The sequence below is a fragment of the Arachis ipaensis genome, chromosome B8 (genome assembly GCF_059453495.1).
Source record: "Arachis ipaensis isolate K30076 ecotype BB chromosome B8, ASM5945349v1, whole genome shotgun sequence".
In the NCBI taxonomy this organism is placed as follows: domain Eukaryota; kingdom Viridiplantae; phylum Streptophyta; class Magnoliopsida; order Fabales; family Fabaceae; genus Arachis; species Arachis ipaensis.
The window spans coordinates 103,234,658-103,306,746 of NC_142443.1; the positions used below are offsets into that span (position 1 = coordinate 103,234,658).

Sequence of the window (72,089 nt, forward strand, 5' to 3'; positions counted from 1 at the left end):
AGCCGCGGACATGCCGGGCATAGACCCTAAGCTAATGTGTCATAAGTTAGCGATCTATCCAAGATCTCGGCCGGTACAGCAGAGACGAAGAAAACTTGGGCCAGAGCGATCCCAGGCTGTGGAAGAACAAGTACAGGCACTACTGGAAGCAAGATTCATAAGAGAAGTCAAATATCCACTATGGCTAGCCAACGTTTTCTTGGTGAAAAAATCAAATGGGAAGTGGCGAATGTGCACCGATTACACCGATCTCAACAAGGCTTGTCCAAAAGATCCATGCCCACTCCCAAATATCGACGCTCTGGTAGACGCTTCCTCCGGATATAAATATCTCTCGTTTATGGACGCATACTCGGGATACAATCAAATCCCCATGTATCCACCAGATCAAGAAAAGACTTCGTTCCTAACACCAAAAGTAAACTACTGCTACATTGTGATGCCTTTCGGTCTCAAGAACGCAGGAGCTACTTACCAAAGGCTAATGAATAAAGTCTTCTCGGATCACATCGGAAAGACCATGGAAGTCTACGTGAACGACATGCTAATAAAAACACAAAGTGAAGAGACACTATTGTCTGACCTGGCCCAAGTGTTCGACACCATAAGAAAGCATGACATGCGACTCAACCCCGCGAAATGCACCTTTGCAGTAGAAGCAGGCAAATTCTTAGGTTTCATGCTCACACAAAGAGGAATTGAAGCAAATCCAGACAAATGTCAGGCCATACTCAACATGAAGAGCCCAACCTGTGTCAAAGAAGTACAGCAACTCAATGGGAGATTGGCCGCCCTATCCCGATTCTTAGCAGGAGCTGCGATAAGATCTCTCCCCTTCTATGCTACTTTAAGAAAGGGAAGGCAGTTCGAATGGACGACAGAATGTGAGCAAGCCTTCCAAGACTTTAAGAAGTTCTTAGGACAGCCACCTATCCTCTCTCGACCACGAGAAGGAGAACCACTCATATTATATCTCGCTGTAGGAAACCGGGTGATAGCCTCAGCACTAGTCAGAGAAGACGAAAGTGGGCAGCAACTCGTCTACTTCATTAGCAAAGCGCTACAAGGATCCGAGCTGAACTACCAGAAAATAGAAAAATTCGCCTATACTCTTATTCTAACATCTCGACGACTCCGCCTGTACTTCCAAGCTCACACCATTAAGGTCCGAACAAATCAGCCCATAAAAGGAATATTGCAGAAAACAAATTTAGCAGGCAGAATTCTATAATGGGCAGTCGAGTTATCAAAGTTTGACCTCTAATATGAAGCTCGAACGGCCATCAAATCACAGTATATGGCCGACTATATCGCAGAATTCACAGATGCCCTGGAAACCCCCACAGAATGGAATCTTTATGTGGACGGTTCTTCAAATAAAACTGGAAGCGGCGCAGGCGTGATAATAGAAAGCAACCAAGGAACCCAAGTTGAGCTCTCCCTCAAGTTCGGGTTCCCGGCCTCAAATAACCAGGCGGAATATGAAGCATTGTTAGCTGGTTTGAAGCTGGCTAAAGAGATTGGAGCTCAAAAACTCAACATCTACAATGATTCACAAGTGGTCACATCACAAATAACAGGGAGCTACCAAGCCAAAGATCCCACCATGAAAAAGTATTTGGATAAAACCAAGGAACAGCTCGGACAAATCGGGGAATATAAGATCTGCCACATACCCCGCGAACAAAATGCCCGAGCTGACGCACTCTCGAAACTAGCCAGCACCAAACCAGGGGGGCAACAATAGAAGCCTTATCCAGGAAATATTACAGAACCCGTCAATCTCGGAAGAGGAAAAAGTCCTAGCCATAACAAGCCAGGACCAAGGATGGATGACCCCCATAATCAACTACCTCAAAGCAGGAACACTCCCCACAGAAGAAAAGGAGGCAAAGAGGCTAAAAAGGGAAGCACAGTACTACACCATTATAAACAATATCCTGTACAAAAGAGGGATCTCAGTACCATTACTAAAATGCGTACCGACCTCCCACACAGAGGAAGTGTTAGAAGAAGTACACGGCGGCATTTTTGGCAATCATCTCGGAGCACGAGCTCTCGCCAAAAAAGTACTCCGGGCGGGGTTTTATTGGCCAACTATACAGAAAGAAGCTACAGAATTTGTAAAGACATGTCCACCATGTCAGAAACATGCCAACTTTCACATCGCCCCGCCAGAAGAGCTCATCAGCGTAACTTCGCCTTGGCCGTTTGCAAGGTGGGGGCTCGACCTTCTCGGCCCCTTCCCCCAGGGGTCAGGACAAGTTAAATTTCTCATAGTAAGGGTAGACTATTTCACAAAGTGGATCGAGGCAGAGCCCCTAGCCAATGCCACCGCTCAAAGAAGCCAAAAATTCCTATATAGAAACATCGTCACAAGGTTCGGGGTTCTATATTCAATAACCACAGACAATGGCACTCAATTCACAGATGCATGCTTCAGAAAACTAGAAGCCAACTTAAATATAAAGCATCAGTACACCTCCGTTGAACATCCATAAGCCAATGGACAGGCCGAAGCTGCCAACAAAGTCATATTGGCCGGGTTAAAACGGAGATTACAAGATGCAAAGGGAGCTTGGGCAGAAGAGCTTCCACAGGTCCTATGGGCATATCGAACGACGCCACATTCCACCATGAAGGAATCCCCCTTCCGGTTAGCATACGGAATAGAGGCAATGATTCCAGTAGAAATTGAGGAAGGATCGCCTAGAGTAGTTCATTTCAATGAGGGAGCAAACTCCCAACTTCAGAGGGAAGAGCTCGACCTACTACCTGAAATCCAAGAGAGAGCTCGGATCAGGGAAGAAGCTCTAAAGCGCCGAATGGCTTCCAGATATAATCAAAGGGTAGTGCCGAGAAGTTTCGCAGAAAACGATCTCATCCTAATCCGAAATGATATTGGAACAACTCGACCAGGAGAAGGAAAGCTGGCAGCAAACTGGAAGGGACCCTACCGAGTTGTAGAAGTACTTGGGAAGGGCTACTACAGACTGTCTGATCTCGATGGATGAGAGCTTCCCAGATCATGGCACGCTTGCAACCTAAGAATGTACTATAGTTAGGAAGGTAACAGATCTCATTATTGGATGCACTCTTTTTCCTTAAAAGGTTTTTTAATGAGGCACCAAGTTGAGACCCAGACACTATCCAACTTAAAGGGATGAAAAAATTCCCACATGTATATATTTGAACTTTCCTTTGAATAAAATATATTTAGATATTCTATAAGATCTCAAGACGCATTAATCTGAAGTATTCATCGTCCGATTATAAAGCAACAGATCGGCAGAAAGTGAAAAAACAATTTCACTGCACGATCACGATAAAGATAACCGTCCGATAAAGGTGAAAACGCGATTCACCCAAAAGACGATCTAACGATGACAACCACTTTCTACAAATCGGCAAAGATGAACACAGAATAATGTAAGAAGTTATCGAAAGCAATCCAAAAAGAACCTGACGAGGTCTTACGGATAGCTAAAATAATAACTTAAAGACTGGCCGACGTCCAGAAGTCGGTCCAAGTCAACCCAAGTTATAAGTAAACCCTGGAAAGAGGTCTGGCCAACCCTATTAAAGAGGATTACTTTAACTTAGAAGCGCTCGACCTAACAAAGTCAGCCCAAAATAAAAAAAGGTTATAAAAGTAATCCCTGAAAGAGACCTGACAAAGGTCCAAGAAAGAGGATTACAAAAATAACCTAGAAAGAGATCGACCTAATGAAGTCGATCTCCTACAAAAAGAAAAGGTTATAAAAGTAATCCCTGAAAGAGACCTGACAAAGGTCCAAGAAAGAGGATTACAAAAATAACCTAGAAAGAGATCGACCTAATGAAGTCGATCTCCTACAAAAAGAAAAGGTTATAAAAGTAATCCCTGAAAGAGACCTGACAAAGGTCCAAGAAAGAGGATTACAAAAATAGCCTAGAAAGAAATCGACCTAATGAAGTCGATCTCCTACAAAAGAAAAGGTTATAAAAGTAATCTCTGAAAGAGACCTGACAAAGGTCCAAGAAAGAGGATTACAAAAATAACTGGTGCACGAATTATGAATCACACTTTTCACAACTCGTACAACTAACCAGCAAGTGCACTAGGTCGTCCAAGTAATACCTCACGTGAGTAAGGGTCGAATCCCACGGAGATTGTTGGTTTGAAGTAATCTATGGTTATCTTGTAAATCTTAGTCAGGAAGTCAATTATGTTTATCAGTTGAATTGCAAATAAACAATAGAGCATGGATTAAAGGTTACTTGTTATGCAGTAATGGAGAATATGTTGGAGTTTTGGAGATGCTTTGTCTTCTGAATCTCTGCTTTCCTCTGTCTTCTTATTCACGCACGCACGTCCTTCTATGGCAAGCTGTGTGTTGGTGGATCACCATTGTCAATGGCTACCTTCCATCCTTCCAGTGAAAACTATGCTCACGCGCTCTGTCACAGCACGGCTAATCACCGGTTGGTTCTCGATCCGGTTGGAATAGGATTTACTATCCTTTTGCGTCTGTCACTAACGCCCAGCCTTCAGGAGTTTGAAGCTCGTCACAGTCATTCAATCCTTGAATCCTACTCGGAATACCACAGACAAGGTTTAGACTTTCCAGATTCTCATGAATGCCGCCATCAGTTCTAGCTTATACCACGGAGATTCTGATTAAAGAATCTAAGAGATACTCATTCAATCGTATATAGAACGGAGGTGGTTGTCAGGCACACGTTCATGATTTGAGGAAGGTGATGAGTGTCACAGATCATCACCTCCATCACAGTTAAGCGCGAATGAACATCTTAGATAGGAACAAGCGTGTTTGAATGGAAAATAGAAATACTTGCATTAATTCATCGAGACACAGCAGAGCTCCTCACCCCCAACAATGGGGTTTAGAGACTCATGCCGTCAGAGAATACAAAGTTTAGATCTAAAATGTCATGAGATGCAAAATAAGTCTCTAAAAGTTGTTTAAATACTAAACTAGTAGCCTAGGTTTACAAAAAATGAGTAGACTATGATGGGTGATGCAGAGATCCACTTCTGGGGCCCACTTGGTGTGTGCTGGGGCTGAGATTTAAGCAAGTCACGTGCATAGGCCATTTGTGGAGTTGAACGCCAGTTTTTGTGCCAGTTTGGGCGTTCAACTCCAACTTTTGATCCTTTTCTGGCGCTGGACGCCAGAATTGGACAGAGAACTGGCGTTGAACGCCAGTTTACGTCATCTATCCTTGTGCAAAGTATGGACTATTATATATTGCTGGAAAGCCCTGGATGTCTACTTTCCAACGCAATTGGAAGCATGCCATTTTGAGTTTTGTAGCTCCAGAAAATCCACTTTGAGTGTAGGGAGGTCAGAATCCAACAGCATCAGCAGTCCTTTTTCAGCCTGAATCAGATTTTTGCTCAGCTCCTTCAATTTCAGCCAGAAAAATACCTGAAATTACAGAAAAATGCACAACTCATAGTAAAGTCCAGAAATATAAATTTTTCCTAAAAACTAATGGAAATAGACTAAAAACTAACTAGAACATACTCAAAAATATATGAAATTAACCCCAAAAAGCGTATAAAATATCCGCTCATCACAACACCAAACTTAAACTTTTGCTTGTCCTCAAGCAACTAGACAAATAAAATAGAAGACTAATAGGTTGAGAAGCAATAATATCTCAGAGTTTTTGAATGAAGCTCAGATTCTAATTAGATGAGCGGGGCTAGTAGCTTTTTGCTTCTGAACAGTCTTGGCATCTCACTTTATCCATTGAAGCTCAGAGTGATTGGCATCTATAGGAACTCAGAATTCAGATAGTGCTATTGATTCTCTTAGTTCAGTGTGATGATTCTTGAACACAGCTTCTTTATGAGTCTTGGCCGTGGCCCTAAGCACTTTGTTTTCCAGTATTACCACCGGATACATAAATGCCACAGACACATAACTGGGTGAACCTTTTCAGATTGTGACTCAGCTTTGCTAAAGTCCCCAATTAGAGGTGTCCAGAGTTCTTAAGCACACTCTTCTTTTCGCTTGGACCTTGACTTTAACCGCTCAGTCTCAAGTTTTCACTTGACACCTTCACGCCACAAGCACATGGTTAGGGACAGCTTGGTTTAGCCGCTTAGACCAGGATTTTAGTCCTTTAGGCCCTCCTATCCACTGATGCTCAAAGCCTTGGGATCCTTTTCATTTGCCCTTGCCTTTTGGTTTTAAGGGTTATTGGCTTTTTCTGCTTGCTTTTTCTTTCTCTTTTTTTTTTTTTGAAATTAAGGATTTTAGAAATCAGGGTTCTTAACATGTTCATGTAAAAATCATGCATTGAAACATAAAATTTGAAATTAAAATGGAAATACGTGTGGAAAAATGAATTTGGCTCCTCCCTACTTTCCTGGCGTTTGAACGCCCAAACACTGCCTGTTTTGGGCGTTCATCGCCCAAATGCTGCTCTCTTGGGCGTTTAACGCCCAGCTGCTGCCATTACTGGCATTCAACGCCCAGTGGGTGCCTCTTTCTGGCGTTGAACGCCCAGATTGCTACCATTATTGGCGTTCAACGCCCAGTGGATGCCCATTTTGGGCGTTGAACGCCCAAAATATACTTTTACTGGCGTTTTCTTGCCAGTGAGCTCTTTTTCTCTGTTTTATGTGCCGAGATCTTCTGTAAATGATTATTTACCTTGTTGTCAATGAACTCTATATAAACAAATAAAAATAAAAATAGAAATAGGGCAAAATGCTTAGAGGATTGTTGCCCCATGGCTGGGTTGCCTCCTAGCAAGCGCTTCTTTATTGTCTTTAGCTGGACCTTGCTGAGCTTTTAATCTAGCTTCAGCCTTGAGCATTCTTGCTCAATGTTGCCTTCAAGATAATGCTTGATTCTCTGTCCATTGACAATGAACTTCTTATCAGAATCAATATCTTGAAGCTCCACATAACCATATGGTGATACACTTGTAATCACGTATGGTCTCCTCCACCGGGATTTCAGTTTCCCGGGGAATAGCCTGAGTCTAGAGTTAAACAACAGGACCTTCTGTCCTGGTTCAAAGATTCTATATGACAGCTTTCTGTCATGCCATTTTTTTTATTTTTCTTTATAAAGCTTGGCATTTTCGAAAGCTGTGAATCTGAATTCCTCTAGCTCATTTAGCTGGAGCAATCGTTTTTCTCCTGCTAATTTGGCATCAAAGTTTAGGAATCTGGTTGCCCAGTAGGCCTTATGTTCCAGTTCCACGGGCAGGTGACATGCCTTACCATACACGAGTTGGTATGGAGATGTCCCTATGGGGGTCTTGAATGCTGTCCTGTAAGCCCACAGAGCATCATCCAAGCTCCGTGCCCAATCCTTTCTACGGGTATTTACTATCCGTTCCAGGATTCTCTTTAATTCTCTGTTAGAGACTTCAGCTTGCCCATTGGTTTGTGGATGATGCGGAGTGGCCACCTTGTGGCGAATTCCATACCGAACCATGGCAGAGTAAAGCTGTTTATTACAGAAGTGAGTGCCCCCATCACTGATTAGTACTCTAGGGACACCAAACCTGCTAAAGATATGTTTCTGGAGGAACTTCAGCACTGTTTTAGTATCATTGGTGGGTGTGGCAATAGCCTCAACCCATTTTGATACATAGTCAACTGCCACTAGAATATAAGTGTTTGAGTATGATGGTGGGAAAGGTCCCATGAAATCAATTCCCCATACGTCAAACAACTCAATTTCCAAGATTCCTTGTTGAGGCATGGCATAACCATGAGGCAGATTACCAGCTCTTTGGCAACTGTCACAATTACGTACCAACTCTCGGGAATCTTTATAGAGTGTGGGCCAATAGAAGCCACATTGGAGGACCTTGGTGGCTGTTCGCTCACCTCCGAAATGGCCTCCATATTGAGATCCGTGGCAATGCCACAGTATCCTCTGTGCTTCTTCTTTAGGCACACACCTACGGATAATTCCGTCTGCACATCTCTTAAAGAGGTAAGGTTCATCCCACAGGTAATATTTTGCATCAGTAATTAATTTCTTCTTTTGTTTCCTGTTGTACTCCTTGGGTATGAACCTTGCAGCTTTATAGTTTGCAATATCGACAAACCATGGTGCTTCCTGAATGGAAAATAAATGCTCATCAGGAAACGTCTCAGAGATCTCAAGAAAGGGGAGGGACGTCCCTTCCACTGGCTCTATCCGGGACAGATGATCAGCCACTTGGTTCTCTGTCCCTTTTCTGTCTCTTATTTCTATATCAAACTCTTGCAGAAGCAATACCCATCTGATGAGCCTGGGTTTTGAATCCTGCTTTGTGAGTAGGTATTTAAGAGCAGCATGGTCAGTATACACAATCACTTTTGATCCTACTAGGTATGATCTGAACTTGTCAATGGCGTAAATCACTGCAAGTAATTCTTTTTCTGTGGTTGTGTAATTTTTCTGGGCATCATTTAGAACACGACTGGCATAATAAATGACATGCAGAAGCTTGTCATGCCTCTGTCCCAATACTGCACCAATGGCATGATCACTGGCATCACACATTAGCTCAAATGGTAACGTCCAGTCTGGTGCAGAAATGACTGGTGCTGTGACCAGCTTAGCTTTCAGCGTTTCAAACGCCTGCAGGCACTCTGTGTCAAACACAAATGGCGTGTCAGCAGCTAGCAGATTGCTTAGAGGTTTTGCGATTTTTGAAAAATCTTTTATAAACCTCCTATAGAATCCTGCATGCCCCAAAAAGCTTCTGATTGCCTTAACATTGGCAGGTGGTGGTAATTTTTCAATTACCTCTATTTTTGCTTGGTCCACCTCTATTCCCTTGTTTGAGATTTTATGCCCAAGGACAATTCCTTCAGTCACCATGAAGTGACACTTTTCCAGTGATCATAAGCTCTGCTTTAAATTCACAGGAAGAGGAGGCACTTATTCAAGTGCTAAGGACACACAAGACAGCTCTTGGGTGGTCCACCAAAAACTTGGTGCACGAATTATGAATCACTGTCATGCCTCCTTTTTTTGGGACGACTTGGACAGGGCTCACCCAGGGGCTATCAGAAATAGGATAAATAATCCCAGCCTCTAGTAATTTGGTGACCTCATTCTGCACCACTTCCTTCATGGCTGGATTTAGCCGCCTCTGTGGTTGAACCACTGGTTTGGCATTATCCTCCAATAGGATTTTGTGCATGCATCTAGCTAGGCTTATGCCCTTAAGGTCACCTATGGACCACCCAAGAGCTGTCTTGTGTGTCCTTAGCACTTGAATAAGTGCTTCCTCTTCCTGTGAATTTAAAGCAGAGCTTATGATCACTGGAAAAGTGTCACCTTCTCCCAGAAACACATATTTCAAGGATGGTGGTAATGGCTTGAACTCGGGTTTAGGAGGTTTTTCCTCTTTCAGAAGAAAGTTCAGAGGCTCTTTCATGTCCTCTGAATCCTCCAAATCAGGCTGAACATCTTTAAAGATGTCTTCCAACTCTGATTCGAGACTCTCAGCCATGTTGATCTCTTCTACCAAAGAGTCAATAAGATCAACTTTCATGCAGTCTGTCGATGTGTCTGGATGCTGCATGGCTTTGACAGCATTCAACTTGAACTCATCATCATTGACTCTCAGGGTTATTTCCCCTGTTGGACGTCAATGAGGGATCGTCCAGTTGCTAGGAAGGGCCTTCCTAGAATGAGGGTAGCACTCTTGTGCTCCTCCATTTCCAGCACAACAAAGTCGATGGGAAAGGCGAATGGCCCAACTCTGACAATCATGTCCTCAATCACGCCTGATGGGTATTTAGTGGAACCATTAGCAAGTTGGAGACATATCCGGGTTGGTTTAACTTCTTCAGTTAAGCCAAGCTTCCTGATAGTGGATGCAGGTATTAGGTTGATGCTTGCCCCAAGATCGCATAAAGCTGTCTTGGTGCAATTACCTTCTAATGTGCATGGTATCAGAAAGCTCCCAGGGTCTTTAAGCTTTTCAGGAAAGCTCTTCAGAATGACTGCACTGCATTCTTCAATGAGGAGAACTCTTTCTGTTTCTCTCCAATCCTTCTTATGACTCAAGATCTCTTTCATGAACTTGGCATAAGAGGGTATTTGCTCAAGTGCTTCTGCAAATGGAATCTTTATTTCAAGAGTCCTGAGATAATCTGCAAAGCGAGCAAATTGCTTATCCTGCTCCTCTTTCTGGAGTTTTTGAGGATAAGGTATCTTGGCTTTATATTCTTCAACCTTAGTTGCTGCAGGTTTATTGCCTACAGAAGTGGTTGAAGAAGTCTTTTTAGAGGGGTTGTTATCAGCATTTGTGTGTGTCTGATCCCTCACTGGCAATTGAGTGCCAGAGTTAGAAGCTGGAGTGAAACTGGACGCCAGCTCCTTGTCTGCTCCTGGCGTCTGAACGCCAGAAATATGCCCATTTTGGGCGTTCAACGCTGGATCCTACCCTATTTGGGCGTTCAACGCCAGATTCTTGTCCATTTCTGGCGTTGAACGCCAATCCTGCCTTGTTTCTGGCGTTGAACGCCAGTTTTGGGCATGGTCTGGGCGTTCAGCGCCAGCCTTCCACAAATTTTCTGGCGTTTTAGCGCCAGAATTATTTTTCCCTGGGCTCTTACTATCCTCAGGTGAATATTTGGTGGGTTGCTCATTTCTTAGCTTTTTGCTACCTTGAGGTGGGGTATTTAATGTTTTCCCACTTTTTAGTTGAACTGCTTGGCATTCTTCTGCTATTTGCCTTGACAGCTGCTGCTTTGTTTGCTTAAACTGTTCGTCCATATGTATATTAGCCATCCTTGTCTCTTGTAACCTGTCTTTAAATTCGGCTAGCTGCTTTGTTAGAAAGTCCAATTGCTGATTGAATTCAGTAGCTTGTTTTGCAGGATTGAGTTCAGCAGTTACTGTTTTAACCTCTTCATTCATGGAAGGGTTGCTGCTTAGGTACATATGCTGATTCCTGGCAACTGTATCAATGAGCTCTTGAGCCTCTTCAATTGTCTTTTTCATGTGGATAGATCCACCAGCTGAGTAATCTAGAGACATCTGAGCTCCTTCTGCAAGCCCATAGTAGAAGATGTCTAACTGAACCCACTCTGAAAATATTTCAGAGGGGCATTTTCGTAGCATCTCTCTGTATCTCTCCCAGGCATCATAAAGAGATTCATTATCTCCTTGTTTAAAGCCTTGGATGTCCAGCCTTAGCTGTGTCATCCGTTTTGGGGGAAAGTACTGATTCAGGAATTTTTCTATCAGCTGTTTCCATGTCTTTATGCTGGCCTTAGGTTGGTTATTCAACCACCTCTTAGCTTGATCTTTTACAGCAAATGGAAACAGTAATAGTCTGTAGACATCCTGATCTATTTCTTTATCATGTACTGTGTTAGCAATCTGTAGAAACTGTGCCAGAAACTCTGTAGGTTCTTCCTGTGGAAGACCGGAATACTGGCAACTTTGCTACACCATGATAATGAGCTGAGGATTCAACTCAAAGCTACTGACTCCAATGGAGGGTATGCAGATGCTACTCCCATATGAAGCAGTAGAGGGGTTAGAATATGACCCCAGAGTCCTTCTGGACTGTTCATTTCCGCTTAGATCCATGATGGAGAAAGGGAGATGATGTAAAATAGAGAAAATATTTTTATTTATTTAATTTATTTATTTATTTCAAAAACAAAATAAATTAAAATAAAATAAATAAAAATGGGTGAAGATTTTCGAAAAAAATGAGGAGAGAGAAAGTGGTTAGGAAGTTTTGAAAAGGATATGATGATTTTTGAAAAAGGTTTTAAATTTTTAAAAAAAATCTGAATTTTAAGGGAAATTTTCGAAAGAAAAAAATTTGCTTAAAAATGGAGAGAAAAAAATATTTTTGAATTTAAAGAGGAGAGAGAAAAACAATAAGATAGCACAAGATTTAAAATTTTTAGATCTGATGCTCCTTGTTTTCGAAAATTTTTAAGGAAAAAACACTAAGGAACACCAAACTTAAAAATTTTAAGATCAGGACACAAGGAAAACTCTAGAACACTTTGAAAATTCACAAGAACACCAAACTTAAAATTTTTAGAAAACCAAACTAAAATTTTTGAAAAACACAGAGAAATCAACAAGAAAACACCAAACTTAAAGTTTGGCACAGGATTTAATAGAAAAATTATTTTTTTGAAAAAGATTTTAAAAAGAAAATAAGGATTCTAAGATTCTAACACAACAATAATAAGAGACTCTAAACAAAAAAAAGAAAAATTTTTCTAATCTAAGCAACAAAATAAACCGTCAGTTGTTCAAACACGAACAATCCCCGGCAACGGCGCCAAAAACTTGGTGCACGAATTATGAATCACACTTTTCATAACTCGTACAACTAACCAGCAAGTGCACTGGGTCGTCCAAGTAATACCTCACGTGAGTAAGGGTCGAATCCCACGGAGATTGTTGGTTTGAAGCAATCTATGGTTATCTTGTAAATCTTAGTCAGGAAGTCAATTATGTTTATCAGTTGAATTGCAAATAAACAATAGAGCATGGATTAAAGAGTACTTGTTATGCAGTAATGGAGAATATGTTGGAGTTTTGGAGATGCTTTGTCTTCTGAATCTCTGCTTTCCTCTGTCTTCTTGTTCACGCACGCACGTCCTCCTATGGCAAGCTGTGTGTTGGTGGATCACCGTTGTCAATGGCTACCTTCCATCCTTCCAGTGAAAACTACGCTCACGCGCTCTGTCACAGCACGGCTAATCACCGGTTGGTTCTCGATCCGGTTGGAATAGGATTTACTATCCTTTTGCGTCTGTCACTAACGCCCAGCCTTCAGGAGTTTGAAGCTCGTCACAGTCATTCAATCCTTGAATCCTACTCGGAATACCACAGACAAGGTTTAGACTTTCCAGATTCTCATGAATGCCGCCATCAGTTCTAGCTTATACCACGGAGATTCTGATTAAAGAATCTAAGAGATACTCATTCAATCGTATATAGAACGGAGGTGGTTGTCAGGCACACGTTCATGATTTGAGGAAGGTGATGAGTGTCACAGATCATCACCTCCATCACAGTTAAGCGCGAATGAACATCTTAGATAGGAACAAGCGTGTTTGAATGGAAAACAGAAATACTTGCATTAATTCATCGAGACACAGCAGAGCTCCTCACCCCCAACAATGGGGTTTAGAGACTCATGCCGTCAGAGAATACAAAGTTTAGATCTAAAGTGTCATAAGATGCAAAATATGTCCCTAAAAGTTGTTTAAATACTAAACTAGTAGCCTAGGTTTACAAAAACTGAGTAGACTATGATGGGTGATGCAGAGATCCACTTCTGGGGCCCACTTGGTGTGTGCTGGGGCTGAGATTTAAGCAAGTCACGTGCAGAGGCCATTTGTGGAGTTGAACGCCAGTTTTTGTGCCAGTTTGGGCGTTCAACTCCAACTTTTGATCCTTTTCTGGCGCTGGACGCCAGAATTGGACAGAGAACTGGCGTTGAACGCCAGTTTACGTCGTCTATTCTTGTGCAAAGTATGAACTATTATATATTTCTGGAAAGCTCTGGATGTCTACTTTCCAACGCAATTGAAAGCATGCCATTTCAAGTTTTGTAGCTCCAGAAAATCCACTTTGAGTGTAGGGAGGTCAGAATCCAACAGCATCAGCAGTCCTTTTTCAGCCTGAATAAGATTTTTGCTCAGCTCCTTCAATTTCAGCCAGAAAAATACCTGAAATTACAGAAAAACACACAACTCATAGTAAAGTCCAGAAATATGAATTTTTCCTAAAAACTAATGGAAATAGACTAAAAACTAACTAGAACATACTCAAAAATATATGAAATTAACCCCAAAAAGCGTATAAAATATCCGCTCATCAATAACCTAGAAAGAGATCGACCTAACGAAGTCGATCCCCTACAAAATGAAAAGGTTATAAAAGCAATCCCTGAAAGAGACCTGACAAAGGTCCAAGAAAGAGGATTACAGAAATAACCCAGAAAGAGATCGACCTAGCGAAGTCGATCTCCTACAAACAAGTTATAAAAGCAATCCCCGAGAAGAGACCTGGCAAAGGTCCAAGAAAGAGGATTACAGAAATAACTTAAAAGGGGACCAGCGCAAAAGAACCACCGAGAAACAAGTTGGACCCATAAGTCACAACCTTAAAGGATCCAAGCTACAAACAATAAAACAAAGCAATCCGAGGAAGTCGAGATGCAAGATTTCAAGCATCAGTAGAAAACAGAAAAAATGCCAAGTCAAAAAACTACTTCTTTTACTCTATAAAAGTTATAAGGCCCGGAAGGCCACCAAAATCTACCGTGAAGGGATAGCGAGCAACCTTTTTTGTTTTTCAAAAAGGTAAAAAGTTGCTAAAGAAGCAACCAGGAAATGTCAGCAATTAAATAAAAAGTTTTAAAGCCCACAAGCCGGGCCAACTACATATCCAGAAAGAGATCAGCAAACATCAGGAGCCTTCTTGGCAGCATCAGGACAAGGAGAAGGAGGACGAGTCTGAATCGACACAGCATCCACAGTTCCATCCTCCTGGTTCAGAATTTGGCAATCCGAGTCAGGCGCAACCGAAGGAGCAAAAGAGGTCGACACTTTGGCAGAGGACGCAGGGGGAGGAGCAACCTCATCATCATCATCCTCATCATCAGGGACAATCTTGCCATCCCTGACAATGTTATCCAGGCTAAAGGGGGTGAGATCGGCCTCGGGAGCAATGACCCGAACTTGCTCTTTCAAGTTCTCGTAAGCAGCAGTCACGCTGCCAACGAGATGACTTTGGAGCTCAGAATAATCTTCCCGGACATTGTCGAGCTCCCCCCTCAGGCGCATCATCTCCCGATAGGATGTAACGTAACTATCCTTATGCATCATGGCTGTGTCCTCAGCCAACCTCAAAGAAGCTGCCAGTGATTGAGAACTCGCCTTCTCGTTCTCTAAGTCCTTCTCCAGCTTGGCTACCTTTATCTCAAGTTCCTCTTTCAACTCCCTCATCCGATCAAACTCTTGTTTTGCCTCCTCCATAAACGCTTTAGTGGCATGGAGAGGGAGATTCTGAGCAGTCCGATATATGGCAGCCGCCATATACGCCATCTTTACGTGATTTCGGGCCATAAATTCCAAGTGATGGAGGATGGACACATCATCCATGAGAGGGCGCCATAGGGACCGATTTGCTGATCCACAAATTCAATGACATTAAAATCAGGAGCATCGAGGTCGAAGGGCTCAACTGTTTTTTGTTTTTTATTGGGAGGAGCAACAGATGGAGCGGCAGAAGTGGGGTGAGGATCCACCAAACGGACTCGGGGTGTAGGGATCACCTTCTTCACCCCAGGAGAACTCGGCACTGATTGCTTCTCGCGCACTTGGGAGGACCCCTCCCCAGCCGCCTTGGCCGCAATATTTCTGGCAGCAGTCGCCCTCTGCGCCCTCTTAAAAGCTTTCATGGATTCATTATTCTTCATTGCCTCTGCAAATAAAACAGAAATTAAGCTACAAGTTGGATAAGTCAGAAAGACAGCTACAAGCAACATGAACAGATAATAAAGGAAACACAAGATACCCAGTTCAGTTTGAAGAAGAGAAGGATTGGTCAGAAATTTCTTTGTGTCAAGATGGGGAGGATGACCCCAGCGTTCTTCCAAGACAGTCACAAAAGCTCGCTCGGCCTCATCCAACATTTCTCACGCATATCTAGAGACCCCTCACATCTTTTTGCCACTCCAAGGGAAAAGCAGGTTCGTCATTTTCATCCAGAAAAAAAGGGCCGAGCTCCTTCAACAGCTCGGACCTTAAAAAAGTAGTTTTTAAAATCACGGAATGACTCGTCAAACATGGAAAATACCTTCTTTCCCTGGGTGGAACGAAAGGAGACCCAAGCTGACTTCTTTTTTACCACACCGGGCTTAGTCAAGACAAACAGATAGAAAAAGAGAGATTGGGAAGCAGGAATACCAAAACCATTGCACAACAATTGGAAAATTTTTATGAAACCCCAGGAATTGGGGTGAAGTTGAGAGGGAGCAACATTACAGGACCATAACAGGTCGGTTTCAAATTGAGTAAAAGGAAGGGTGATACCCAGCTGACTGAAGAAAAAATCATAAACATAAAAGAAAGGGCGATCATCAACAACCCGAGTAGAAAAGCAAACTCTCTCCTCAGAAGAGGGAGGGACAAGTTCATAATTCTTCTCATCACCAGGATTACTACAGACCCTATGAAACTGCCTAAGCTGCGCGCAAAACTCGGAATCAACCAAAAAGACACACATAAGAACCATCGAGTCCACCCAATCGGCCATGCCCTCGGGAACCTGGGAAGACATCTCTACAACGTTACTGCGAGAAGACATGAGGCCAACTAAATCCTACAATAAGAAAAGAAGAGTGGGTTACTAACAAAACATCTCGGATGAGGGGCAAAATAACTCGACAGACGAACAAACAGGAAAGGAAAACCCCAAGACTCAAACCAAAGCCTTGGGGCATCCTTTGGAGGCAGTAACAAAGCAAGGTATCAAGGAAAATCTACTTACGTCCCGGCATCTCGCAAACAAGAATAGAAGATCTCAAACAGCAAGCATTTTTCATAGGAGAAAGACAAAACACAAACAAAACAGAAAGTCATCTTCCTACAGTCTATCAGCAAGAAACAACAGCAAACATACCAGGCAAAATTCATCAAAGATGCAATCTTTTTTCAGAGTCAAACAAAATTATTATTCCAAAGCTTCAAGATCAAAAGCATTTCACAACATGCAAAGGCCCTAAAGGTATCAAGCAACAGGAAAAGCGAAAAAGACCATGCAAAAGACGAAGAAATTACGAGGCACACAGTGATCAGGCACAGCAAAAAGTAGAAAGATCTAAACTTTTCCCAACTAAGATAAAAACTTTCTCAAAACAGACACAAAAATGGCGTAGAGGGAGAAAGAAAGAAGAACCAAACTTGGGAAAATGAGAGAAAGCTGCAAAGAAAAGCAGAAAAGTGGAAGGCAAAATCCAGAATCACCCCTTCCCCCACGAAAAAGCAAAGTCACAAAGCAACGTCGCTGGGCTGAAACGCGAAAGCTACAGGCGGAGGCTTCAGAAAAATCAAAGAAAAAAGTTGAAAGTGAGAAAGTAAAGGGAGAAGTTACAAAGAAGAAGCGAAGAAGAGAAACCGTTTTTGATCAAGAAATTCAAAATAAAAGCCAAGAAAGCAAATAAATGCCAATTAAATGCGGATATTAAAACCGCTTGCGTTCCCAAAAAAAAAGCGCTGATATAAAAGCGCGCACTTTTAGGAAAAAACGTTCTACATGCAAAAGCTGCTACAAAAAGGAGTCGACAAAATGCTTGAGTTCGGCTTCGCTACAAGAAGGACCGAAGTCAAGGACTCGACCTCGACAAAGAAGACCGAGCTCAAGCAGGGGCACTGTTCATACCCTGGGTCGAGACATCTGACCTGGGATGATTGACGACAAAGCGACCGACCTCTTCAGGTCAAGTGGACCGACTTCTTCTTAAAGAACTCGGCCAAATCGACAGGAAAGCCCATAAAGGACCCAAGTAGAGGAACACGACCCAAATCCAAAGGCCGTCCAAACCTATAGAGATAAGGGCGGTTCCCTTGAAGATAAGCTGACTTCAACTCAAAGATAAAGATAAGATAAGATAACTAACTTATCTTATCTAGAAAGGTCACTCTACAACTACTATAAATACACTGGAGCACCCAGGTATAACTCATACTCTGATTCTACATAAAACCTGCTTAATACCCGTGCTAACTTAAGCATCGGAGTCTCTTGCAGGTACCCTCCACCCTCTGGTGAGGAAGGATTAGCAGTGCAGCAAGTCCAGCAAGTTAGACACAACAGCTCCGACTGCCACCGGCCAGCCGGACACGACATCTCCGACCAGTACGGAAGATCTCGTTCGAGATCGACCTCCAGTTTCAGGTAACCCTCGGAACAAGTATCATATTTAAGATTAACATTCTTATAATCTATGATCATGAAAAATATCATTTCCACCTTAATATAAAAAATAATTTGTGGCAAAAATAACTTAACAATGAAGATGATCATCTAAAAATTATAATTGGGCTTGGTGTATAAAAATTAAAAATAGATTTACAATAAGAACATGTAACACCAACCTACAAATAGTAAGTAGAGGTATTAGAAAAGAACAATTTTTTATGGTCCTCCTTGTATTTTTGTGTTAGACATTGTAAAAGATGACACATTTCGAGTATTTGAATGTGGAAGCTGGTGACAACAGTAAATAAGTAACTATGCAAATAACAAGAAAGCTCAAATAAAAAATTATTCAAGTTATAGAATATCATTTTTTGTGAATTTTCAATCTCTTTTATTAAGCTTCATTGGTCTGGTCTGCTGGTTACTGCGTATCATGATCGGAACAAAGAGAAAAGAGCGAGGCAAAGGGAAAGCTTAATTAGCAAAATAGAAATATGCCGCCAAAAAAGAGTAAGAAGAATCAGAATCAGAATCAGAAGCAGAATAAGCCCCACGCTTCGGCTTCCTCTGCTCCGAGGTTGCAGATTTCGGCCGATAACGAGAGCCGCCTCCGCCGCCTCCTTCTCAATTCGGCACCTGCGTCTGCTCCACCGCCTCCCCCCGCCGTTGACGATGCCACGTCATCCCTAACGAGGGCTCAGAAGGCCAAGAAGCTTAAATCTCTTTATGAGAAGCTCTCTTGCGAAGGTTTCACTAATCGCCACGTTGAGCTTGCTCTCTCCGCTCTCAAGGAAGCTGCTACTTTTGAATCAGCTCTTGATTGGTTATGCTTGAATTTGCCCGGCAACGAACTTCCACTCAAATTTTCTACTGGAACTTCCACTCATTCCACTCAAGGTAAAAGTTTGTAATGTTTGTTATTCAATTAACTTGTCGACTTTAGTTCGTATTGTGTATTGAGTTACTGATTGGAGTAATTGTATAAATTTTGCTGATATAATTTTATATTAAGACATTGATATTTTAGCTCCCGTTTTGTAATTTTGTTTTGAGTCTTGTTAGGGGGATCGGTTGGAGTTATATTTAATCCACGGGATGGTTCGGCTCCTGCGGAAAATGCATCTGATACGACTGAGGAGGAACAGGCGCCGGAATTTTCTGTTTTAATAGAGAGACATTGGAATGATGGTAGTTTAGATTCTGTACAAGCATCTCAAGCAGATTGGATAAAGAAATATGTTGAGCAACAGGAAGAGGAAGAGGAAAAGGTAATGATTGACAATCATTTGTATGAAGAATAAAACTGCTGTATATTATTGTCTCTGTAAAAGTTATCGATTTGATTTCGTGATATATTCAGGATGAATCTAAGACTTGGGAAGATGACATTTGTTATGGGGGTAGTGGCAGTGCCAAAAAGGAGGTACTTATATTTTCAAGCTTAAATTACATTGACCACCTTTTTACATTGTTATGGTTGGGTTTTAAGTAGGTTTAACCCTTCATGCTTCCTTTTTGTTTGAGGTACTCATTTTCTTTCTGTCTTCCTCTTTGTTGTTGGGTTTGGCATGTTTAGATTATAAGTTTCATTTCTTTTTAAAAGAATTCTGATCAGTCATATCAGTTGTCTTTGTAATTGTTTTCATTTTTTCAAACATTTATTAATAAATTTTGCAGTAAGCACTAGTAAAATGTGGTAACATTTGTTAATGGTAGTTAACTGATGCAAGTTCCTGGTTTGAGTGGCCTGACTGCTGAAGTTGTTTGCTTAAATAGTGCATTTTCTTGGTAGTTTGTTTGATCAGGTCAGTAATTCTATATACTAAAACAGGTCTGTGTCTGCATTATCCGGTTGAACAGGCTGTTTGTTAGAAAATTTAATGTCTTTGTTCTGCTTGGTCTCTATTAATGTTCTGGGAGAATGCAACATTGCTTGTTAATCTCTGATGAGTTTATCATTTGTTTCTATCTTAATAGTCCTGCGAACCTAGGCCATATGATGTTATTTCCAAGGAGTATCTTGCTGCAAGGTTAGAAGCTACAGATGCCAAGGAGAACAAGGACAAAAAACGTCAGGAGCAGGCAGGCAATGTGATCCGGAAACTGAAGCAAGAGTTGTCTGCTCTAGGTTAATTTGAATTTCTTTTTTTATTTCTATGTTTTTTTGACCTCCTTTTTTTTGTCGCATTTGATGATATGTTATACTGAGCAGGATTATCGGATGATGATTTGGCCTTACAGTATGAGCAACAAATCAGTTCTAACTATGAGAGAGCTTCATCTGGCCTGTCTGGCCATGAGCCCAACACAGGTGACACAGCAGGTTATTCAGAAACTAATTTGCCCTCTGGTGGAGCTGTAATTGATGGAAGTGATGTAGGGCATCGTAGCATGGAGGAAAATATTGATAAGTCTTCCTCACTGGTTGTACACATTGAAGAAAATTCTGTTGAAGGAGAGGCAGAAGAGGTGGAACTTGGTGGTTTCTTCTCCGAGGATGTATCATCTAATGAAATATTACCTCCTGATGTTTTGAGACTGCAGAAAGAAGAAAAATTTAAAAGACTTTTGGAAAGCAAGAATTTAGAAAATTTAGATGGCATCTGGAAGAAGGTAAGTTTGTAGGCTATTTATAATGGATCACGATGATTGATTTTAATTTTACTTTATGTGTCTTGACTGCCTTCCTGTTATTCTCAATATATTTCTGCTACATTAGAGTTCGAAGGAACGGTAATTGTTTTGGTTGGTGGATGCATTCATGGATATTATGAATATACTGCATGCTATATTTGAATGAAATTGACTCATACTACGGACTTATGGCTTTTGGGATAAGAGTATGTTTTTTATTTTTGTTTGGTTGGAAGAACATGGCCTTTGTAATGGGTTCAACTAACAGATGTTGTGCTAGTTTGGATTGGCTTTTTGAGTGAAAAAAGTACCCGTTTTTAAAAATAAAGTACTTTTATTCAATTTAAAACCTATTTGGAATATGTCTTTAAAAAAAAAAAAGCACTTTTATTAAAAAAAGCAAATTATTTGCTTTTTCTAAAAGCTAACAATACCTTGCTTTTAAAGAAAGCAGAAGCAAAAGACGTTTTTAATACTTGAAAACTCTTTAAGTCTATCCAAATGTAAAATAATTTTTGTCTGTTAAAAAAAGATTTTTTTAAAAAGATAAACAAAAGAAGTACTCTTTTCCAAAGTTAATCTAAACTGACCCGTTATGTATTTGTTGGTTTCTTTTTGTTTTGTTCCTATGTTTAGGAGGATTTCTAGTCCACCTTTATGTTATTCTTTTCCCTCTTCCTGTTAGTGCATTTCTTATGTCTTCTTTTATTTAAAAAGGAATTTAATAATTTTTTCTATCGTTTCTTCCTGAGCATCAAGTAGAAAGCAGTGTGTTTGTGCATTTTTGTTATATCTCTTGCTATAGTCTGATGGTATTTATCTCTGATGTTTTAATTTAAATAATAATAGGGGGATCCTAAAAAGATCCCAAAGGCAGTTCTTCATCAACTATGTCAGAAATCAGGCTGGGAAGCTCCAAAGTTCAATAAAATTCTTGGCAGGGGAAAAAATTTTGCCTACACTGTGACTGTATTGCGTAAAGCTAGTGGGAGGGGCAAGAACCGAAAAGCTGGGGGACTGGTCACACTTCAGCTTCCAGATCAGAATGAAATCTTTGAATCTGCAGAGGTGAGTCGTTCTTAATTGTTGACAGAAATTTGTGCATGGCCTGCACTCTTCATTTACTAGTTTATTTTTTATAAAAGTTGCACTCTTCATTTATTGCTCATAGCTTGATTGCAACCAATTGATGAAGTTTCAAGGGATCATTAGGAGTTATTTTGAAGCTAAGATACACCCTAAGAATAACTAACTTTTAGTCTAATCACTAGTCAATCTACATGACTATATTTGATCATATATTCTAACCCACCCTTGAGCTGAACCCATTTAGATTTCAGCTTGATCCAATTAAACACAGCGAAACAATGGCAAACTCAGCCAACCTGGCCAAATAGACCCCAACGTCTCAGCAACATATGCAAGAAGGAACCTTACCAATTAGGCCAAATGCAAGCAAGACAACTGCTTATCCACATAGAGGAGAGGCTACAGAGTGCACTGGATACACAACTAGATTTCCTTTACATGCTAGTCTTGTCAATTGTTATAGATGATATGAGAACAAATTCTCTGGTCCATACAACTTTGCAGTTTTACTGATTGCAGGATGCACAGAATAAGGTGGCAGCTTATGCTTTGTTACAAATGTTTCCTGACGTCCCAGTTCATCTCCCAATTACAGAGCCTTATGGTTCGCTTGTTATGAAGTGGATGGAAGGTTGTGTTTCTTTCTTATGTTTAAATTTTATTACGTTGAAACTTTGATTTCACCATTGTGTTTGGTTTAAATTCTTTAACCATAATGTATGTGCACTTCTCTTTTTTCATAAGATGATATCTGTTTTCAAAACTTACAGGAGAATCATTTGCCAAGCTAGAAGACAGTGAGGAAGATCATAGAACTAGTTTTGTGGATTCATTATTAAATGGTGATGGTTCTGGTGCAATTCCATCTGTTGAAGTTGCAGATCATAAGTCTCAACAAACAGATAATTTGGATAGACTCGGTGAAAATAAAACTTCGGCAATTGCCAGTCATCAGCCACCTACTCAGAGTAGGTTCATCCATTCTTATTTAATTTATTTTAGTTATTGAATTCATTCATTTATTCATTCATTTCCCTTTTGAATGGTTTTTCATGAATAAGCCTGACCTCAGCTTGAAACTGTGTTTCTTAGAAGTATAAAACTGTAAGATATCTGGCTGCATAGATTTTTATGGCTGCCTTTTGTCCTTAATTCCTTTATCTGGTAATTCGTACCTGCTTATCGCTCTTCTCGAAGAAATATTGACAGCTAACCTTGTTAGCCAATTCAGAGTTTGTTTTTATTTTTATTTTTTTTTGGGGTTAAAAAATAAATCAACAATCGAATAACTTGAAAGAAAGGTCTTGAGAAAAGTCCAATCATACAATCCTGAGCCATTTGCAAGAACAAAAGGTAAGACAAAAGCTTAAATTGGATTAAAATAAAATAGGTACTAGTGCTTTGATGGAGATCCTGAGCCTTATGTAATATTAATGTCCAAATTATGTGTCTTCTTCTCTACACATCTACTACACCAATATGTATGCAAAACCCAAGTTGGTATATTCCAGCTGCCATTAACAGAAGGAAGGAAACAGATGCTATTTTCGCAATGTTCTTTTGCTCGAGTAAAATAGCAGCAAGCTATGAATAAGTGCCTTCTCCTTCTCAGGTCCAAATCATCTATTCCCAAATATATAATCCCAAATTAACAAACGATTATGGCAACCAGGGGAATATTTGATCAGGTAGATATGCAACATTATTAAAGCTGAGTCCCTGTTTCTTTGGTTCCTCTTCAATATACCTCAGGTTACGTAGTATTAAATATATTGGGGTTCATCATACAAAACAACAAGGAAATACCTGGAGATGTAAAATATAGGATTGAATTTGAGTGCATGAAATAAGCCCTGTGCTTGAAGTGTTATGTATTATAAAAGTGTCACACTCAAGCGTCAAGCATAACAAAAAGAGTACTAGATAACTGCAAGACTTGCAGCGTTGTATGGGACTTGGTGTTGGCTTAGAAAACTCAACTAGAGAGTAAGCTCAATAAATAAAATGTTAGGAAGCTGCTTTGGATGAGTGGATAAATTAGATACGATAGGATTATAAACGAATGCATAGGAAGAAATGTTTTTTGGGGGGGGGGGGGGGGGAGGGTACATCCAATTGCGGAAAGGATGTAGAAGACCTTTGGTGGTTTAGCTATGGCATTCCTGTAAGAAAAAGGCAGATTTGATGAAGATAGTCTAATAGTAAGGTACAGAGAGTTAGAAAAACTATAGACGAAACCATCAAGAGGAATTCATATATTCACATTATTGTCTAGATAAATGGTTTATGGTATGACATGATGGTGTAATTTGATGCATTTTAACCGACCCCACTCAAGTGGGAAATGAAGGGCATTCACAAAATTCAATTCATCAGCACCTGATTTTGATTAATATTTGAGTGAACATATAACAAATAAATTGGTCTTCTGGTAAAATTCAAGGGTTACTGGATATATGTTTGATTGATGGGTAAAAAAATGCATTTATCTGTCTTTTTTGACTCTTTGTTACTGTTGTTATTTTTATTATTGTTTATGAATATAAAATTTTCTTGTGCAGGAGATACATATAGCAAGGAAAATGAGAGTAATTATTTGAGACAGGTTCAAATTAATAAAATGAAAACACGTAGATACCAGGTTTGTCTAAGTTTTTATAATTTGTAAGTACTTTATATATAGTATATTAGCTGCTATTATTCATAAATTGTCAACTATTCCTATCCAATGAGTTTTCCGGCTGCAAATAGTTTGCGATTTGGAATGTCAATTCATTGAATGTAAGACAACGGACATGTAGTGCAAGTTTAGCAAGATTAATCATAAGATCATACTATCTCACAATTCAACATGATTTATGTTGCTTGGGTTTATCTTTTAAAATGACTGAGAAATAAAATGAGATGTATCCCATATATTTTAGCTTGGATGGATCTACTAGAGAAGTGATTCTTGTGTTACTGTTACCCAGGCTTTTGGTTAATTACACAGCTATAAGATTGTACTGTATTGAATTTGATTCATGGGTTGGAAAAGGAAGAATTTTACTTCCCCCCTCAAGTTTTCAAGAACTGTAATCAAATTGAACAAAGAGATTGGGACTCTTAATTACCAAGCAAACTAGTTTTTCTTCAGCTATTTGAGCTTAGATATCCAAGATGTTGTTGCCACATTATGGAAATCAATACCAGTAGAATTACAAGAAACCAAAGGCAAGAAAAAACATGGAGACACTGAAAAATGGAGTGGAAAAGAATGTCCCACCTTAGGGCTATTTGTGATCATCTTCCCTGAGGGTTGATATTGTACAAGACAACCAGTGAGAATTCAGCTTAAGTAACTAACTAAGCATTAAACTTAATAGTGCAATCATATGAAATACAGACGCTAGTTAAAGATAAAGAAATATTACTAGTGTGATAGGTAAAAGGTTTCCAGAATTTTGAAATTTCCAGACTATTTGGTGGAATTAGGAAAATTTTCAGCACTATTGGTCATATGATCCAATTGAAGTGTTTGAATGTATTGTATTATAAAATGTACAGGGAATCAGCCTCTTTATAGAGGAATTACAGAAATAGAAATAACTAGAAAATAGGAAAGAAGAAAAAAATACTAGCCTAAAATAAAGGAAATATTTCTAATCATAAAATTCCTAAAATTAAGCTAAACCCAAAAAGGAAAAGATTTATAATTAATTCTATTTACATAAGATTCATAAAAGGAATTAGGAATCTGATTTTGATTTGATTTAGTCAACACTCCCCCTCAAGCTGGCTTGAAGATATCATTCATTGACAGCTTGCTTATTATGCTATCAAAAGTCTTCTTGGGTAATCCTTTAGTTAGAATATCTGCTAATTGTTCCGTGGTTGGAATATATGAGATGCAAATCTGTCCTCTCTCAATCTTTTCCCTGATAAAATGCTTGTCAACTTCAACATGTTTAGTTCTATCATGCAACACTGGATTATGAGAAATGGAAATTGCAGATTTGTTGTCACAATACAACCGCATTGGTGGAGAAATGGAAACTTTTAGTTCTCGTAGGATTTTCTCTACCCATATTGCTTCACATATTCCATGAGCCACTGCTCTAAACTCAGCTTCTGCACTACTTCGTGCCACAACACTCTGTTTTTTACTCCTCCAACTAACCAGGTTTCCGCCAACAAAAGTACAATACCCAGATGTTGACCTTCTATCCATGACATTCCCAGCCCAATCTGCATCTGTATAAGCTTCTACTTGAAGATGTCCATGCTTTTTATAGAGTAACCCTTTCCCAGGCGACCCTTTCAAGTACCTTAGGATTCTAAAGACAGCATCCATGTGTTCTTGACCAGGTGAATGCATAAACTGGCTTACCATGCTCACAGCAAAGGCTATATCCGGACGTGTATGGGATAAATAGATTAGCCTCCCTACCAACCGCTGATATCTCCCTTTGTCCATTGCATTTTCTGGTTCAGCTGGCTTCAATTTTAAGGCTCTATAGGTGTTTCAGCAGCTTTACAACCAAGTAATCCCGTCTCTTTTAAAAGATCTAGGATGTACTTTCGTTGGTTCATAAAAATGCCTTCCTTAGACCTTGCAAATTCAATTCCAAGGAAGTATTTTAATGAGCCAAGTTCTTTGATTTCAAATGCTTTGGCAAGCTTCTCCTTCAAGTCTTTTAGCTCCAAAAAGTCATCACCTGTCAGAATAATGTCATCCACATATACAATTAAGATGGCAGTTTTATTAGCTGCTGAATGCTTATAGAAAAGTGTATGGTCATCTTGGCTTTGAGTATAACCAAGTCCCTTCACCACCATTCCAAGTCGTTCAAACCAAGCTCTTGGGGATTGTTTCAATCCATAGAGAGATTTCTTTAGTTTGCACACTTTATTCCTCCCTAGTTCAGCTTCAAATCCAGGTGGAAGTTTCATGAACACCTCTTCCTCTAGTTCCCCATTCAGGAAAGCATTCTTTATATCCAATTGGTGTAAAGGCCAATTGTAATTCGCAGCAAGAGATAAGAGAATCCGCACAGAACTGAGTTTGGCAACTGGAGCAAAAGTCTCTCGATAGTCTACTCCATAGGTTTGTGTATATCCCCTAGCTACTAACCTAGCCTTATACCTCTCTATGCTTCCATCAGCATTGCATTTGATGGTAAAAACCCACCTGCAGCCAACCAATTTTGTATTCTGTGGCAGATCTACAATCTCCCAAGTTTCATTTTTCTTGAGTGCATGCCACTCTTCCATCACTGCTAATTTCCAGTTGGGATCATCTAGTGCTTCCTCTATGTTCCTAGGCTCAAACAGATTTGTAATTTTAGAAGTAAAAGCTCGATGTTTTTGAGAGAGATTTTGGTAAGAGACATAATTGGAAATAGGATGGTTGGTGCTGGTTTTAAGTACCTTTTTGGTGCAGGTTCTGGTTTCTTTCCTAAGGGTTATTGGCAAATTATTATTAGAAGTGACAATTTCAGATTTACCTGGAAGTTCCTGAAGTACTACAGTTGAGCCGTCTTCCGGGTTTTCAGATTGGGTTGGTACAGAGATGATGGGCTGGTCTCTAATCTTCTTGGGATATTTCCGAACATAACACCGAAGCTCCTTTTCTTGTGGTATTTCTTTTTCTGTTTGGATTCCAACTAATTCTGGCACAATTTCAGAATTGGTTTTCACATCTTGTTTTGCAATTGTTTCAGAATTTACTTGATTAGTGAAAGTTGTATCCTCAATATGTAAGATAGGAGTAGGTAAAGGTTCATGCAAAAAATTTTCTTCCCTTAGACTCTCCCCTTGAAGAGAATTTTTTTTGAAAAAAGGTTTCATGTTCCAAAAAAGTAACATCCATACTTACATGAAATTTCTTGGTGTGTGGATTGAAACATTTATAACCCTTTTGACTTGGGAAATAGCCAATAAAAATGCATTTTTCTGCCCTTGGATCAAGTTTACTTCGATATGAAGGTGTATGTAAAAATACAGTGCAACCAAATACTTTTAAAGGTAAGTCAGAATGCAATCTACATGCTGGAAAATTCTTTTTGAAAGTATCCAACGGTGTGCAGTAATTTAACACACGTGTGGGCATTCGATTTATGAGATAGGCTGCTGTTAGAACAGCATCTCCCCATAAATACTTTGGAACATTACCCTCAAACATAATGGCACGTGCTACTTCAAAAAGGTGTTTATTCTTCCTTTCAGCAATGCCATTTTGTTGGGGTGTATTGGGGCATGTAGATTGATGTTGAATACCTTTCTTTTGAAGAAATTCACCAAGATTTTTATTAAAGTATTCAGTGCCATTATCACTTCTTAATATTGAAATTTTTGTGTCAAATTGTGTTTCTACCATTGTTGAAAAATACTGAAAAATTTTAGAAACCTCAGATTTTTCATGCATGAGATAGATCCAACATAGTCGTGTGTGGTCATCAATAAAAGTTACAAACCATTTTTTTCCAAATTGAGTTGTTATTTTCGATGGACCCCATACATCACTATGAATCAAGTGGAAAGGTTTAGATGCATGATAAGGTTGAGAGTAATAAGGAACTCTATGACTCTTTGAACGGATACAACTTTCACATTTAAGTAAGGAAGAATCAATATTTTTAAACAAACTTGGAAACAAGTGTTTGAGATATGGAAAACTAGGGTGTCCTAGTCTATTGTGCCAGAGAATTATTTGGTCCTTTATAGGCATAGAACTTATACCACTAAATCTTTGAGCTATTTTATCCTCCGAAATATCCTCAAAGTGATAAAGCCCATCCATCATCTTAGCACTGCCAATCATCTTCCCCGAAGTCCGGTCCTGAAAAATACCATGAGTGTCAAAGAATGTCACAGCACAATTGGAATCCTTGCAGATTTTACTAATAGAGAGAAGATTACAAGAAAGCTTTGGTACATGTAGGACATTTCTTAGGTCAATGTTTTTGGACAGTTTAATTGTACCTTTTCCAGCAATAGATGAAAAACTACCATCAGCAACTCTAATTTTTTCATTTTCAAAGCAAGGAGAATAAGTTTTAAATAAAGGGGAGAGGCTGGTCATATGGTCAGATGCACCTGAATCGACAATCCATGGTGCATTCAAGTTTGAGGTGCAGTTAAGGGACATAGGAATACTAAAATTACCTGTTTGAGCCAAAGAACCACTAGGAGTACTAGACACAGAACTGGAATTTAACAGCCTTATGAGCTGCTCAACCTGTTCCTTACTCAATGATGATTTTTCAGCCTCATGAGCAGTTGGGGTAGAGCGTATTTTGAGACCAGGTTTGCTGCCTTTAAGGTGTGCTGGTTTTCCATGAATCTTCCAACAGGTTTCTCGGGTGTGACGAGGTTTATTGCAGTGGTCACACCAAAGATTGGAGGGGTGCTTCTGATTTGATGAACTTTTAAGTGCAGCAGGTGCCACTAAAAGTGCATTAGACTCCAAAGAGGTCTGTTCAGTCTTGCCTTTTCCCATCATCACAGCTCTACGAGTTTCCTCTCTTCTAACTTCAGCAAATACTTCTCCAATTGAGGGTAGGATTGCTCTTCCAATAATTCTGCCACGAACTTCATCTAGCTCCACGTTAAGGCCTGCAAGAAACTGGAATATCCTCCCTTCTTCCACTGTTTGTTGGTGGTGTTTGGCATCAGCGGCTGAATTCCACTTGTAGTTATTAAAGTGGTCAAGATCCTGCCACACCCGCTTCAATGTGTGGAAATATTTGGTGACATTGTCATCCCCTTGTTGAATTTCTCTAGCTTTTAGAGTAAGTTCATAAATCTGGGATTTATTCCCAAGATCAGAGTACATCTCCTTGACACTATCCCACAATTCTTTGGCTGTGGTATAGTACATGTAGTTACTGCTGATATCCTCATCCATTGAGTTCACCAGCCATGTCATCACCATGGAATTTTCGGTATCCCACACATGATATTGTGAGTCAGTGATGTTAGGCTGGCTTCGCTCACCGGTGAGATATCCAATCTTCCCTCTTCCACGGATATACATCTGAACTGATTGAGACCACCTAAGGTAGTTTGACCCATTGAGTCGAAATGTGGTGATCTGAACTGAATGGGAGTCACCACTAACTAGTATCCGTTGCTCAGATTTTAAATCTGATGGAGTAGGAGTGGTGTTCTCCTTCTGTTCAGGATTAATGACTGAGGAACTGTCAGCCATAGCTATAAATCAGAGGCACAGTGCAGAGATCCTGCTCTGATACCAAATTGAAGTGTTTGAATGTATTGTATTATAAAATGTACAGGGAATCAGCCTCTTTAAAGAGGAATTACAGAAATAGAAATAACTAGAAAATAGGAAAGAAGAAAAAAATACTAGCCTAAAATAAAGGAAATATTTCTAATCATAAAATCCCTAAAATTAAGCTAAACCCAAAAAGGAAAAGATTTATAATTAATTCTATTTACATAAGATTCATAAAAGGAATTAGGAATCTGATTTTGATTTGATTTAGTCAACAGATCCCATGCCTGGAATCGAAACACCAGGATCTACAAAAGGGTTTATCCAAGAGAAGGCTGAAATGATCCCTTTTTGAATTCAGTTTCTGTTGGTATTTAGCTAGTGTTATTAAAAATTATTATTAACAGGATAAGAGAAATGATATTAGAATAATGGCTAGTCAATTGACCTGAATTTTATATGTTTATTAACTCTTGACTTTTAATCTCAAAATTCCTTGATAAATAAGGAAATAAATAACTTCCTTGAGTAAGATAAACAAGGATGCAATAAAATTATAGACAAATAAGGAGCAATAAAATCCCTTGAGTAAGATAAATTCCTAACAAGATAGGGTCTCAAAAATTATAGTAACAAAATCATCCTTAAAATGACATAAATTGATGCAGTTTATTAGATATCATTCTCTGTCTCTTAAAGATTTTTTGTGAATATTTCACATATATCATGGTCAATGGCATTCCTTGAGGTTGAAAATTTCCAAAATTTCAGTTCAATTGCAAAAGATATCTTAGGTATTGACATTGGCAACTATTTTGAGCTGCAGGATATGTTGAAAATGCGAGCTACACTTCCTATTGCTGCAATAAAAGCTGATATATTGAAACTGTTGAACAAAAATGATGTTCTTGTTGTTTGTGGAGAAACAGGCTCTGGAAAGACAACTCAGGTGATTGTTTAGCTACAGCTGCTGATGAGTTTTTACCTGTTGTATTGACTAATGTTTGTGTTTTCAGTCGTCGACACACTTCTTTTTTATAGACTTTGTGAATGGATTTGTCTATAGTTCTTCTCTGATTAGCATTTAATGTAGGTTCCACAATTTTTATTGGACGACATGATCGAGTCAGGACATGGTGGACATTGTAATATTATATGCACACAACCAAGGAGAATAGCGGTGGGTACAAAATCAGCTTATTTCCCCAATATATTATCTACTACATTCTTCGATTGTTGGATTGGCAGTCTTATCTATCCTACTTTCACTATGATCGAGATGTCTACTTAGTAACAGTTTTCTTGTAACATGTTAAGGCTAGGCTGTTTGATATGGAATGCTGCATTTTTCCAAAATCGATGGACTGTGTAGTTGCAGAATGTAGACCTGATACATTATCTTAAAATTAAATGAAGCAATTTGAAATCATCTAGATTAGATGTGATAATTTCATATATGATTTATTATAACTTGGTGAATTAAGAGGTGTATTGTTGTCCAAAGAAGGAATGGGGCTTGGATTTTGGCAATCATCTAAAACCGTAGTCTTGGTGGCTAAATCACTATCACCTTTTTCAGAACTGGTGTACCACTTAGAGTGAGCTACTGTCCAAGGAAATTGTTAAAAAATAGAGAATATTTTGTAATATCTACGTCATATCTTAACATATCAAATAATATCTCTTAGGATTAGTTTCGGTATATATCATTATTCTCTGATTATTTGCTTATTTGATAGGATTAGGGATTTCCTATTATTATAAATAGGTGTTGGTGCTCCTCATGTAACACAATAATACAAGTATACAACTATATCAGGTTTTCAAATTGTTCATAGTGTCTGGTGTTCTTTGTCCTTCTTCCATATCTAAAACCCACAACCTCAACATCGTATCAGAGCGATACCATCCTTCATGACTTGTGGCCTCCCTTTACGCTGCCAGGATCCCAAAATATCGAACTATGTCGTCTATATTACCTCAATAGACATCAATCACCAACTTTTTTCTTCTAACCCTGACAAAAGGTTATGGTCTCTTGATTCCTTTGGAAGTTTTAGTTGTAAATCATTTTGTAATTTCTAACTCATCCTCGAATACAGCCTCTTTCATTTTTGACAAAACCTATTTGGAAGTCCAAAGCATCCTCTAAACAGAGTTAACATCAATGACATGTTGCAGGTTCGAAGGTCACAATAGGCTATCTCGCTTGATGTGTGTGTTATGTGTGAGGAAAATTCAGACTCAAATTCACTTCTGTTTTTGCGTTGCCCCTTGTTAGTGTTTTTGTGGAACAATTTGTTTGGTATCTTTGATGAGTGTTGGGGTGCGTCTTGCAACCTTAGATCAGTTTCTCTTGGCTTGATTTGTTTGTTTTGAGAGTAGGAAAGTGGCAAATAAATCATTGTGGCACCGTGCAGTATATACCACTATTTGGAGTATTTGGCTGGAGCATAATCCATGCACCTTCTATGACAAAATTTATGATAAGCAAGTTTTATGTGATAGGACTAGATATCTAGCATTTATTGGTGTAAGCTCATAATCTTTATAGAGAAGGCTTTCCTTATCTGACATGTTTATAGATTGGAAAGTAATGCTTTATAGATTACTTTTTTTTTTTGGCTCTTGTATAGAGATCTTCTTATCCTATTTCTTATATTATTCTTCTCTCCATGGGTTGAGCTTGGTAGTGCAACTAGGACCAGGTTTTGTTCCTCAGGAGTGCAGACTGCAAGTACTATCCTTTCATGGGAACAGGTCAGTGTGCGTTGGTGGTGGTTGGAGTGGGGGGGTTGAGGGAGTGGTGTATGTGAGTATTAATGTAGGGTGTAACCGGGGCTTTGACTGTACTACATTTAGAATAGGTCTGCATTTGGTGAATAGAGCAGGGAGGAGGGATTAGTGGAGACAGAGGAGGTGAAATTGATGGGATCCAAAATATAGGAAACACTGCAGTGGAATAATTGACATAAAAGTTATCATGGATGGTACCACTCTAATTCCAAATTAAATTTGTTGGAGGATACAAGAAAACTGGAAGTGAAACAACATATGTGGAAATAAATACAAGCAACTTTCAATATCACATTTAATACTTGGTTATTCCCAAGACTTCATTTTATTGTGCCATGGTGCCATAATAATAACATGGCAGCATCAGTAACACATTCCCATGCTAAAGACATTAACTAATCTATATGCTTAGTTATGTTCCATCAGCATCAGCATGTGTTCTCATAGCACACTCAGACTCAGTCATAGTGTGAATAATCTATAATATAGGTTCCGCTCTTATTGGATTTTTTATTTAATTTAAAAAAAAAAAACAAGATACTTAACAGCAAATGTTGGTTTCCTGCCTATGTTATAGTCTCACTCGGCTCACTAGTGTCTAACTTTTCTAACAGATGTTAGACTTAATCTGCCAAAACTTTCCTTGCTTTCATTATAATTTTATGCTTTTGCTACCACTTTTGTTTGGATAAATTTAAAGCGACGTTTTCCACTTATTACTTTTGGCTTATGTTTTTCTCATCGTGTTTCAGGCAATTTCAGTAGCCGAAAGGGTAGCCGATGAGCGGTGTGAACCTTCACCAGGCTCAGAGGGTTCCTTGGTTGGTTATCAAGTTCGACTCGACAGTGCCAGGTGCTCATTTGTCTATTCAACATATTCTTGCTAAATGCTTATTATTGTATTAAAATTGGGCTCATCAATCCAACTCCCATAGACGATGAATTTCTGGTTTTGTTGTCTATTCTTACTCTTGTGATACTGAATTGCTTCCTTTCTTTTATTTACTTTATTCAGATTCGGACTTTAAACCATGGTTTATCAGTTTTTGCTATTAATAGAAGAAAATAGGAGGATGATCTCTTATCCTTCCATCTTCTTGTGTAGAAAGAAGAAGAAATTTGTTAGGGGGTAGAAAAAGATTTGACATAAAAGCCAACAATGTTCTCAGTAGAAAATATGTTTTATCCAAAAAAAAAAAGAAAAGAAAAAAAAAATCTTAGATTTGAAATATGTGTTAGTATGGAGTACCTTGGATGGATGTACAAAAGTATTCTAAAAGGGAAATGAAATATTGCACTAACTTTATCTTTCCCGTATGTGCTTATTCTTTGCTTTCTGGGTAATTGCATTTACAGAGTGTAAATTACTTTTGTCATGATAGGAATGAGAGAACTAGGCTTCTGTTCTGTACAACAGGCATCCTTCTCAGAAAATTGATGGTATGTTATGCTGTTATATAGTATGGGCAGCCTGTATTCAGCTTGTATTCTATTGTATGCAAGCATTTTAATGAGGACCAGTGCAAATTCAAAGCTTTTGTTGTTTTGTTTTCGGAACTCCGGTCTCTATTAAGAGTATCCTTGCAGTCTTTAAAGAAATTGTTTTGTATTTTAATAGTTATTCAACTATAATTTCATTTTTATTGAATTTTAAGCTATTCTTTGATGTTTTCGAATTTCAGGGAGACCAAAGTTTGACTGGCATCACTCATATCATAGTTGATGAAGTTCACGAGAGGTCTCTATTGGTCAGTTTAATCAATTGAAATGGTTTGCAGTTATCATTTTTTATGCCTTGGCTGATTGGATCTTTGTAGGTTTTTGTAAGATATCTATGAATGCCATGTTGAAAGTATGTAAGTTTGTAAGATATAGATGATGCCATTAACAAAGTAGGTATCTTTGTTGTTTTATTGCTTGTTTTAATTCTGAAAGTGTTAGATCAAAACAATTTAGATACTGGAGGAAAAAGTATTTTGTGAATATAATAAGGAGTTTCACATGATTATATCTACAGATTAAAGTTAATTTTTATCGTAGTGTTGGGTTAAACAAAACTAATAATGTGGACAGAATATACATATTGATGTACTTAAAGTTTTGTGTTAGATTTTTTGGATTGAATTAGATGCACGCCTAATCTCGTTCTTATTAGGCATTAGAGTCTATCCTATGTATAGCACTGTGCCTTCTGTAGATATATAGTCCTGCTAACTTGATTCTAGATGTTCATTCTTGGGCAAGAGTTGGATGTGCCAAGTCCCACGGGCATATGACCTAATTATTTATAATAACTTGCACAATCCTCTTCCTTAGAATTGCTTGTGGGGTTGAGTGAGGGCTAGGTCTAATCTCAATTCTAACAAGGAGGACACCTGATCCTCTGTTTCTGCAATATTACATAGGAATTCTAGCTGCTCCTTTTCTTTAAAGCTATGTCAATCTCATATATCTTTCCAACTTTTACAGGGTGATTTTCTCCTAATTGTTTTGAAGAATCTAATTGAGAAGCAGTCCACTGAAAGATCAACAAAACTCAAAGTCATTCTAATGTATGTCGTAAATCCTGTCCCTACAATTGGTATATTACACTTGTTTTTATTGAATTCCATTATGTAATATTAAGAAATTCCTTTGTGTCTTGTATTCAATTATGATAATCAGGTCTGCTACTGTTGATTCAAGTTTATTCTCAAAATACTTTGGACATTGTCCTGTAGTTACTGCAGAAGGAAGAACTCATCCAGTGACAACATATTTTCTTGAGGATATATATGATCAGATCGATTATCGACTTCCTTCGGATTCTCCAGTTTCTTTAACATCAACATTTCGCAAGGAGCAGGTATTCTGCAGGCTCTAGATAATGTTTTGACCCTTTATTAGTTTTGTTGAACTGAAGTTTAATTATCCGTTTTATGACATGTAAACCATACCTTCTCAGTTTTGTGTATTTATGTAACTTAGAAAATGCTGTGAAGGTCTGAAACCATTTTGCAAGACTACCGGTATTTTTGGAGAAAAAATTGAATCATGATTTTTAATTCATTGAAGTGAGTTAGGTTTTATTTTTTTATTTTTTACTGATTAATGTCTTAGTTAATGAATTGTTTCAATTTTCAATTTAGAAGTTGCAGAAAGGTCTTGTGACAAATAGCAAGGGGAAGAAGAATCTAATGTTATCGGGGTGGGGTGATGAATCTCTGCTTTCCGAAGAGAACACTAATCCATATTTTGTTCCAAGTTATTATCAGTCATACAGTGAACAAGCTAAACAAAATCTAGTAAGTCCTGTTTAAGATGAGTGTGTATACAACCTTAGGTTGTGGCTATAATTTGACCATCCAAAATTCTGTTTTGTTCAGAAAAGATTGAATGAAGATGTCATTGATTACGATCTTCTAGAAGATCTAATATGTTTCATTGATGAAAATTGCAATGAGGGTGCCATCCTTGTATTCCTACCGGTAAGCTTAATTTGGTATTCTCTGAGCTACTAACTAAACCGTTTACCTGAATTTTTGTTGGTATGAGTCGTTATTTATTTATTTACTTCTTGCTATAATTTGACATGTCAGGGAGTCTCTGAAATAAACCTTTTACATGATAAGTTGGTTGCCTCTTACCGCTTTGGTCGACCCTCTTCTGAATGGGTTATTCCGTTGCATTCTTCGGTTGCATCAACTGAGCAGAAACGGGTGTTTTTGCGCCCTCCAGGAAATACACGTAAGGTGAGGATGGCCCTTAAGATTTTATTCTTAAAATCAACTTAGAAATCACTAATCTAATTCTAAACCGTTGCTTCTTTTTAGTATTACCCTTTCCTAACAGAAAATGTGGCACTTGGTTTTCTCCCTTGTGCTTCGGCCTGAGTGCATCTTGTTTACCATTAGGATCCCAGCTTGTAAAGGTTTACAAACATCTATGTAAGATGAAAGCATGATTACTGTTTAACACACTCCTGCAGACTCCAGCTTGCCTAAGCTTGTGTGAAATTTAACCTTTATTTTGAAGAATGAGGGGCAGGAAGATTCAAACTACAAACCATTTAGTTATAGGAGCTTCGGCACCATGCAATAAGCCATCATGTTTAAAGATTAAGCTATTAGGTTAAGAAACATCTAAAGCTTTATATTTAACTACATTCTTTTGCCTTTTCTGATAAAAGTATAGACTTCAGATTAAAAGAGAGGACTTTTATTGAGAAAACCCACTATTTATATTATTTTGTAACTGAATAACATTGTGCAGCACTAGTGATATCTATTATAGATAAAATATTTTGAATTTTCCTACTGCTAGGTTGTTATAGCCACAAATATAGCAGAGACCAGCATAACAATAGATGACGTGATATATGTAATTGACTGTGGAAAGCATAAGGAAAACCGATATAACCCACAGAAGGTATGTCATCTTTTCATCTTTCTCAATGTGAAATTAATTAATTTATTATTATGAAATGTCAAACATTGCCATCAAAGTTGTTAAATTTATTGATTTTTCACCTCATATGTGAAGCTGCAAATTGTGGTACTGAATCTGTCAAGTTTCAATAAGGGTATGTAGTTCAACAATATAGGGTTTCATACTTGTTGCAGTACATGGACTGAAATGGATCAATTTACCTAGTCCTCTCAATCAATTACCCATCAGTCACCCTCCTCAGTAACATCTGCTTAAGGGGATGCAGCTAGCCCATGTTGATAATGCTAAGTTCCATTTTGTTCAAGGTTTCCCAGATTGTTTGCTGTTCATTATCGCTAACAAGGAAACTTCTTATGATAAGCAACTTGAGATATGTTTTTGTTCCTTGGTCATGTAAGATGATCGTTCTATCCTCGTCTTGCTCAATTATCCTTTCATTGCAATATCTCTTGCATCGAGTCCCCTGGCAACCATGTTATATGGAGTCATATTTTCCTGTTGTAGTGGATTTGTTGGTAATAAGCTTGGAACTTAGAAAGCTTTAGATTGGTTGATTGAGAATGTTAGAATATACGAAGGTATCTTATTATTCTAATCTTAGATAATCATCATGAAGTGCTTAGGACTAGGTTGAATTTTTCTGTATATTTAATGATTTTATTTTCTCGTTTAATTTGGATTTGGAGCCTAGTTTCATGGTAGATTCGGAAATGCCATCAATTCTAATCAGGTGTCAGAGCCTTTTCTGTTCTGTATTTGTTAGTTGGGTCACCTGGACATGTCTATTTTGCAAACTTCAGGCTTCAGATGTTCATTCTTGGACTTCAGGGTAGTGTATCAAGATGTCTCACATTGGTTCAGGATTTGGGAATGGTCTTCAAGATGGCGTGCAAACATGTATGATCATATGAGGATACGTTCCTGTAGGTCATCTTTTGCTCGATCTTGCTTTGAAAATCAGACTTGTGAGACTGAATGGGTGCTGATTAAGAGCATAACTCAGTCAGTCGGATCATATGCTTTGGGCGAGTTGGCTCGTCCAGTATTTTGGAGCATTCGAGTTGATCCAGTCCACCACCTGCTCATCCCACTCGATAAAAACCTAGTAGGCTCTCTATTCAGATCGAACTTCCTGCCCCCTCTCTGTCTCTGCTCATCCCAGCCGCCTTCTCCAATGTCTGTTGCTGGACCTCTGCACCAGCCCTTGATCTCCTAGTGCTCCATTCTTCTTCCTCATCAAGGATCTCTATTTCTTTATGATAAATTGACAATGACAATGATGAAGTGGCATGGTGCGAATGAGATGGTTTCTAGTTATGCTGTTATTGTTGTTTTGAATGTTGTCTGACAAACGATTACATGTGGGATGGCACAATGTGGGTACTGGGTTGGTGGAAATACATTTCAGGACATCATTTGTGTTTTGGCTATGCAGGGCTTCTTGGTTTTTGGCACATACAAGAGGCACCTTTTTTTCCCCTGTTGACATTTATTATTTCATTTTTTGTTGGTTCTTTTTTGTTTTGGGTCTCAATTGACTTTTGATTAGGCATCATTTTGCTGGGTATTATTTTTGTTGAGTTGTGATTTATATGCATTTTTAATTTAAGTATAATATGTTGATTGTGATTAACTTTTTTCTTTGTGCCACTATGCCTATATTTGGCTCATGCATTTTGCCTGAAATTTTGAGGGGAACCTTAAGAATATTATTTAAAGGATGCACAAAATAATTGGTGGCCAAAATGACCTTTGTGCCTCCTTTTCCATTTTTTTGATGGTATGGCTTTTTGGGTGGGAAAAATACCAAAAAAATCTACTTGGTGTAAAATTACTAAATTTGGTGAATGAAAATGTCTCGTTTTTCTAAATGTGCTTGCAAAAAATCGCGTCGAAATTCGACCTCCAGAGAACTTTCGCTGAGTATGTCGGCCAGGATAGGCATCTGGCCTAGTTAGACTGGCGAGATTGACTAGTCTATGTTCATGTGTCATGTATGTATTTGTATAAATGTTTTTGCCTAAGTAGGTTCTTGACCTTGACAATCTTGGATATGACCATCTTTTCTAAGGGTTTGGTAGCCCTGACCTCCTAGTTTAGCTTTTGAAGTCTAGTTATGCCACTTAAATTTTAATTAGTGCTTTGTCTTATACTTCACAACATCATATTAGATCAATGCATCGTTAGTTCCTTTTATGTTTCTTCCTCCTTCCTTCCTTAAAACTTGTAAGCTCAACACTCATAAAACACATATATGCTTTGTACAGGATAATATAACCAGTTATTATTGTTTTGTGGTTGTTATAGAAATTGTCTAGCATGGTTGAAGATTGGATATCTCAAGCAAATGCAAGGCAGCGCCGGGGCAGAGCTGGACGTGTAAAACCTGGAACTTGCTTTTGCTTGTACACTCGTCACAGGTTTGAAAGACTCATGCGTCCTTATCAGGTATGTATTGAAAATACTCAAAAGGGTACCTTAGCACTATGTTTTGTATTTCCAATCCATCCTTCTCCACTAATAGCTGCTCCTGTTATATTATTCTTATCAAGGTTCCAGAGATGCTTCGGATGCCATTAGTTGAACTGTGTTTGCAGATTAAGTTACTGTCTCTTGGTCATATTGAGCCATTTTTGTCCAAGGTAAACAACTATATCTTTTTAACTTAAAAAATACTCTCCAAATAGGTTATCTGGACAGTTCTTTTAAATATCTTTCCATTATCAGGCTTTAGAACCTCCAAAGGTTGAAGCAATGAGTTCAGCAATATCCTTACTATATGAGGTACTGAATAGTTGTATTTCACTCTATCACTGATTTCAGAGTATGAGTTATTGTGGTTGTTATTTTTTTATAATTCTGTTTCTATTTGATTTACGTACATTATAATTGGTTTTGACTTTTGTCCCAGCTTTGATAAATACTCCTCATTGTTAAATTGTACTGTGATTGAGATATTCACTTTCTATTTCTGTTTATTTTTGGTGAGACAATTTCCTGCTCCATTTATGCTCTTTTTTCTATACAGTCCTATTAGTTATGCGTTGAATTACATTCACATAGAATCTTAACCTGTTTCAAAAATTTTATAATGCAGAAATTCAAAATGTTACCTGATCTTTATGTATTTTACTTTCATTGAAACAAATATATTGTAGGTTGGTGCTCTTGAAGGTGATGAGCAGCTGACACCGCTTGGACATCATTTGGCAAAACTTCCTGTTGATGTCTTAATTGGAAAGGTGTATACCATGTCTCTTATCTTTGAAAGCTTGAACTGAATTTCTGATTTTTAAGGCTGAAGCTATCTTTCTCACAAGCATTTCTTGAGCTCTATCAAGTGTTTTTTCCTTTCTAAGATTGTTGTACTTCACCTAAATTGAAAATGATAGTTCTCTCCATACTTTCTCTCTTTTGATCTGACATTGTGAGTAATAACTATTTAGTTTCTCCTTAACTATACCAATATTAAATGTATTCTGCTTTGCTTCGCTCCCTGCTGGCAAATGTAAATATTGTATATCAAGTGTATTTGAAACAACATGCTGGATTGGAAATGGTTCATTTCAGTCCTACTCTGCTCATCATATACAATGTGAATGATAAATGATATATTATATACTTTGCCAATCACCAATGCATTGTTTTATTTTTTTATTTATTTATTTTTGGTAATTACAGATGATGCTGTATGGTGCAATATTTGGTTGCTTGTCACCTATTCTTTCAATCTCTGCATTTCTAAGCTACAAGTCTCCATTTGTATATCCAAAGGATGAGGTCTGTATCGGTACTAAGATTTTCACACCATTTTACTTCTTTATATTGAATTTTGAACATATTGTATGTCAATCTGCAGAGGCAAAATGTTGAAAGAGCAAAATTATCATTGTTGAATCACAAGGTAGATGGGCCAGGTGATACCAATAATGTTGATCAGCAATCTGATCACTTACTAATGATGTTAGCTTATAAAAGATGGGAAAGGATTTTGACTGAGGTCAGCATGTGATTGTATTTTTCCTTTTACATATTTTCTTAAGTTGTTATATGACTGCCTTGATTGAGGCACATGCTAGTTATTTCCTTACACTCTCTTATGGTATCTATGCACGTGAAGCAATATGTTAGAAGTAATGCTAGTAAATACCATCGTGTCATGATTCATGGGAGAACAACTGATAAAAGAAAAATAAGAAAATATGTTCCTGCCCATCATCATAAGGCATTGGTCTTTGCATTTATCCATAGAAGCCGATTTATTCGGCATACAATAGTGTTCTTTCAACACATTTTTAATCTTTTTAAAATTTTAAATATGCAGAAAGGAGCTAAAGCTGCACAACAATTCTGCAATTCCTTCTTTCTGAGCAGTTCTGTAATGTATATGATAAGGTGTTAGTATATCTTTAATTCACTCTTTAATATATGTTTATGCTTGTATTATTGTTGACTTACTGTTGCTAGTTGTGCTTTAGATTTTGATAACTGTGGCTTCAAACGATGATATATGAGTAATAATGAGATGGTGTGTTTAATGTTGTTTGTGTTGTAGATTCTTATATATAGTATATATAGCATCTGCCTTGCCTTTATGATCCTTTTGGTTTTCCACTCTGCTACTTTTCCAGGTTAACTACAATAGGAACATATCCAATGGTAACAAGTAATTTGCATAGTAATTTGTTACAATAAAAAATGGGAAAAATGTGTTATACAAATGGATCAATGTGCTTTCTTGCGTGATTTATCTATATGCCAAATATATTGAAGAATATAGATATCCCAATCTAATCAGATTTGGTTGGTAATCATTAGCTAACTCATCTCCACTGATGATGTATAAACCCTAAAAAATTACCATGGAATGAGATTATTCACGTCTAATAGAAACTTCTTTCACTCTTTCTCTGATTTTGTTCCTTTCTTTAAAACTCCGCATCTCCTAAGGACTCTGATAACATATAGGAGTTACTTGTTTCCTTGTGAGGATTCATTGTTCTCTTTTGTACTCTTTCCTTCCATTTTAGTAACATTTCTTTTTCAATTATAGCTAACGTAATCTGGAAATTTATTGTGGAAATGGTTTTTACCAGTTGCCCAAAATGAAGGGTGTTTGTTGTGTAATTGTTACTACAAGAACGATATCTGGTATCCATGTATTGTGCAGTTAGCAAATTTGCTTGTTAAATATATGTTTCTTCCCCCTTAAAATGATGTTTGAGCTAATAGCAGTCTCTTAGATTAAAGATAACTTTTTCTTTCACAATTTATAATATTGGTTTTCAATCCACCTTCATTGATGTGCCTAACCCTAATCAAGTACAGAACACTGGCTGAAATTATTGCAATAAATGCTTCCTCCAATATTTCATCTCCCTCATAGATATAGACAGAATTTATATATTTATGTAACTTCTTCAATGTGTCTAGGACTGGGAACAAATTTATGCTATGCACATATTAGAAGGAATGACAAATGTCAACTCGATATTTGTTTTATAAATTGTCTGTTTATGTGTGAATTCTTTTTCTACATCTGTTTTTATGGATGATATTTGATAGGATGCAATTGTAGTAGGCCCTAGTTGTAAGTCAGCTGTATGTGTCAAGAGTGATGAGAGCAGAAGGTATATGATGTTAGGGAGGTTATTTTCTTTTTTATGCTAGTTAAGGTTAGGCTATAAGGATGGCTCTACTTGCTCAAAACTTCACTTTTTCTTTCAGATTTCACCTTGATTTCAGTCTTAAGGGACACACTGCATTTCTATTTCTTATGTCTACTTGTGGGTTCTATTAATCTTTTCAGGGATATGAGAATGCAGTTTGGAACATTGCTAGCAGACATTGGTTTCATCACTCTTCCTAAAGACGATAAGGTGTGCTCTCTTTCTTATTTCTGAATAATGCTTGGTTTTGTTTATTCTTGAGCTCATTTGTATATTGATGCTGAAGATCTTAACATTGAGGTACAGATTACATAATATAGAGTCATATATTGGTGTAGGGGTTTTTTTATCAGTGAATCTCTTGCACACACAGTTTGTGCATATTTCCTAACTCTGGTGCACTAAAGCACTTCCATCCCTTATGATTAAGATAAATGGTGAAAAAATAGTCATTCACTTCTGTTGCCCTGTTGACTAGTCTCTCTTGGTTTCATTTCCTTGTTTCTTTATTCGTATTGACATCCAATATTAGTTGAGCTCTTCTCTATACATCCAGTTGAGAATCAAAGAATTTGCTATATAAATCTTTGTTCTAATCAATAATATGAACTACTACAGTTGGATCGAAAAAAGCTAGGAAGTCTTGACAGTTGGCTTTCTGATGCATCACAACCATTCAATGCACATGCACATCATTTGTCAGTTGTCAAGGTAACGCGTTCAGATCTTCTGGTTTTAACATTCAGGCAATACTAATTTCCCGTTCTTGGGGGGTTTCAGCTGTTGTTCTGTTCCATGTGTCCTGTTTAGTTTTATGTGATCATTTTCGTCAACTTGCAGTGTGCTTAGCTGGTTTATGCCTTGACATCTTTAAGAAAGCTTTTGGTAATTGCTTTTTAAGCTTTGAGTGTACAGCAGACTATTTTCCTTTTCTCAACTAAAAAGAAGGAAAAATCTCAAAACTCAACCAATTGAAATATCAAAATTGATTAGCTGTCACTATAAAGTGAATGGATATTTCATTTTCTCTCTTGCAAAGGCATAATTATTTCAGTCCGAATTGTAAATATTATTTTGTAGTGATGCATTGAATGGAGCATAGCATTTAATTGACCTGTGCTGCTTTCTTCAATTTCTTTTCTTTTTCTTTTTTTTTTTGTTGGTGGTGTGAGAGGACTTTGTTTCTGTTGCTTGTTATACTTCATTGAATCTTACTATGGTAATCTAAACCATTACATCGTTTTTTTCCTACATGCTTGTCACTATAAATATTTTGTATCACATATTGGTATCCTTCCCCTGTTTCAACTCTCAAAATAAATATTTTGGTTCTTGGTTCGTATCATTTGAAATGGTATTCAATTTATTGCTTTTGGAATGCAAGCTGTGTATTGACTGTTTTCTAAATCACCATGAATATAATTTATCTATCACTGTTTTCTTAATTCGTGTGCTGGACCATTCAATGTGCAAGAAACAAACCTATGCTAGAACTAGGTGATATAGAAGTAGTGTTAAAAGAGTGGATTTGTAAGTGTCACTATCCATGTTCCTGTGCAATGATCTCTCAGAATATACCCTTGCAGGCTATACTATGCGCTGGTTTGTATCCCAATGTGGCAGCTAGTGAACACAGTATTGTTGGAGCAGTTCTTAGCACCTTCAACCAGTCTTCTAACACCGCGAATAGTGGTCGTACAGTCTGGTTTGACGGAAGAAGAGAAGTTCATATCCATCCTTCTTCTATCAATAGTAACACTAAATCCTTTCAATACCCCTTTCTCATCTTCCTTGAAAAGGTTTGTTAGCAATTTATAAGTGGAAATTTGTTAGCTTGCCCTTTCAGGATGCTTTTCTGATATGATGTGAAAATGTATTACTGTGTTATTACTTGTTCTGTTTCTTTCATATGATATTTTTATTATGTTTATATTTTTCATCCCTATTAAAACTCTAAAAGGGTTGTAGTCAGCTCATGATACCTGTTTGTAGTGAAAAGGAGCTAAGCTAAGTTGAGCCAGGAACCTAAGAAAATAATTTCTTTGCTCAAACTCGGTTCACCCTTGACTCACTAGCTGCTAGGCTCCAATCTCTTTTGAAAAAATCTTTCGGATAAACTTTTATTGAAAAAGACTATACTCAAAAAGTTAAAATACATAAATATCTGCATCTACTTTAGATTTAAAGCATTATATATGTGGGTCTGTGATATAAATCTAGCTATTGGTATTTCAGGTTGAAACAAACAGAGTATTTTTACGCGATACTTCTGTCGTTTCTCCATACTCCATTTTGCTGTTTGGGGGGTCAATTAATGTTCAGCATCAGGTACATGTTCTGGTTGTCTTTTGGCAGTATATGATGTTTATAAGTTTACTTCATAGATCTTTAAAAATGGACCAATTACTATTTTCTTAAGTTGCAAGTTCCTCCACTTCAAAATGTTACCATGGAGAAATTATGTTGTTTTAGTTTTTCTATTAATGTAAATAAACAACAATGACAACTGAATCTTGCCCCACTAAGAAAGAAGTATTGGTACATCAAATTCCAATACACGTTGAGGTGTTTGAAGCACCTTTTTCAGTAAGATGCATTGCAACCTTCCCCTAGTGAACATTGATCTTTTTCTTGTATGCTTGTTCACCCTGCTGCAATCATTTCTATAAAATTGTGTCTCATAGTTTTGTACGTTTTTAATCCAAAACAACAATTGCAACACATTATGTTTTACATCTCCCTCTACCATTCAGGATGCTCAAATCATAAGTTGTAATATGGTATACTCTGCAATCTTTTAGTGCCACTTTGCTAAATCTGTATTTGATATACTATTGTTTCCACTTGTGCGAAAATGCTATGCTCCCAAAGGGTACCTCAACTTCTCTATTTCTCATTTATTTTCATCTCTCGAGTTTACTAATAGGACAATTTCATCTTCAGAAAGCGTACTTGCTCCTAGATAGGTTCATTAAATAAATTGTTTTTTCCACCCATCTGCTATTTTCTTGTACTTCCTTTCCTCAGAATTTCTAACTCTATCCCTTGTTTTTTATTGGCATTTCCACAAATGAAATTAGATAGAATATTAAGGATGCGTTAGTAACTTAATAACAGTTAATTTAGACAAAAGTAAAATTGAAATTTCTAATAATAGGCAAATCCATGAAGAAAGAGTTAGATTAATAAAAATTTGTATATCTATAGTGCCGCTCAGATCCCACCCCACTTAAATGAAAAGGGCTTCACTGTTATTGTTGTCATTTGTAACAGTAATTTCCTTTAACTGACATTATTTATTTTCTTAACCTTTGCTCAATAACCTTAACGGATTGGTTTTTGAAAATAAAGAGAGTATTAAATAACAATTAGCTGGGAAATGTTACGAGCAATAAATTAAGCATTTTATAATAAAATTATATATTGCTTAAAATGTTCAATTTTTTTTTGGTTTACTCTTTCCTTGTAGACTGGACTTGTAACAATTGATGGATGGTTGAAACTGAGTGCACCTGCACAAATAGCTGTGTTATTCAAGGAGCTAAGACAAACTCTACATACCTTTCTGAAGGAGCTGATTCGAAAACCGGAGGTGCCATTTTTCATTACTTGAAGCTCTCTTATGGTTGATATGTTTCCCCATGATCTCTAACTTTATCTGAATGGTTTCTCTTAAATTTATTGTTGTGGATGCATGAGTCCACCTTGGGCTCATACTGGTTTCTGTTGAATTTGAACTAATTCACTTGCAAACAAATGGTTACTTGGTTAGATATAAAATTATTCATATACTTCTATCTAATATTTAAGTTTTTAGAAGAGATGGTTTTATGACATAGCATCGAAAGTTCAAAACCTCTAGGACTAAAAAGTCTAGAGTTTTCTTTGTTGTTCCCCAATTCTTTTGAATAAAAATTAAATTTCAGCACAAGGAATGGATGGGCATGTGTATGAGCATTCTTCAAGCCCCAAAAGGATTCTTGCGTGAGTGTGTTTTAAATATAAAATTATTTATATATCTCTACCTAATATTGTGGTAACTATAAATCATTCATGGTCTTGAACTTTTAGCTAATTTTAGTCCTTCAATTATGATATATATGTTATATATCTCTACCTAATAGTTGTTGTAACTATAAATCCTTCAATTATGATTTAGGATTACTCTTTATACAATATGCTGTGCGATATTCATGGTACGAATGATACATTTTCAGTTGTTATTTATGATCTATATGATCTTGAACTTTTAGCTATTTTTAGTCCTCCAATTATGTACAAATAACTGAAAATCTATTGGTTTGTTGTAGTGCTATTTGTTTGTCATTATTGCTTCTTCATGATTACTGCTTTCAACAGAATAATACGTGGGCTCTGTTTGCTTTCAGGAGGCGCTCATGCTCAATAATGAACTCATCAAGTCCATCGTCACTTTGCTGTTAGAAGAAGGAAGCTCTAAATGATTGATCAATCCACTTCAAAAAGCCGCCATAGCGGCACTGGCAGAATTTTCAAGAAATCGGTATAGCACCAGAGAAATTCCTATATACACCATGAAGTAAGAGTGATTCTCCTTCCACATTGATTTATTATCACAAACATTTAAGAAAGTAAGATAAAATACAACCCAAAAAAAAAAAAAGGAAATCATACATGAGTGGTTATGAAGTGATGTGGAATCAAATTTTTCTCCTTCCTGGAGGTGGATAGAATATCTACACCGGAGGGATTCTTATATACACCATTTCATATAAAGAGTAATTCTAATATCATAGAAGATCGCATAGCACCTCTAGCTTCTCTTGTTTCCTTTGTTCTATTTCTGTGTATTAGATATTAGTCTTCTATATATCAGCGCGTTTGGCTTACCTCTATCTTAGTATTTGTCAATAAAATTTATTATTTTTATATATAATTTACATGTATATACATAAGCTGCTATGCCCTTTACTCCTTTACTATACGGAAGTGCTATTTTGACAACTGGATTCTACAACTCACTCAACTGCACAGTCAGTCTCCGATGCAATTTTCCACAGGCAAGGCTTTGTGGAGGGGTAAATTACAAAATTTCGCTGGCCCATGGAAATTTACATGGGAGAGAGACTTTGAAACAACTTTCAAAATTATACATGTTACAAACATAAACATTATAAGTTGAATGCCTAACGTACAGGCATTCCTGCATTATAAGGGCCTGTGTGAATTTAGTCTCCTATACATGGCGTGTGAGTTCAGTCCCCTGAGAGTGGCTCTCCACAAAATGGAGAGAGGGGGAGGGGTGCTTTTTAACCTTAGAAAGGTTTGTAGCATTACGTGTAACTCTGTAAATTGCTTCAAAGAGCCCTACAAATTTATATAGATCATGTGAAATCTTTTGAAATTTAGTGTAAAATTGCGCTAGAGGGATTGTATGGTGGTGTTAGGGGTGTTGCAGGAACCAATTATTAAAACAAAAATAGTATTTCCGTTCACAAATTACTCTACGCTGCGACACCATTTGGCATCCACCATGTTTTCATAGTAGATTTTTCTGCTAAAGGCTATGAGCTGCTATCCGTTATTCTTTTTGGTCATTCAAACACACACTACACTAGAAGGATCTTTTAAGTTTTAACCACAATTAAGCTATTGCTGAGGATTGAGCCTGGTTTGGCCGTATAGGAGGCAAATGCTTTTGCCACTGCCCACTGGTACACAAGCCTCAGCCACAGCTGCTGTGTTAAACGTTGTTAATTACACTGCATGTGTTCCAACAATAATGGAAAAAAAAGGCTGTATGTAATGCTTCTGGTCTCAGTAGGAGCTATAATTTTTCCTCCTTGACATAACAAAGCACTTTTGGTCCTTGTGCCCCCTCTTGTTTTCAGTTTTCCAAAACACACTTAAATTTTATGATTTTATTTTAATATCAATAATTCTTAATTTAACTTTACAATTAATCATCTAATTTAGTTTATTTGAATTTAATAATGTAGTAGTATTATTTATGTCTCAGTAAAAGGAGCTACAGTCGTTTTTTATTGGTGTCGGTTAGTTACGATCAAAGCCAAAGGTAAAATGTTTTATTCTTTTAATTTTCAAAGTTCTAAATTTGAACATTCTTATTCTTATTTAGAAATGAAATATCTCGCAATTGCTCCTATTTAGGGCTGGAAGTGAGTCAAGCCAGCTCATGAGCCAGCTCGAGCTCGAGTTCGACTCGTTAACAGCTCGATAAGCTAAGCTCGTGAGCTGGTGAGTCAAGCTTGAGCCTGAAATTGAGCTCATAAATTAAATGAGCCGAGCTTGAGCTTGGATAAGCTCAGCTCATATATATATATATATATATATATAACAATTTTAATTATTTAATATTTATATTTATTTTTTACATATAATTTTAATATAGGACATAAATAAAAAATTTATAATTTATTGATAGATAAACAATATATAAAATTGATCTTTTCAAATATTTTTAAAAATATATAAGTTATAATTTATTGATATAAAATTATAGATTATGTATCTATGTTTCTCTTATTTGAGCCAACTCGTGAGCTCGAACCAACTCGTGAGCTTTTGGTGAGTCGAACTTGAGCTTAAGAAATAAGTTCGATTGTTAATGAGCTGAGTCGTGAGCTAAGCTCAATTTTCGTGAGCCGAGCTTGAGCTTAATCTAGCTCGACTCACTTCCAGCCCTACTCCTATTCAAAGGTGGAAGATTCCTTTCAATTAGTTTCTTTTGACTTTGATTAATTTTGGGCTCAGAAATTGAAATAAAAATTAGAATACCATAATAAATTTCATTCTTTATACTTACAGCTATCAATATCAACTCCTCACCAACAAAGTGATGGTTTTAGCATCTGAAGTTCAAGATTCCTCTCAACTATTTATATGAGGGAACAAATCTGCATCATGCAACAGATTAGCCACTTGTTTCTTTTAAATTTGATTAGTCTAGAACATAATGTATTTGGTGTCTCCACAAGTAAAAAGAAAAATATCTCCCACATTAAGTTCATACATCTTTTTCCGTAGGAAAAGTGAAGCTAGATTACTTGATTCATTAAACAGAACCCAAAAATAAAACTGAAAAAAAAGGGTTGATTCTCGAAGCGTCAAATTCAAACACGTAAGTTTAAATTAGTAATTACAACATCATAAAGAAAAATAGAACGTTGACCCAAAATAAAAAAGGAAAAAAAGAAGAGGAAACTAGAACAAGAAGAGTGATTATGACCAAGTAAGTTAGATTCGGATCCTCTGGAAAAAAAATGTTGCTTCGATTGGTAGAATTAATTTAATTAACTAATCCACTTTATGAAAGCCGCAAGGTTTAGTGCGAGTAAATCGTGAATAAATGCCTAAATGGGGTATGTACCAACCATAAATAATTTAAAATAGTTATGGTAAACAATCAAATTTGATGTCTTAAGTGAAGTTTGCACACAATCCTTAAGAGCTAGAGAACAATTCTTAAAACTTGGTTATTTCTTCTCCAGATCTTCTACTTCTCCACTTCTCTTCTACGTTTTCTCTTTCTCTGTTTATTTGTTTATGTTTGTTTATTTCTTTGGGAATTTTAAAAAATGGTATGAAGGAGAAAAGAAAAATAGGCATGCATAAGAAAGAAAACATAATAGCTCTATATAAAACAAAAATTTTATGATGAGCAATACATAAATTTTTTAAAGATAAACACAATGTTTTGAAGAGAAACTTCGAAAAAATATATAATTTTTTAAGGTAAACATACAACTTTTTGAAGAAAAATTAAAAAAAGGACACAAAAATTAGTTAATAAATACAAAATTTATGGTGATAAGCATGAAAACTTTTTAAAGCTAAATACAACTTTTTCAAATGAAATTAAAAAAACATACAAATTTATTGACGATAAAAACAAATTTTACGGTGATAAACACAAACTTTTTGAAGGTAAAGAATAAAACAAAAAATTGTTAGGGAAGAAAATGAAAATTTTACGCGATAAACACACAAGGTAAAACAAATTTTTTAATAGAAACAAAGGAAGAAAATATGGTTTTTCTGTTATAAATCTACAATTTGTGTTTTTTAACAAAAATTTTGTATTTTTTTGTTATTCAATTAAAAAATTACAAAATTTAAAATAATCTGTTATACAACTTAAATTTTTATGTTTTTCAACTATAATTTTTGTGTTTTTCAATAAAATTTATATGTTTTTTCAAACTCGTCCCCTTCACTTTCTCAAAAACACAAACAAACAAACAAAAAAAAAGAAATAAAATTACAGTAGAAATGTCAAGAGAAAGAAGAAGACGAGAAGAACAAGAAAAAAAAAAAGAAAGAAAAACGTGTAGAAGAAATTGGAGGAGGAGGAAGGGATGATGAAGAAACATGCAATAGAAGTGTGGGATTTGCTTTTACATTGTGTAATGACTTTTGCTGAATTAGGCAAATTTTGTTGAATTCAGTTACCAAGATAACTTGGTAAGTTAGTATTACACACATTATGTATTATAGATATATAATCATTTTAATATTTAAATTTATTAAATTAAATTAGTATCTGAGTTAGGACACCATAAGTGTAAGATAAGAAGCCTTCCTAACCCTGTAAGCAACTCTTTTTTGTTGAAAATATCAAATACATGTCCTTCTTTGAGAATAAACTGAGTTTATAGAGAAGGCACTCGTACTGTATCCTGTATAGTGTATTTAAGGGGTGGTGCATAATTTGCTAATGGTGTTTTGGATAAGGCATATATAATTTATTGAGAAATAAGGAAATAAATAGCTGCCTTTAGTAGAACAAAAGAATATGAAAGGATCCTAAAAGGAATTATGAAGTGGGAGGTGGATATTCTTCAAAGTTTTGACATCTATCCAACAGCCAAAAAATAGTAAAATACAAAGAAAGATATATTGGTCTACTGGAAATTCCAAAAAGTACAAATTTCAAATTTAAAAATTGAAAATCAATTTTTTTAGTTAATATTCTTTTCTTTTCTATCAAATTTAAAAATTGAAAATCAAATTTCTCAATTGTTTTTTCAATTAAAATAGGTAGCCTATGCAAGAAAAATGATACTTATAATATAATTAAGTTCAGTAAACTACTATTTCTAATTATGAAAGTTTAGAATGCTTGATAAATCTATCCACGAAAAAATGAAATTGACTTTGTACTCATGAAAGATGATTTTTGCAGACAAAATTATCCAAAACCTAAACAAATTTTCAAACTACCCTCTAATATAATCTAATGCTAACTTCTAATTTTTTTTCCACACCACCACTCTTCCAATCTCAAAGTCTACCACCATCCAACTACTTCTCTCATCCCCAATTTTCGCCATCACTGCCACCGTCACCATTACCACCACTGCCATCATCGCCTCCTTCTCTTTACCACCACCATCATCACGTTATATCATCTCCCTTGAATCCTCTGCAAAGAGCCCATCCTCTGCCTTATCCTCAAGATGGAGAACAGCCACCGCCTCGGTCTCAATCAGTTTCAGCTCCAGCATCGAGGCGTCAAGATCCACCAATTTGTTCGCGACAAATCCTCTGAGTGGTGGATTGAATTCTCTGGATTTAGACCGTAGATTTGGCGAGTGAGGGTTTCAGCGAAGTAGGTGGCTACTTTGCGCATGGCTCCAACCTGAGACACCACCAAGAACCTGATCTACTTTACGATTTCCTTCGCAAGAGGTAAGTTGTTCTGGTGGACTGCCTCCGCACACGCCTTGAGTGTGTAGATGAGTCAGATCCCATTCTCCTGCGAGTTAACTAGGACGAGTGGCTGAGTCTAGGAGGATGACTCGGTGGGCGAGGGTTTCACGCGCTTAGAGGAAATAGATAAGGAATCAGCGGTGGCGATGGTGTATATTGCCTTGCCTGTGATGGACTTGAGGTCGTAGTCAGAGGAGGAGCTGTCCTCGAAGGCCCTATCCACAGAAGTTGTAATGGTGGACCATTCAGTTTGGGGGAGGAAGGTGGCGAAGGAGGAGGAGTCAACGGAGTGTTGCTGCAGCAACAACAGAGGAGGAGGAGGCAGCACGTCGAGAAAATTACATTAATGAACACAACTCTGACAGAAAAAAAAAAACATGTCCATCCACGGTAACAATCTGAAAGTACTTTTCTGATGGATTTTTGTTGATCATCGTTTCGAGCCAATTATATATATATATGGAGTTGAAGTGAACCGTGTCATTGGAGAGTTGGTAATAGTGGTGGTGGTAAAGAGAAGAGGTGGTGATGGCGGTGTTGGTGATAGTGATGACGGCAGTGATGGTGATAGTTGGGGATAAGTGTGACCATTGGGTAGTGGTGGGAGTTTGAAATTGGAGGAGTAGTGGTGTGGAATAAAATTAAAAGTTAGAGTTAGGATATTTAGAGGGTAGTTTAAAAATTTTATATAATTTTTTATAGTTTGGATAATTTTGTCCGCAAAAGTCTATCTTTCATGAGTGTAAAGTCAATTTTATTTTTTTATGGATAGATTTATTAGCGTTCTGAATATTTGTGGCTAGAAATGGTAGTTTACTGTAATTAAGTTTATAAAACAGATTTAATAAAATACCAAAATTGGCCATAAAAGATTATAACGCTGACAAATCTAACCATAAAAGAACTAAAACTAACTTGTAACTATAAAAGATATAGTTTCATAGACAAAACTATCCAAATCCTAAAAATCTATCAAAAATTCCTAAAGCACCCCTTTACTCTAACCTAATCACTCTCGAACTCTAATCCCACCTCATTTTCATTCTCCAATCCTCTTTATCGCTCCCAATCTCATTCCCTCTTCTATTCCCTCTTTTAATAATCTTTTTTGAGTCGCATGAATCAGGGCGGTTGGAAATGCCTCAAGAGACAAAAGCAGAGTTGACAGAAGCTTCCAATTCTTCTTCGCCTCTAAAACACTTCAAAGAAATGATGTCATCAGCATGTAGGTCACGTGAAAAGCTTGGGTTATTTTTTTGGTGAAGAATGGCTAATGACCGAAGGAGGAAAGCTGAGTGTTTACAGATTCTGTAAAGACGATTGATTTGCAAAGCTTTCTTTTTAAGAAAGTAGCTGCTGTAACTGCTTTTGGCGCTACCTCGGACTCAGAAAATAACAGCATGAGTATATTTGCATCGTTCACCATTCATGGGTTGATATGCATGAGGTTTACTAATGCAGCGGAGGCAAACGCAACGCATCTGATGTTCTGTTCGAAGTATATCGCTTGAAACTTCTCCCGATTGCCAGCCTCGTCCGTGGTCCACGGTTGGGTTGGCAAAGAAGTCGAATACCCATGGATCGGAGATCTCGTCGATTTTCTCAATGTCGATGGTGTTGTTGGATTTGGAGATCTCGGCAAGGGTGAGGGTGTAGCTTGTAGCGGCGGTGGAGACCATGCAAGTGCCGAGGGCTCTGGTAGAGCGGCGGGGGTGGGTGAGTTTAAGGGAGAGGGAGGGGACGGTGGTGGTGGAGAGGGAGAGGTTGAGGATGAGTTTTGGATGGGTGAAGAGGAATCTTGGGGTTTGGATTGAAGGGAGTGAGACTATAATGGTGATGTGAAGTGATGTCATGATTATTGGAGATGAGGTGGAATTATAGAATTTGAGAGTGATTAAGTTAGAGTGGAGGGATAATTTAGAAAAGAAAAAGTCTAGGGAGTCAGCAGATTTTGTGGTTTTTAGCCATCAATTAGCCATCAATGATATTTTTAATGGTGTGAGATTGTATCTAATGGTGTAAAATTATTCAATTTCCTAGAGCATACTTTGGGCAAGTTTGGTTTTCCTTCAGCTACTATCAGATTAATTATGACTTGTGTTCGAGCTTCTTCGTTGACTTTATTATGGAATGGAAATAGATTAGACAGTTTTGCTCCTAGAAAAGGCCTTCGACAGGGAGACCCCATGTCTTTCTATCTTTTCGTTTTATATATGGAGCGCCTAGCTGGGTACATTGCTAATCAGGTTGATTCGGGCCTTTGGGATCCAGTGGCAGTGACTAGGGTGGTCCTAGAATTTCTCATCTCATGTTTGCAGACGATCTTCTTCTTTTTTGTAAAGCGTGAAAATCTCAGGTAGAATGTGTTATGCATGCCCTCCAAAGCTTCTGTAGAGCATCGGAAATGAAGATCAATTTGGACAAATCAAAGGCCCTGTGCTCTAAGAATGTCAATAATAGAAGAAAGGAACTCTTCACTGGTGTCTCTTCTATCCGCTTTACCCAAGACTTGGGTAAATATCTTAGAGTTAATCGTCACCATGCTAGAGTTACTAGAGCCTCTTTTAATGGTATTTTGGATAAGATCAAAGGTAGGCTTGCTAACTGGAAGGGCAGACTTCTCAATAGAGCTGGCAGGCTTTGTCTCATTAATTCAGTAGCGGCTTCTATTCCAACTTATCGAATGCAGGTATCTTTGTTCTCTTCTTCTGTATCTGATAAGATTACTTCTATGATGCGGCTTTTTCTGTTGAAAAAAAAGGTTGATGGAAGGGGTTTAAGTATGACTAATTGGAATACAGTTATCACTCCAAAGAAATTTGGTGGCTTGGCATTAGATATCCGGCTTGCGCTAATGTTGCTCTGATAGGGAAGCTAATTTGGCAGCTCTTTCACTGTCCGGAGAAGCTTTGGGTCCAACTGATTTTTCATAAATACCTCAAAAAATTTGATACTAGTCTCTTCATGCCTCCCAGAGATGCATCTCATGTATGGAGGAGTATTTGCAAGGCCTTTAATCTTTTAAGAGATGGTTTCACATGGAATATTGGTCCTCTTAACCAATCTTTTTGGTTTGGAAAATAGAGGATGGAAGGTCCCTTGGCTAAGGAAGTGCCGTATGTTCATATTTCTGATTTTGAGAGTAATATCATTGATTTTTGGGAGGATGGACAGTGGAAGCTTGAGAGGTGCCACACTCCCTTACCTGACCTTGTTAAACAAAGTATTCTTTCGTATAATCCAGATTGTCAAATGGGAGAGGGGGCTGGTTGGAAGTGGTCAGCAACTCCTTCCAATATTTATTCCTCTAGAAATGGCTACTTGTGGCTTTATAAGCGTCTTTTCGGTTGGGAGGAGCAGACCAATTGGCTTTGGTTATGGCGGACCCGATTTTCCGAAAAGTACAAAATTTTTATTTGGCTATGTATTCATAATGCAATTCCCACAACTGCTTTTCGATTCATAGAGGTTTGGGCAGCTCTGATTTGTGCCCTCGGTGTAATACTGAACCTGAAACGATTTCTCACTGTCTTTGTGAGTGCCCAAGGCCAAAGCTATCTGGCATAGTTTGAATTTGGAAGTTCACGGTCAACAGTTTGAATGCTGGTTGCGTAGTGGCATGAATTCCAATACCTTCCTCTTCTCGGCGACTATTTGGTGGATTTGGAGGAATCATAACAATGATGTTTTTAATCCAGCTAATCCATAGAGAATGGGTAAGGTTATAGCTCTTATTCATGCTTCTCAATTTGAACTTCATAAGTTCTTATATATACATCATGTATCTACTCCTTCTTATTTGCTGCTTTCTTGGTCTCCTCCTACCCAATTTTCGATTAAAGTAAACTGTGATGCTAGTATATTTGGTGAATCTGTTGATTTTGGGTGTGTATTGCGTGATTATAATGGCTCTTGGTTGTGTGGTTGTGCTGGTTCTTTACCACGTGCTACTATTCTTCGAAGCGAGCTTTTTGCAATTTGGAGAGGGCTAATTCTAGCATGGGAAGCTGGGTTTAGAGAGGTCACTTGCGAGACATATTATTTGGATGCTTTTATTCTTGTTAATGATAGAAACAACCAAGTGCAAAGTTCTGATAATGATTTGGTGACTAAAATCAAAGAGGTCTTAAGCTGGAATTGGAGAGCAGAAGTCAATCTAATTCAAAGAGATGCCAACCAAGTTGCTGATGTTTTGGCTAAATATGCAGCATCTAATTGCATACAGCAATTGGAATGGAATGAGCCTTGGGAAGATTTAACAGTGTTGTTGCAACGGGACTACGTCCCTAATGTTTAGTATTTTTCCTTTGTTTCTTCTTATCCTAAGACACAAAAAAAAAGTGCTGGTCTCCTAGCATTCCTCTTTAAAAAACTTTGATAGATTTTTAAGGTTTAGGTAATTTTGTCTATAAAACTCTATCTTTCATGGTTATAAATTAGTTTAATTATTTTATAGTCAAATTTGTCAGCATTATAATTTTTTATGGTCAATTTTAGTATATTACTCCAGATTTTATTTTATAAAAGCTCATAACGTAAATAGTTTGCAACAATAACAACATTACTGAGTTTTTCAGCATTTAATATAACAACATTTATTATTTATACCTAACATTTAAGTAACTGTTCTTGTATGGATACCTGGAGGGAGAGCTCGTTCTCTGGGAATCGACGCCGAGTTGTTATTTTCGGTGCCGACCTTTGAGCTTTGTGGTAATCCGACCTTTACTCCAAGAGGATGTCCAATCGCATAGAGCTTTGAGCAAGAAACAGGGGGGAGTGTACCTGCAAAGGCACTCCAAAACTTAAGTCAGTATTCTGTATTATTCGAACTTACTAAAGAAAATACTTTACCTTGCTTTATATGATGGACCTTTCGTCTGTTACGCTTTTGGCGTTAAGATCGGTCTTAAAAATGGTGGATAACGTATCCGAGTTGTGTGCCGTTTGATCGTCGGTTATGATAGAAGCATTTATCTAGCCGAGTTATAGCTCATAAATGGACGAGCTATAATGGATGACGCCGAGTTATAGCTTGTAAATAACGATCATATCAAATCTGATTGTAACGTATAACGCCGAGTTATAACGTAAAGTGCCGAGTTATAGTGCATAATGTCGAGTTATTGTATATAATGCCGAATTATGACATCGGATTTGTAACGGCCGTATCATAGCCCCCAAGCTTAGCCTGACTATATTTTGATAAAGCAGGTTGAGCTTTTTTAGTTATAACTCGGCGATTTGAGTTATAGGTATCGAGCCCCCAGATTAACTTACTTTATTAAATAATGAATAATTTGAATTTCAGACGTGATTTGAAGTTAACATGTATTGGAAAGTATAGTAGTCTTGTCATTGATTGTGCCTTTGATTTTTTCAATGTAATTTTTAACCGTTGATTTAATAGATGTAACGGTTAGGTTTTTTCATGGAACTGAATAGTTAATTTGAATAGTTGATGAGACGATTTTGATAAAAGTGAATTGGTTGGACGAGAATATTGAGTTAGTTCACCGTTGTTTGGTGATTTGATTGAGTTTGATTGCGCATGTGTAAACGATGCGACTTTGAATTGAAGAGTTGTCGCGAATGGATCAGTGTTTGTACTTGTATGATATGTGATTGAGTTTGTTGACTGTTGATAGTCATAGTTCGGAATTGAAGATTGAGTTTGATTGCGCATGTGTAAACGATGCGACTATGAATTGAAGAATTATTGCGAATGGATAATTGATTAAAGATTGTGTTTGATTGCGCATGTGTAAACGATGCAACTTTGAATTGAAGAATTATCGCGAATAGATAATTGATTGAAGATTGTTGATATAGATCTGATGATAGTTGATATAGATTTGACAATGACTGATAATGATTGATATAGCTCGGATAATGATTGATATAAATATGAAAACTGAGATAATAGATATAGATTTGAAAATAGAAAAAACAGATATAGGTCGGCGAATAGAGATAACAGATATATGTCGGCAAATAAAGATGACAGATATAGATCGGCAAATAGAGATAACATGTAGATCGACAAACAGAGATAACAGATATAAATCTGCAAATAGAGATTACAGATATAGATCGGCAAATAGATATAACAAATGTAGATCGAAAAATCAGATATAGATCGGCAAATAGAGATATCAGATATAATTTGGCAAATAGAGATAACTGATAAAGATCGACAAATAGAGATAACTGATAAAGATTGGCAAAAATATAGATAATTGATATAAATTGGAAAGTAGAGATGATAAATATAGATCGGCAAATAGATATAACAGATGTAGACCGAAAAATCAGATATAGATCGGCAAAAAGAGATATTAGATATAAATTGGCAAATAGAGATATCAGATATAAATTGGCAACTAGAGATAACTGATAAAGATCGGCAAATAGAGATAACAGATGTAAATCAGAAAGTAGAGATTACAGATATAGATCAGAAAATCAGATAACATATATAGATCGGCAAATAGGGATAACAGATATAAATCAGAATATAGAGATTATTGATATAAATAAGAAAATAGAGATGACTGATATAAATCGGATAATAGAGATGACTGTTATAGATCGGCGAATAGAGATTTTTTTATATAAATCGGCAGTTAGAGATGATTGATATAAATCGGACAATAGATATAGATCGGCAAATAGAGACGACTGATATAAATTGAAAAATAGAGATGACAGATATTGATCGAAAAAATAGATATAGATCGGCAAATAATTATACCAGAGATGATTTGAAAAATAGAGATGACAGATTTTTTATCGGAAAAACAGATATAGATCGATAAATAAATATACCAGATGAATTGAAAAATAGAGATGACAGATATTGATCAGAAAAATAGATATAGATCGGCAAATAATTATACTAGAGATGAATTGAAAAATACAGAGATGACAGATAATGATCGGTAAAACAGATATAGATCGGCAAATAATTATACCAGAGATGATTTGAAAAATAGAGATGACAGATTTTTTATCGGAAAAACAGATATAGATCGGCAAATAGATATGCCATAGATGAATTGAAAAATAAAGATGACAGATAATGATCGAAAAACAGATATAGATCGGCAAATAGATATACCAGAGATGATTTGGAAAATAGAGATGACAGATTTTTTATCGAAAAAACAGATATAGATCGGCAAATAGATATGCCATAGATGAATTGAAAAATAAAGATGACAGATAATGATCGAAAAAACAGATATAGATCGGCAAATAGATATACCAGAGATGGTTTGAAAAATAGAGATGACAATTTTTTTATCGGAAAAACAGATATAGATCGGCAAATAGATATGCCATAGATGAATTAAAAAATAAAGATGACAGATAATGATCGGAAAAATAGATATAGATCGGCAAATAGATATGCCATAGATGAATTGAAAAATAAAGATGACAGATATTGATCGAAAAAGTAGATATAGATCGGCAAATAAATATACCAGATGAATTAAAAAATAGAGATGACAGATATTGATCGGAAAAATAGATATAGATCGGCAAATAATTATACCAGAGATTATTTGAAAAATAGAGATGACAGATTTTTTATCGGAAAAACAGATATAGATCGGCAAATAGATATGCCATAGATGAATTGAAAAATAAAGATGACAGATAATGATCGAAAAAACAGATATAGATCAGCAAATAGATATGCCATAGATGAATTGAAAAATAAAGATGACAGATATTGATCGGAAAAGTAGATATAGATCGGCAAATAGATATACCAGATGAATTGAAAAATAGAGATGATCAATATGACAGATATTGATCGGAAAAGCAGATATAGATCGGCAAATAGATATACCAGATGAATTGAAAAATAGAGATGACAGATATTGATCGGAAAAGCAGATATAGATCGGCAAATAATTATACTAGAGATGATTTGAAAAATAGAGAGATGACAGATAATGATTGAAAAAATAGATATAGATCGGCAAATAAATATACCAGAGATGATTTGAAAAATACAGAGATGACAGATAATGATCGGAAAAACAGATATAGATCGGCCTTTTTCGGGCCTTAATGACTTACTATATGACCTTTGTTTACAAAGGTGCAGGTAAGTTTGAAACCATTGGAAGGAATGAGACCTATAAAAAGAATGGTGTTTATTTCGAGGCCTACGGTGGGCGCCAATTGTTCTTGTATGGATACCTGGAGGGAGAGCTCGGTCTCTAGGAATCGACGCCGAGTTGTTATTTTCGGTGCCGACCTTTGAGCTTTGTGGTAATCCGAGCTTTACTCAAAGAGAATGTCCAATCGCATAGAGCTTTGAGCAAGAAACAGGGGGAGTCTACCTGCAAAGGCACTCCGAAACTTAAGTCAGTATTCTGTATTATTCGAACTTACTGAAGAAAATACTTTACCTTGCTTTATATGATGGACCTTTCGTCTGTTACGCTTTTGGCATTAAGGTCGGTCTTAAAAATGGTGGATAACGTATCCGAGTTGTGTGCAGTTTGATCGTCGGTTATGATAGAAGCATTTATCTAGCCGAGTTATAGCTCATAAATGGACGAGCTATAACGGATGACGCCGAGTTATAGCTTGTAAATAACGACCATATCAAGTCTGATTGTAACGTATAACGCCGAGTTAAAACGTAAAGTGCCGAGTTATAGTGCATAATGCCGAGTTATTGTATATAATGCCGAATTATGACATCGAATTTGTAACGGCCGTATCAGTAACAAACTAATGATATAAAAAATTAATAAAATTTGCTAGTCCAATTTTATAATTTTGTAAATATTTTATATATTTTTTATTAATTTTAAAAAAATAGGATTCACTACAAATTTAACTATAATTTTCAACTTTAAAATATTTTTACGTGCAATAAAATCATATATCATATGATAACACATAGGGCTGGCAATTCATACCCTACCCGCGGGTATCCAATCCGGTCCAACCCGTTCGGGTAGGGTAGGATACCCTACCCGCTGTGGGTAGGGTAGGGTACGGTCCGGGTATGTCTGCGGGTAGGGTAGGGTACGGGTTTAGGGTGTACCCTACCCTACCCTACCCGCACCTCAAATATAACACATATTTTATAAAAATTAGGTATATAGTGAAGGAAGTGAGAGTTAAACCCACAACTTCTCTTATGTAATGACTTACAATAAGTGAACAACCACTAAACTAGTTAGTTAATTTAGTCATTTAGAGCATTAGTTTGTTATTTTTTATGTTATTAATATGTATAAAATTTGAAATGATTGAATTTTATATTTACTTTGAAAAATTTTGATATTTCTGCGGGTAGGGTAGGATAGGGTAGGGTTTAGAACTTTAGGGTGCGGGTAAGGTTAGGGTTAAGAGATTCTCAACCCGCGGATAGGGTAGGGTAGAGTTTTAATAGAATTTTTAACCCGCGGGTAAGGTTAGGATAGGGTCCAAACCCTACCCTACCCTACCCATTACCAGCCCTAAATTAACACATGTGATGTTCACAAAATAAAGTCAACTAATAATAGTAATAATATCTTCGCAGAACAAAATTAGGCAATCAATTATATATATACTTATGCTTTATAACCGATTTAGGCGTTTAGCATGCTCGTCCGTTAAAGTTTAAATTTCATTTAGGGCGTGTATATTCCCTAGCCAATAACAAATCATATATATATATATATAAAAGAACAAAATAATAGCAATAAATAATAAAATTTTATCCTATTAGATAGAAACGACTACATAAATTAAATAATGTTATTGTGCTTTTTTTATGTATCATCTCTCCAGTAAAAATATTGATATATAGATTTTTTTAACAACTTCATATGATACATACTCAAAAAAATATTTTTATCATTTTAAAACAAAAAATAAAATTGCAATCTTGTCATGTCTAAAGACCTGATTACTAGAAGAATTATATTATACTCACTTAGAAATTAAAGAGACTAAAAATTTGTTTTTAACAAGTGTAATTATCTATGTCATGCACGTGATAAGATTGAAATTATAATTTTAATTATTTATTTAAAATTATTTTAAATTATAATAATTTGATTAATAAAAAAGTAACATGTTATGCATTATTTGTTTGTTTTTAATCTAGTGTTAATTGGATTACCTCTAAAATAGTTATTAATCGGTTTTAATAATATACTTTCTTCGATAAATCAGACATATATATTGAATGTGATCATAAATAATATAATAATAGTTAAATCCACAACAAATATATTGGCTATTATCACACTATAAAACAAATTAAATATAAAAGCTATTAGCACTTATAAATCTATAAAATCGCACTGTCTTTGATTCATGCAAGGGTTTACTTATCAAATAAACTTAAAATATGAACAAAAAATATTTATAAAATGGACCTAGCATCACTTAAAAGAATCATGAAAAATAATCAACTTACCTTATTATCCATGAGAACCATTTCTATGTAAACTAAGTCGTCTTGTTCTTATCAATTTTGGATGGGACTTTTCATAACCTTATATATTAATTTTGTTAAATAATTCTCTCTCTCTCTCTCTCTATATATATATATATATATATATATATATATATATATATATATATATATATTACGATAGTTTTTCTTAATATATATACATATATATAAATAATTCTATACATATACATAAATAAAAAAATATATGAATTATATTTTGTTAAACTTTATGTTATCGGTTATTAAAAATATTTAAATTATATATATTAATTATTTTTTTGTTATAATTATTTTGTTTTATATATATGATTATTTTTTATTCTACAATCGTATAATAATTTTTTATTTTTTTATATCTATATATATTCCTCAATTTCGACTCCATTCATGCACATATTATCAGTTTTTTTCTAATAGTGATGTTTTAATTTTTCGTTTTTCTTTTTTCACGTATCTTTCTTTTTTTTAAATAGTGATGTTTTAATATTTTTTTCTTTTTTAAATATATTTTTATTAATAATTACATTACTAATATAAAATATAAAATAAAAAAAAGTAATACATATATCCAAGAAAGAAAATAAACTTAAAAAAAAAAAAAAAAGAAAATTTATATTAAAAAGGTAAAAATAATATATTCAAAAAGAATAGTCGTAATATATAAATTGAGTCAACAATTTAAATTTCTCTAAAACTAATTTAATCAAATACCAATATAGAAATAAATTACTTAAATAATATTTAATCTATTCTAGTCCTTAGACACGTATAGATTAGAGTCATTCTCGTAACGACAACCAACTGAAACAAAGCATCGTAAGTTCGAACATTTAGAATTTGTGTAAATTCAGACCATTCCCTTATGGAAAAAGAGTTACGGAGGTAGTTTTGATGTGTTGGAGACCAAAATTCAGAAGTCACTATTTATATTTGAATGTGACACCCATTAAACCCAAAAGGCCAAATAAAATAGTATCTCTGGTTTTATTCTCATTTAATTCTAAATCAAAAGTAATAATGATTTATTTAATTTAGCATTTATGATAAGAGGTAACTACCAAATCGGTACCCGGAAGATTCTAGCGCTGACAAAATGGTACCTGACTTTTGTTATTAACAAAATAGTCCCTAAAAGATTTTAAAATTTGACAAGCGTGTCCCCGAGCTCGCCGAAGCAAATCTCCGACAAGCACAATGCTGACATGACCACCGTATTTTGGTGACCTGGCAAGCCACCTCCCAAACCCTAATTCCTCCTTCCCCAACGCAGACTCCCTTTCCTCTTCCTCCCAATCGCAACCCACCCCCTACCCAACGCAACCCCCTCCCCCTCCCTCCCATCGCAACCCCCTAACGCACACTCTCCCTTTCCTTTTCCTCTCCATCGCAGCCCCCTTCCCTCTTCCTTTCATCGCAGATCATATAAAGACACAGATAGAAAAAGAAGAAAAAAAATTCAGTTACAAACCTCCCAAATTTCTTTTCTTTTGATCATACATCCAGATTCACAATGACCAACACATTCACAATAATCGCAAAAAACAGCAAAGGAAGAGAAGGATATCAATTGCTATAATAAGCAAAACCAAGAAAATCACGAAGACAAAATTATAGATGAACATCAAAAGCGTGACCCAGAGGTAAGTGATGAACAAAACGATTGAAGACTTTAGAGATTGCGAAGACGGTGGAGAAAAAGGAGACATCTTTGTTGGTGTAGAGGGAAGCGACGGTGAAGACGACAATGGTGATGGAGAGGAGAGAGAAGGCGAAGAGGAAGAGAAGGTAGCAGAACTGGTTGTGAGGAGAAGAGTCCATTCATGGTTAGCCTGGGAAGAGTCCTGATAAGGGTTCTGAAACTGAGTGAGAAATGGGTGTGTGAAGAGTGAGTGTGCGAGGATTGCGAATCAGAGAGGAAAAATTAGGGTTAGGGTTATGAGGTAGAACATCTTCAGTGATCTTTTTGAAATTGAGATTGATTCTCTCAAAATTTTTGGGATGTTCAGGAATTGCAGCTCCTCTAGTGCTAGATCCATTATTTCTTCTTCTTCTTCTTTTTCTTCTTCTTCTCCTCAAATTCTCGTTTTGGTTTGTGAATACTGTGAAGGGATGTGATTTTGAGGTATCAGATTTTTGTTCTTCTTCGTTTCAGAAATGAGATGAGATGAGATGATATGAGAGGGAGGGAGAGGGAAGAGGGCTGCGATGGGGAAGGAAAGGGAAGGAGGGGAGTGTGTATTGGGGGCTGCAATGGGGAGGAAGAGGAAAGGGAGTCTGCGTTGGGGAAGGAGGAATTAGGGTTTGGGAGGTGGCTTGCCAGGTCACCAAAATACGGTGGCCATGTCAGCATTGTGCTTGCCGGAGATTTGCTCCGACGAGCTCGGGGACACGCTTGTCAAATTTTAAAATCTTTTAGGGACTATTTTGTCAATAACAAAAGTCAAGTACCATTTTGTCAGCGTTAGAACCTTCCGAGTACCGATTTAGTAGTTACCTCTTATGATAATAAAGACCATTATATAAGTCATTTAATGTAAAATAGCTTAATTTGTGATTGTAATTAATATATGTATTGCTCATAAATAAATTAGAAAATAATAATTTCGTAACAAAATAATCATTCAATTTGAATTATAATTAATCGATTGATAGAAATTATAAAAAATTGTATGATATTTAAATAATTAACCATATCAATTAGTTGATATAATTAATTTATTATAATAAATTGAATTTATTGAATTAAAAGAAATAAATAAAAAAATACAATCAGAAACATGCCACGACAGTTTTATCATTAAGTGCAGAAATTTAATTTTTATATAATAGAATAGATATTTATAGATTATTATATTAAATACAAACTAAAAAAACACACTAAACAAAATAAAAGCATCAATGGTAAAATATAACCTAAAAAATCACTTAAATTCAAAAAGAACTTTGATGAATTATAATAAATCTATGTATGAGAAGTAAAAGTAAAATAAATAATTAAAAATAAAGTAAAAAGAGCAATTAAAAAAAGTAAAAGAAGATAGAAAAGATAATGTGAGGAGTAGATAAAACATATATTGTAATAGAAGATTAATATAATTAATTCATACAAAGGATGAAAGAGAAATATTAAAATACGATCTTATTAAAAAAATTTCAAAAAAGATATTTTAAAAAAAAACCTATTAATAAACTTTTATAAAAATATTACAAAAAATTTAAATTATCTTTAAATAAAATAATAATATCCTTAAGAATTATTAATCAAAATAAATAAAAAAAGAATTAATATAAAACAAAATCATAGAAAAATATTAACAAAATTAAGATAAAAAACAAAAAAAAAAATTACAAATACTTTACCTAAAGCACAAAATAGAAAGAGAGAAAAGGGATATATAAAATAATAAGATAATAAATGAATTAATTGAGTTCATTTATTTCTTTGCTTTATATATTATTTATTAAATAATTTAATATTTGTCTCGATCAAATTAAATAATAAATTAGTTATAATTAATTTGGTTTAATGAATCAAATAAAATTTAAAATAATTTGATATTTACTCTAATTAAATTAAATATTTGAAGTTATGATTAATGTAATTAATGAATCAAATAAAATATTAAATGATGAAATATTTATCCTAATCAAATCAAATTACATAATTGATTAGTTATAATTAATACAATTGAATGAATCAAACACATTAAATTAAAAAATAATTTAGTTAATTTGTATCTTAAAGACACATTTTAAAAATATTTATTTTTTAACAACTTTTATAAAATATTTTTTATAATATTTTTAACCTATGTCCAAAGCCACAGTTATAATAATCCATTAAAAAATACTTAATTAGTTAATACAAATAATTAGTATAATTGATTTAGTTCAATAAATTAAAAAAATAAATGTGAAAGGAGGAGATAAAGAAAAAGTGAATTTATAAAAACGTATAGCCATTAAAAAACAATAAAAAAGTCCCCTTTAGTTTTTTATTTATTAATTATTAATTTATTATAATTAATTTCACAACATTTATTAGACGTTATTCATCTTATTAGTTAATACAATCAATTAATTAATATCAATTATTGATAATTAACTATCATTGATATAACTCATTTCGCTATACTATCTAAATAAATATTTAAAAATGCATGTCTCAATTTTTTGTTAAAGTAGAATAAAATAAAATACATAAATTGAGTATATATAAATCTGAAAATTATAAAATTTTATTAACAACTCAAATAAATTAGTACCATAAAACTAAATTTAATGTCTATTTTAAAAATAATTACTGACCTTTTATTCTTTTAATTATTAATAATTTAAATAAAGTAATACCCTATAACTTATTTTGTTATTTATTTTAAGTAATTACTAACATTCTATTTTTCTAATTATTTGCTTGTCTTATTTATCATTTATGCTTTCAATCAATTATATTAATAAACAAATAAACTAAATTAACTCCGGTTATTCTTGGACTATTCAACAATTCAACATAATTTTTTTAATATAGGATTAACTACTAACGATAGAAAATAAAAAAATTTAGAATAATTCAATATTATGAACATTAATTATTATTGTGAAATAACCTAAAATTATACTACAATTTATTTTTAAAGAAATAATCAAGTATTATTGTTAATTATGAAATAACCTAAAATCATAATGCATTTTATTTTTAAAAAAACAATCATCCATTAATATATATAAATAAAAACTATCGTCAAAATGCTTTGATTAAAAATATGAGGGGTTAATTACCATTTATTATTAATAATATATCAATTATAAAGTAAAAATATAATTATCCGCATTTACCCATTAGAAAAATTACCATCATAAGTAAAATTTTGTCAAAAAAAAGAATAAAATTGTATACATAGTGAATTTAAAAAATAAATATCGTTAAGTAATTATGCTTTTTTTTAATAAATAATAAAAAATTAAATATCATAATAAACTATATTCTTTTAAAAGTGACCCTTTTAAGTTGTTATGTTTGGCATGATTTATTTGTATATTATTTAAATTGATATTATTTTTAATTATAATAATTATTTATCCTTAATAATTATTGTTAGAATTTAATAATTTTTCATGCCTTACAATAATTATCTATAAAAAAACATATATATCATGAAAAGTTATTAAATAAATTTAATTTTTTTGGTCCTATTTTTACATTAAAAAATTTTTTGTTCTGTTTTTTTTAATTATTATTATGTTATTAGATTTGTTAAATAATATTAAAAAAATTCTTTAAAAATAGAAATAGCAATGACACCTTGAATAATTAATTCAATAAAATTAAATGTAAACGAAGAATAAGATAATTCAATTAATTATATAAATAATATCATATTTATAAATATTAATAATAAAAATAGTCTCACTCTAATGTAAATGATCAATACAATAATTATATGAAAAAACAACTAATCACATAATTTTATAATTTTCAAGATCCTATATAGTTAAATCTAATGGCCAAATAAAAAAATATCTATATGGTAATATCCTAATATTTTAGCATACTATAAATCATATTATAATTTTAAGTCAACTCCTTAAACACATTATAACATAAACTATCTAAAAAGATACACAAAATTAACGAATATCACATGGGCTACAACATACACTCTAAATTGTCACGATATTTCAAATAAAAAGAGTATCAATACAGAGAAATCAATTAATATAACTAAAATAAAGAGTAACAAAGAGACACAAAAAAAAAATAATAAAGAGAATCAATAATACATTAACATATAAACCACATACACAAATAATGTATATATTAATTGTGAATCACAAAAAAAAAAAAAGACAATATATATATGAATTGAAGTACACATGACAAAATAGAATATTATACAACAAAATTATAGTAAGATTAAATAACGTAAAGATGACACATTTTTTTTTTGTTAATCAGAAGTTAAAAGAAAAAAAGTATGTGCCTAATAATAAGTATTTAAAATAAAAAAATTTTAAAAAATATAAAAAATAAAATGTATAAATAAAAATAAAAAAACAAAAAATAAATAAATTAAAAAAATTGTACCATAAACACGAGAGAGAGGGAGGGAGGGAGGAAGAGAGAGAGAAAAGAGAGCGAATGAGTAAAAAATATTTGATCTTGTATAAATAGACAGTATTAAGAAAAATAAACTAATTAAATTAATTCATATATTTTATTATCATATTATTATTTATTAAATAATTTGATATTTATTTTAATCATATCAAATAATTAATATAATTAACTAAATTAATTAATTGATATAAATAATTATAATTAATTAATTTATATAAATTATAATAAATGATGATATTTGAATGTCTAATCAAATTAATTAATTGATATAATTAATTAATCATAATTGATTTGCTTTAACGAATTAAATGAAATAAATTAGAAAATACCTCAAGAGCATGCCACATCAGTTCCATCATAAAGTGCAAAAATCTAATTTTTTATATAATAGAATAGATAGAATAGATAGATAATAAATATATTTTTTTAAATTAGTGTAATTATGCATTATTCATTAAATATTAATCGTAATATTGTAATATAATTATAATAAATATATTTTTCTAGAATAAATTTATTTAGACAAATATAAATTGGTTATTAATTAATAACTGGTGCTATTATCATATAATAATAATAATAATAATAATAATAATAATAATAATAATAATAATAATAATAATAATTATTATTATTATTATTATTATTATTATTATTATTATTATTATTATTATTATTATTATTATTATTATTATTATTATTAAAAATATTTTTGATTGATAATTGATAAGTAGTTTGATAATGCATTAAATATTAATTTTATATAACTATAATAAAGATATTTTCCTAAATTAGTATAATTATACATTATTACTTAAATGTTAATTATAGTATAATTATAATAAAGATATTTTTATAAAATAAACTTAGAAGAGAAAATAGTGCATCCATTTTAGCGAAAAAATAAATTCATGAGAAATCGGCACCTCACTTCTATTAGTTGGGAAAAAAATCCAGTTTTAGTATATTAAGTAGATACCATTGCATTGACTTAAAGAGCAATAAATAACCATGAGAAGTTCAATTCTAGATCACATCTAACTAAACTGGTTCGATTTAGTTCAAATTCAGAAATTACTTAATATACAAGCATTTAAGTGAGAAGACTTATTAGATTATATCAAAATTAAATTCAAAATTATTTAGTTAGATTTAAATTTAATTTGTTGTTAGAGTTTGTTAAACGATTTGATTTTGTTTTGATTTGTTTAATAATATTTTTTGTGTTTAAAATTTAAATCAATTAAATTTGATCTAATCTAATAAGATCAAATTTAATTTAAAATTATTAGAGTTTATTTTGGAGTCATATTTTTTACTTAATTTCAGATTTTATAATTTTATTATAATAAATAGACTAATTAATTAGAGATCTATTTAAATAAATTTATAAGACATTTTATACTGTTTTTTATGAATAAATTTTCTGCGTGCTTTTATCTACGTTTTGTTGTGAGGTAAGAAATTTATTTTGCTTGTTGTATGAAGAAGTTGAAAGATCCAACCTAAGGTAACTCTTAGTATTAGTTCTTTCGGTTTCATTCCTTTGATCTAGTAGAGAAAAACTCTTCCAATATCTTAGATTGCTAAGAATAAGTTATTTTTTGAGATCTAGTAGAAAAACTATCTATCTAACTATCCCTTCATCTTTTTTTATTATTTGTGCTGTGTTTTTGTTTTTTGTTTTTCTTTCTCTATCATCATGTTTGGTCTTCTTGGATCTTCTTTTATTATTTGCTACGTGTCTACCTTTTATTTCATTCATTCCTCCTAATTAGGTGCTCTGTTGATCTTCTTTTCACATATCTAAACCATATGAGACGAGATTTTATCATCTTTTATACAATAGGTGTTATTTCAACTTTCTATCAAACAATTTTATTCCTTAATTTGTCTATATGTGTGTGATAGATTAATAGCTCATTCATCTCAACATCTTTATCTTTGTCACACTTAACTTATGTGCATGTTCACATTTTACGGTTCAACGCTCTGTTCCATATAACATAATCGTTTTAATAGTAATGTGACAAAATTTTCTTTTAAATTTTAAAATTTTTCGCATAAATTTAATTTTGATACATTGATAAAACTATTTTATATAATTGTCAATTCACATCTATTTTTTTTATAATCATTTGATAATTATCTTTATTAACATGGCGTTAGGCATGATTTATTTTAAATCTAACAATCATATACAATGTTTGGAATAATTTTCAACTTGTTGATATTTTCCTCTTATCTTTCAAATAGGTATTTAATTAATAATTTAGTATCAAACAAAATTATGAATGGAAAACTTAAGACAATGTCTTTTTATTTATTTTTCACATGCAATATGGATTATAATTTTAAATAATATTTTCTCTATCTAAATTAGTATAAAAATGTCGTTTTGTAATAAATAATAAATGTTGATATTTTATTTTCTTGTTTTCTAAATATTTTATTAATTAATTTATACTTGTTATACCCTTTTAATATTAATTGAAAGAGAAATATTAATAGAGATCATAATCATAAAAAAATGTTATGATTGATAAACAATATTGTTATTTTTTCTTTAAAAATTTTGATATTTAATAAAATTTAATATATTATTTTAATAATTATGGAAAACTAAAAAAATAATTATATTAATTTGCGATGGAATAAACAAAAATAAGTAAATAACTAGAAAAGGATTGTTTCTATTTTATTGGCGAAATGACGATGGATCATCTGATTTTCATGGTGATGTTCCAAGCCACTCATTACTTAAACCAAGAAAGCAACGAAGTTAAACAACAGCCTCAATTTTCCCCCTCTCAAACTCAAACTCATATAACACACAAACACAAACACAAACCACCAACACACTCTCACACACCGTTCTCTTCTCTCTTCTCATGAAAATAAGCTTAATATCTTCCATTTGAGAGAGAGGGAAAGAGAGAAAAGAACGAAAAACAAAAAGCAATTAGTGATAATCACTTTTAGTAATTGATAATTAGTTACT

At 35.1% G+C, this 72,089-nt stretch overlaps 4 protein-coding genes across 10 annotated transcripts in view; 3 read left to right on the forward strand and 1 right to left on the reverse strand.

Annotated features, from left to right (window-relative positions):
- The first annotated feature begins 18,254 nt into the window (after nucleotides 1-18,254).
- LOC107612656 (RNA helicase family protein) lies at nucleotides 18,255-49,879 on the forward strand. 6 transcript variants are annotated; one of them, XR_015895919.1, is made up of 35 exons: nucleotides 18,308-18,845; nucleotides 19,011-19,216; nucleotides 19,309-19,371; nucleotides 19,926-20,076; nucleotides 20,161-20,259; nucleotides 20,329-20,561; nucleotides 21,432-21,650; nucleotides 22,191-22,302; nucleotides 22,442-22,639; nucleotides 24,233-24,312; nucleotides 30,713-30,835; nucleotides 30,980-31,066; nucleotides 33,435-33,535; nucleotides 34,065-34,122; nucleotides 34,365-34,430; nucleotides 35,152-35,234; nucleotides 35,347-35,527; nucleotides 35,811-35,966; nucleotides 36,048-36,149; nucleotides 36,261-36,413; nucleotides 36,985-37,089; nucleotides 39,418-39,558; nucleotides 39,663-39,752; nucleotides 39,838-39,894; nucleotides 40,269-40,352; nucleotides 40,792-40,890; nucleotides 40,970-41,110; nucleotides 41,435-41,505; nucleotides 42,920-42,989; nucleotides 43,398-43,490; nucleotides 44,366-44,578; nucleotides 45,015-45,107; nucleotides 46,249-46,371; nucleotides 47,168-47,337; nucleotides 49,587-49,879. XR_015895919.1 is itself a non-coding variant. In XM_088495963.1 (34 exons), the coding sequence occupies exons 1-34, from the start codon at nucleotides 18,443-18,445 to the stop codon at nucleotides 47,240-47,242; spliced, it is 4,329 nt and encodes a 1,442-aa protein (XP_088352089.1). In that variant the 5' UTR covers nucleotides 18,308-18,442; the 3' UTR covers nucleotides 47,243-47,694. The 6 variants fall into 6 exon arrangements, 3 of the variants coding, with proteins under 3 accessions (XP_088352087.1, XP_088352089.1, XP_088352088.1); XR_015895917.1 differs by having other exon boundaries at nucleotides 18,255-18,845; nucleotides 20,161-20,561; XR_015895918.1 differs by having other exon boundaries at nucleotides 20,161-20,561; nucleotides 35,814-35,966.
- On the reverse strand, nucleotides 28,457-29,953 carry LOC148549063 (uncharacterized). The gene is made up of 2 exons (XM_088496804.1): nucleotides 28,635-29,953; nucleotides 28,457-28,491 (listed from the first exon to the last, which is right to left on the reverse strand). The coding sequence occupies exons 1-2, from the start codon at nucleotides 29,860-29,862 to the stop codon at nucleotides 28,457-28,459; spliced, it is 1,263 nt and encodes a 420-aa protein (XP_088352930.1). The 5' UTR covers nucleotides 29,863-29,953.
- Nucleotides 49,880-54,894: 5,015 nt separating the features above from the next.
- On the forward strand, nucleotides 54,895-55,356 carry LOC148549064 (uncharacterized). The gene has a single exon (XM_088495685.1). It carries the CDS (start codon nucleotides 54,895-54,897, stop codon nucleotides 55,354-55,356), a length of 462 nt encoding a protein of 153 aa, XP_088351811.1.
- Nucleotides 55,357-71,799: 16,443 nt separating this feature from the next.
- Nucleotides 71,800-72,089, forward strand: part of LOC107614132 (uncharacterized) — a 2,564-nt gene continuing 2,274 nt past the window's right edge. The window contains exon 1 of one of the 2 annotated variants that reach the window (XM_016316357.3): nucleotides 71,800-72,089. This exon is cut by the window's right edge and continues 324 nt beyond it. The gene's annotated coding sequence lies outside the window, so the exon portion shown is untranslated. The other variant, XR_002352695.2, reaches the window with a different exon arrangement.

Coding starts and splice junctions, on each gene's coding strand:
- LOC107612656 (XM_088495961.1), top strand. CDS start 18,443: ATGCCGCCAAAAAAGAGTAAGAAGAATCAGAATCAGAATCAGAAGCAG. Junction 36,414..36,984: donor CTCCAGGAAATACACGTAAG/GTGAGGATGGCC, acceptor TCCTACTGCTAG/GTTGTTATAGCCACAAATAT. Junction 39,753..39,837: donor TTGAGCCATTTTTGTCCAAG/GTAAACAACTAT, acceptor TTCCATTATCAG/GCTTTAGAACCTCCAAAGGT.
- LOC148549063 (XM_088496804.1), bottom strand. CDS start 29,862: ATGGCTGACAGTTCCTCAGTCATTAATCCTGAACAGAAGGAGAACACC. Junction 28,492..28,634: donor TTCATCTATTGCTGGAAAAG/GTACAATTAAAC, acceptor GGTATTTTTCAG/GACCGGACTTCGGGGAAGAT.
- LOC148549064 (XM_088495685.1), top strand. CDS start 54,895: ATGAAGATCAATTTGGACAAATCAAAGGCCCTGTGCTCTAAGAATGTC.